This window comes from Thalassophryne amazonica, unplaced genomic scaffold (genome assembly GCF_902500255.1).
Source record: "Thalassophryne amazonica unplaced genomic scaffold, fThaAma1.1, whole genome shotgun sequence".
In the NCBI taxonomy this organism is placed as follows: domain Eukaryota; kingdom Metazoa; phylum Chordata; class Actinopteri; order Batrachoidiformes; family Batrachoididae; genus Thalassophryne; species Thalassophryne amazonica.
The window spans coordinates 49,547-105,559 of NW_022986329.1; the positions used below are offsets into that span (position 1 = coordinate 49,547).

Sequence of the window (56,013 nt, forward strand, 5' to 3'; positions counted from 1 at the left end):
AGCCAAGATATCAAAGAAGTGGCTTCAGGACAACTCTGTCAATGTCCGTGAGTGGCCCAGCCAGAGCCCAGACCTGAATCCAATTGAACATCTCTGGAGAGATCTGAAAATGGCTGTGCACCGACGCTCCCCATCTAACCTGATGGAGCTTGAGAGATGCTGCAAAGAGGAATGGGCCAAACTGCCCAGACAGGTGCACCAAGCTTGTGGCATCATATTCAAGAAGACTTGAGGCTATAATTGCTGTCAAAGGTGCAACAACAATTAAGCAAAGGGTGTGAATACTTAGGTACACGTGACATCTTAGTTTTTTATTGTTAATAAATTTGAAAAAATTGAAAAGAAATCTTTTCATGTTGTCATTATGGGGTGTTGTGAGTAGAATTTTGAGGGGGAAAATTAATTTACTCAGTTTTAGAATAAGGCTGTAACATAACAAAATGTGGAAAAAGTGAAGCGCTGTGAATACTTTCTGGATGCACTGTATAGTTGGTGTTCTAGAACACACGATGGCAAAACCGAAACAGCTCTGGAAATTCATACTCTGCATTCATTTGGTTATTTCTCTCACCCCGTGCCAAGACAGGGAAGAGACTATTGAGATTTTTCCAGTGAATCTCCATGTAAATTTGCACGTGTTTGCTTGCAACTCAGAAATTATTGCTTTGTTTAATCTATTAAGTGATATTGTCGGGCTATTCTTGGCGTATTGGAAAAAAGCATCTGATTTACTCTGACTCTAGTTCAGAGAAATTTGACTAGATGGCAATATTTAGCATTTGCCGCTTCAATCTTCATACACTGAATCCTTTGAGACATTAACTAATTTCTACCAAACCGTACAAAATGGTCCACATTTATTTGGATGTAGTGGGTAAAAATTCTTTTTTTTTTTTTTTTGTGATTGTTAAGCAAACTAATGTGTTGTTACACTGAAAATATGGAATTTATTGGGGGGGAAGGGTTTGCTGTCTCTACAGTCTCTTTATTAGATTCATAGATTTCTTACAACATACATTTTAGTATCTTTAACACCTTTAATGTTCTAATAAGACTATTTATAGAGCAGTTTTCACAGTTTAGTTTCACAAAATGCCTTAAGTGCTGTGATATTTCATTGTGCTCATAATCTGTTAATCCCAAAACAGGAGTTGCATGTGCTTCAATTTCTTAAAATCTGGTACATAATGGAATATTTAATGTTATTTTGCGAGAAACTCGTGTAAAAATAACCTTAATCCTGCAGATTTCTTTCTTTTTTTTTTTTTTTTATCTATGCTGCTTTTCTGCAGGGAATCACACCCTGACAGTAAGTTTCAGGTACAAGAATGATTTGCTAGGATGAGGACTGACTGTTAGAAATGGGCTGGTATCATTTCGTCTGAAGAGAGTTTTGATCACAAGAAAAATATGCTTCTTACAAACTGACTTTTTTTATTGGAAAAATGTTGAAAGGATTGTTTGAATTTGCATTACTTGTTGTGTTGTCATTTTTATTCACAATTGTACCAAATATTAAAATGTTCTGACACAAGAAAACAAATCTTGAGTTTAAATGTTGTTATTTCTTTTAAATACGTATTGTCACATTTTTCAAAGCAAAGACATCAAACCAGGCACTTATCTTTGGTTTACAACATTTATTCTGACTGTAAAATAATTCACGTCGGATGACAAAAATATACACATTTACATCTTTTCCAGTATATCACCTCCTTCACGAACATATATTATAATTTTTGATTATTTACATATAATACAATTATTTATTTTTGCTTTGTTCTTTTAAAATCTGCAGTGTGTAGGGTTTAGGGGTGTTTCTCAGCAGAATACCATTTATAATATATATTCATTGTGTGTAATTGCCTACAACTACAAAACTGTTTTAATAAGCTTAGAATGAGGTCTTCATATCTAATATCATATCTTGCAGTGCCATGTTAGTTTCTAGTGCTAACATGTTTGAAAACCCTAATTTTTGTGAAATAGAGGATCATACATATTGTGTAATTTCAAGAGAAGGCAAGGGAGCATGAATCCTTGTTGCCAAAGAAGGGAAAATGAAACCATGACCAGCCACGGCATCATAGATTCTGCAATTTCACCACTAGATGTCACTCAATCCCTCACACTGCACCTTTAAAATCAAATATGTCAATGACAGCCGCAGCTTCCAGCTACCATGTCGTTGTACTGTTTCAACACCACATTCTCATCATCATCAAAATATAGTAAGTTGATGGAAAAGAGTTTGTCCGGGACGCAGCACGGCGTCTCCACGCCTTTGATCAGCTTCAGGGCATTGATGATTGACTGCACGGTGGCGTGGTTGGTCGGCCTCATGTTTTGACCCAAAGGGAAGGGGCAGGATCCCTTGCAGTGGTAGGCGTTATAACCGCGTGGAGATACAATCCAGCCCGACCAGCCGATCTCATCAAAGTCCACATAGAGCGGCAGACGCTGGCAGGGTGTGAAGGAACCTTCTTCTTCACTGTAGTCCAGGGAGCGAGCTGTGCGGGAGGACAGACCGGACATGGGGGCCTGGGGTAAGCTGGGTGAGGCCGGGGAATCCTTGAAGTCTGGTGGAGGAAGGAAGAGGGTTGTTTTGTTTGTTTGTTGTTTAGTATGTGTGTCAACAATTTTATATGTTTCAATATTGAGATACGACAGGAAAAAAAAAAATTGAGAGCACAGCAATGCTACACCCACATTTTAAAAATATCAGGTACAAAGAGGGAAAAAAAAAGATACACAGCCATTTAAACAGTCATATTCACTAACAAAATATTTAAATGAATCACCAAAAAATGAGTAATTTCCCATATATTAGCACAAGATGGCCCACTGACTGGATTGGTTGTTCCAAATGAAGAGGATCCAGGGCTTTTCTGCATCTTTACTTTGTAATTTTCACATGCAATTTAGATAAGAGAGAAAAAAAGTTATTTATATATATATATATATATATATATATATATATATATATATATATATATATATATATATATAGTTGCAATATTTGTGGTTTGTTTAAGAGAGTGAAACAGACCTCAGATTTATTCATATAAATCATTTTTATTTATTATTAGGGAATATGAATAAATCTTGATCCAGCAACCAGGGGGGTCAGACTGGGGGGGTAAAGGGTACTATGTACCCAGGGCCCAGAGCATGGGGGGCACAAAAAACTGGCATTAAATAGTGTTTAGGCTGAAATAAAATATGTCTTTCCTAAAAAATCAAAGTCCAGATTTCAAAAAAGAAGAGAAAAAAGGACAGGGAAAGAAAACTAAATGAGGGAAAGCAGCTGCTAACCAAATTATTTGAAAAGAGAGGTGAGCTTGAAAGCTAGCTATATTGAGAAGGGGGGTCTGGGGGACCAAATTGCACCATTTTCTAGAAAAATGGTGCAATTTGGTCCCCCAACTTTAAAAAGGGTTCTGACTCCCAGATGTGATCTAAGGTATACATGATTTAGACCTGGTTTGACTACGCATTAGAAATTTGGTGTTTGCGTTAATAAAAAAAGAACATAACTTGGGGGGGGGGGGGTGTCTTCAATATGGCTAGTACCTAGGGCCCAGAATTTGGTGCTACACCCCTGCCAGCAACGCCAAGTCAAACTTAGCAGGGACACATGAGAATCCTTCTGTGAATGAGTGAGAGACTGAAACGAAATGTTAGGAAGGACATTGTCTTTCTAATCCCGCTGTAAACTATATATATATATATATATATATATATATATATATATATATATATATATATATATATATATATATATATATATATATATACACACTCAACAAAAATATAAATGCAACACTTTTGGTTTTGCTCCCATTTTGTATGAGATGAACTCAAAGATCTAAAACTTTTTACACATACACAATATCACCATTTCCCTCAAATATTGTTCACAAACCATTGTGATTAGTGCACAGGTGTGCCTTAGACTGCCCACAATAAAAGGCCACTCTGAAAGGTGCAGTTTTATCACACAGCACAATGCCACAGATGTTGCAAGATTTGAGGGAGCGTGCAATTGGCATGCTGACAGCAGGAATGTCAACCGGAGCTGTTGCTTGTGTATTGAATGTTCATTTCTCTACCATAAGCCATCTCCAAAGGCGTTTCAGAGAATTTGGCAGTACATCCAACCAGCCTCACAACCGCAGACCATGTGTAACCACACCAGCCCAGGACCTCCACATCCAGCATCTTCACCTCCAAGATCGTCTGAGACCAGCCACTCGGACAGCTGCTGAAAAAATCGGTTTGCATAACCAAAGAATTTCTGCACAAACTGTCAGAAACCGTCTCAGGGAAGCTCATCTGCATGCTCGTCGTCCTCATCGGGGTCTCGACCTGACTCCAGTTCGTCGTCGCAACTTCGCACAGCCATTGAAGAGGAGTGGACCAACATTCCACAGGCCACAATTGACAACCTGATCAACTCTATGCGAAGGAGATGTGTTGCACTGCATGAGGCAAATGGTGGTCACACCAGATACTGACTGGTATCCCCCCCCAATGAAACAAAACTGCACTTTTCAGAGTGGCCTTTTATTGTGGACAGTCTAAGGCACACCTGTGCAGTAATCATGGTGTCTAATCAGCATCTTGATATGGCACACCTGTGAGGTGGGATGGATTATCTCAGCAAAGGAGAAGTGCTCACTATCACAGATTTAGACTGGTTTGTGAACAATATTTGAGGGAAATGGTGATATTGTGTATGTGGAAAAGTTTTAGATCTTTGAGTTCATCTCATACAAAATGGGAGCAAAACCAAAAGTGTTGCGTTTATATTTTTGTTGAGTGTATATATATATATATATATATATATATATATATATATATATATATATATATATACGCGTATATATATATAAAATTTTCAGTTCTGTCTGAAATAAAAATTTCAAGTGAAATGAATTTCAGTTTTACATTTTTCCCTCTTTTGGCTCAGTGATAATTGTGAATGAATTTGATAACAAACAAACCTTTAAACCAACAATCGTTCATTTGTTACCGTGTCATATTGAAACTTCATAAAGGGATTTAATTGTAGACAGAACTGAAGGAACATGAAGGCCACACATAAAACCATATATTATGGTATTATAAATCATTAGTTTGTATGACTGTGCATCAGCCACGAGTGCTGCACCCTCTGAAGGCCCGTTTCACCATCAGTACATCAGCATCCATTTTTCCATCAATGCAGCTCAAGCAATCACACACATTTTCTTTAGGAAAATGCACTTTAAATACATTGAATCAGTTAAATTCTTCCATCACCCGTGGCAATGTTAAGAATTCCAATGCTTTTGTTATAGAAATGATGGTGTTAGGAGGAGGGGTTTGTGAGGATGCAGATCTCCTTCCCGTGGTTATTGTCTTACCTGTACTCTCTGTGGTAGCAGAGCGACGGCCGTCGTCTGTGAAAAGGACCAACATGGGCTGCTTGCTTTGGTGGTGGTTGCGTCCCGAAGCGAAGCGGACCAGTTTCTTGTCTGCCTGGCTTCCTCCTAGGTTCCATACCACCACCTGGAGTGCCAAGTTGCTGCCTTCATCTCCCATCCAGGAGCGGACCTGAATGATGAATTTCACATTTGTCAGGTGCAATGCAGGGCTGAGTGCAGGCTCGGTACAGGTCTAGGAGGTACCAAGGTGATACTTACCGATTGTGTGATGGTGAACACCTCCCAGCCTGCGGCAAGGACCGGGATGAGTCGAGAAGACAGCAGCTTCCTCTGCTGGGTGGTGTTACCTTTACTTGAGTCGAGCAGCTGATAAACACTAACCTGAAGGACAGGAAACAGTTGAACCTATGTTATACACTGTCTATACAAGAAGGGGACTAGTGAGGAAAGCCACCAAAGCACTCATGACAATTCTGAAGGAGTTAATGGGTTCTTTAGATGTGAATGAAGAAACTGCACAGTGCAGTTTTTGCCTGGTGCACTTTAGTTTCGATAGGAGTTGATGGCATGACACCATCTATATTGTCTCAGTCCCTCCACATGTATATGGGTACTGTCCTTGCCTGGTGAAATAACCCGCACTGGCATGCCATCCGGAGGGGGCAGGGAGTCATGCATTCTCATCCGTTTCAGGCTACAGGCTCAGGAGATAAGCACTGACATCACCAATCAGCTTGATGGTGGAGTGGCACCAAGAAGGATTTTGAGTCTCTCAGCAGCTGAAATTTCAAACCTTTTAAAGAAAATCCTTCAGTGTTACCAGGTTTTAGAATTCATCATAGTACAGAAACAGCATTAGTGAAGGTTACAAATGATCTTCTTATGGCCTCAGACAGTGGACTCATCTCTGTGCTTGTTCTGTTAGACCTCAGTGCTGCTTTTGATACTGTTGACCATAAAATTTTTATTACAGAGATTAGAGCATGCCATAGGTATTAAAGGCACTGCGCTGCGGTGGTTTGAATCATATTTATCTAATAGATTACAATTTGTTCATGTAAATGGGGAATCTTCTTCACAGACTAAGGTTAATTGTGGAGTTCCACAAGGTTCTGTGCTAGGACCAATTTTATTCACTTTATACATGTTTCCCTTAGGCAGTATTATTAGACGGCATTGCTTAAATTTTCATTGTTACACAGATGATACCCAGCTTTATCTATCCATGAAGCCAGAGGACACACACCAATTAGCTAAACTGCAGGATTGTCTTACAGACATAAAGACATGGATGACCTCTAATTTCCTGCTTTTAAACTCAGATAAAACTGAAGTTATTGTACTTGGCCCCACAAATCTTAGAAACATGGTGTCTAACCAGATCCTTACTCTGGATGGCATTACCCTGACCTCTAGTAATACTGTGAGAAATCTTGGAGTCATTTTTGATCAGGATATGTCATTCAATGAGCATATTAAGCAAATATGTAGGATTACTTTTTTGCATTTGCGCAATATCTCTAAAATTAGAAAGGTCTTATCTCAGAGTGATGCTGAAAAACTAATTCATGCATTTATTTCCTCTAGGCTGGACTATTGTAATTCATTATTATCAGGTTGTCCTAAAAGTTCCCTGAAAAGCCTTCAGTTAATTCAAAATGCTGCAGCTAGAGTACTAACGGGGACTAGAAGGAGAGAGCATATTTCACCCATATTGGCCTCTCTTCATTGGCTTCCTGTTAATTCTAGAATAGAATTTAAAATTCTTCTTCTTACTTATAAGGTTTTGAATAATCAGGTCCCATCTTATCTTAGGGACCTCATAGTACCATATCACCCCAATAGAGCGCTTCGCTCTCAGACTGCAGGCTTACTTGTAGTTCCTAGGGTTTGTAAGAGTAGAATGGGAGGCAGAGCCTTCAGCTTTCAGGCTCCTCTCCTGTGGAACCAGCTCCCAATTCAGATCAGGGAGACAGACACCCTCTCTACTTTTAAGATTAGGCTTAAAACTTTCCTTTTTGCTAAAGCTTATAGTTAGGGCTGGATCAGGTGACCCTGAACCATCCCTTAGTTATGCTGCTATAGACTTAGACTGCTGGGGGGTTCCCATGATGCACTGAGTGTTTCTTTCTCTTTTTGCTCTGTATGCACCACTCTGCATTTAATCATTAGTGATCTGATCTCTGCTCCCCTCCACAGCATGTCTTTTTCCTGGTTCTCTCCCTCAGCCCCAACCAGTCCCAGCAGAAGACTGCCCCTCCCTGAGCCTGGTTCTGCTGGAGGTTTCTTCCTGTTAAAAGGGAGTTTTTCCTTCCCACTGTCACCAAGTGCTTGCTCACAGGGGGTCGTTTTGACCGTTGGGGTTTTTACGTAATTATTGTATGGCCTTGCCTTACAATATAAAGCGCCTTGGGGCAACTGTTTGTTGTGATTTGGCGCTATATAAATAAAATTGATTGATTGATTGATTGATTGATTGATTACCAGGCAAGTGGGAAGCTGTATCGCCGGTGATGCAACACATAAAAGTTGCATCATGCAGAGTTTTAGGGGAGGTGATGGTCTAGTGGTTAAAGCATTGGGCTTGATACCAGAGGATCTTCGGTTCAAATCCCAGCCTGACCGGAAAATCACTAAGGGCCTTTGGGCAAGGTCCTTAATCCCCTAGTTGCTCCCGGTGTGTAGTGAGTGCCTTGCATGGCAGCAACTTGATGTCGGGGTGAATGTGAGGCATTGATGTGTAAAGTGCTTTGAGCGTCTGATGCAGATGGAAAAGTGCTATATAAATGCAGTCCATTTTTGTCCAATCACAGCCACAGAAGCCTATAATACTGGCCTCTTAGTGGCTTCCCTCACTAGTCTCATTATACCATGAATCAGGTTTTGAGAACTGCCTACTCCAGCCAGATTTACACCACCAAAAAGAATGAAGTCTAAGACATATTCAGTGACTTAGAAATGTTCGTTTTACCTCCTGACTCCTCTAAGAAAACTGGCTGCAAAAGTGATGGTATGTATTAAAAAATCTTATATTTACTGATTACTTGTGGGCACAAATCCTTAAATTGTTAGTGATATTTTTTTTTCAAAAAGCACATCTTGACTGATTCTTTTCAGCTCCATTGTAAAGAGGCATAAATTACAAAAATTGCACCACTGTCCAAATACCATTGGGTATGACTGCGTTATACAACATTTTAAGCGCGTTGTGGTTCACATACCTGACAGAAATGATGTCTGTTGAATGTGACTGATGTCTGAGGTTTCAGCTTGAAGAGATGGAGCTCTGCGGTCAGAACCTTCTCACTTCTGGCCACTGAGGACAGACTGAACCTGAACTCCACCTGCTCACTGTGCACTGCAGCAGAAGAGAAAATTAAAAACCCTCAAAAATAACGCTGCAGCTTGTCTATAGCTGCAGAAGCATTTTTTGGACGTGCGGATCTTACATTTGTCAAAAAAGCTGCGCACTGTGTTCCCCTCCAGAAGATACGGGTCCTTGCTCACGCCGTCCACATGCGCCACGGTGTTGTACAGATCGAGCATGTACTGAGGCGGCTGCTTGTGTCCGTGGACAGCAGGGGGGTCCTCCATCCCGAACACCTCCAAAAGCCTCTTTATGGCTGCAGAACGGACTTCCTCTGACTCGTTCTCGGTGCTGAAATGATGCCGGAGGTGGCTGAGCGACGGGCGCGCACTGACGGCGCGCGTCAGGACGGAAATGCCGAGCAAGAAGAGGAACATCTTAAAACTGTGAGGAGTTTTCCCTGCGGGTCAGTGTCCCCAAAACCGAAGTTCCAGCCCGTAACCCGAAGTTGGAGTGAATTCGGCGCTCGGGAAGCTCGAGTTCTTATAAGAAACGCTCCCGCTCCGGTTCCAGCGGCCCCCCAAACCTTCAGCAAACAGCAGTAAAAATGTTATTTGGTCGCAAATGTAAATCACCAATCAGCGAATATAAAAGGAGACTAATGGCGTTGTTAGCGAGGTGTGAGGGCGACTGTAGATTAGATTCATCCCCATTGTCTCCGTATCTGGATATAAAGGCTCAAGTATAAACGATCCTTCAGAAACAAACAGTAAAAGAGTGAGAAATCTGCTTTTTATCTGCTGTATCGTTCATAATTTCAAGAACGTCTAAAGGGAGTGTGTAGAATAAATGTGGAGAAGAACTTTCGGTGACGCGCATTCGCTGTGGGAGGTTAAGTGCGCGTAAATGAATCCATTAATTTAAAATATCGGGTCAATGTTCTACGGAAAAAACAATTACTTCGATAAACAGGCGGGTGCTGCGGGTCACACGTCGTGTTATTTACATAACTGCTTATGCAACTGCATGGATAATCACCAAATGTACTATTTTGGCTTTTTTTTTTCGAGAACTGTTAACTCCAATTGTTATGTTCTGGCACTATTGTTAAAAGAAGACTCTCAAATGTATCCAAAAATGCACTGAGAACCTGCATTTTATTTAAATTATTTTTCAAACATTCTCAGTTGGATTTGATTTGTTAAAACCAATTTGGAGTTTTTGCTGGAAAACTCAAGAAGTCGGCCGTTGTGCCATTTGGTGCTTTTGAACTTTATGCGTAATTACGCACAGACAAATGACAGTTTGCCGTTTGTTCCTTTACTACAGAGAACATCTGCGAGATCAAAGTGTTTTATTCTGTATGACACCTTAAAAGCAAGTCATAAAAATCTTTTTGCTTCTTGTGAAAAAGACACAAAGTGTTGTTTCACACGTTGATATCAAAATAACGTCCATACATGTGCCTTTTTCGAAAGAGGATATTTGCAAAAATGGGTTCGCTCGTCGTGGCCTGTCTTGTTCTTCATCAAAGCCCACCCCTTTTGTATGACAGTTGACCTCTGCAATTGACCCTTTCCTAAGAAAAAATAAATAAATAAAATTTTGTAAGTTTGTATTCTGTTTGAAAATCACATTAAAGTTTCAGTCTATTTTTTTTTTTTTTTTAATGTTGCTTTCTCAGTAATTTGCAGTTTACTCAGAAATGTGTTGTGCATTTAAAATAAGTCCAGCTCCCTTGTTGAGGTAATAAATTTATTTACAAAATTATCATTTTGTGCATATATTACATATGTTACAATATTTATGGAAACAAATTCTGATAGAAGATGTTAAAATGTTCAGTGAGCTGCGCCATTATGGAGCGCATCTTCTCGCAACCAGTTAAGGTCTCGGGAGGAGGCGACAATGATATCCATTAGGGGGAGACGTTTGTTTTTTGTTTGTTTGTTTGTTTGTTTCACTTTTGGCAAATGCAGGAGGTGATGGAGAGGATGGTGCGGATCTGTTCGTGCTGGTTAATGAAGGTGTGGCTCTCATAGGTCTGAGGAACACAGGAGTTAGATGGTTGTTCAGCCCACAGGTGGCAAGATTCTGGATCAGATGGACTTCTGCAACACACCAAACAATAAGAATAGTGAGTCCTTTCAGCTGTTCCCTTTATGGTTAAAGTCACCACAACAAATCTGCTTTGGATTTAGCACATTTAGCACCAGATGCCATTTCTGACGCAATTCTTCACTGACTCCATGGAGAACGGGCAGGTGTGGTCTTGAACTAGGAATCTTCTGTTTGAGAAGCAAGTGTACTAACAACCTGCCCACCACACTGCCCAATAATAATAATAATAATAATCCTCCTACCATTTTCTATACCTGCTTACTCCAGTAAAGGATTAGGGGGGGGTTGGAGCCTATCCCAGCAATCATTTGGGCAGGAGGCAGGGTACACCCTGGACAGGACGCCAGCCTGGGGCAGGGCCACGTATAGACAAATAAATACATTATGATAACAATAATAATAATTTTAAAAAGAAAAGAGGGGTCATAGATATATATTTTGTCAGCATGGGTCTTAAACTCATTAATTAACCAGTGTTAACCTTTTCATCTGTGTGTTTTTAAGTCTTTTCCACCTAAATAACATACCAAAAAGTACAAAAAAATCAAATTTACTTATTAAGTGTATTAAAGTCAAGAAATAAATGTGTTTTACATTTCCGAGCACACTAACACATCACTATTAAAACAGAAAATGAACGTAAAAAAAATCAAAATGAAAAAGAAAAAAACCCCAAACCATAATAAAAAAATAACACAAATACAAGGAGACCCCCCCCCCCCAAAAAAAGCAAACATTGAATTTGAAACAAACAAACATTGAAGGAGGGAGGTGATGGACTAGTGGTTAAGGTGTTGGGCTTGAGACCAGAAGATCCTCGGTTCAAATCCCAGCCTGCCTGGAAAATCACTAAGGGCCCTTGGGCAAGGTCTTTAATCCCCTATTGCTCCCGGTGTGTAGTGAGCGTGTATGGCAGCACCCAGACATCGGGGTGAATGTGAGGCATTATTGTAAAGTGCTTTAAGCGTCTGATGCAGATGGAAAAGTGCTATACGAGTATTAATGCAGTCCATTTACCATTTACCATTTTGAATTCATATGATAATTATAAATACTAGAAAAGAAATATACACTCAAAAGAAATGATTCTATATTGAACCTTTGAGGGTTCTAAACTGTAATTTGGTGCATACTTGGCACTGTCAAAAGATTCTGCAGAGAACCATTTCAGAGGGTTCAGTTAAATGAACCACTGTACGTGGTTCTTTGTTACTAAACAGGAATGGTTCTGTGTGTGTGTGTGTGTGTGTGTGTGTGTGTGTGTGTGTGTGTGTGTGTGTGTGTGTGTGTGTGTGTGTGTGTGTGTGTGTGTGTGTGTTCATATAAAAACAAAACAATAGATTAATGCATATTTCGTGCTGCTGAATCACAACATGCCGTGAGACTGGGTTGTTCCAGCAGTACCCAAGGATCTCCGAGGAGTAGTACCAATGACATCTACTCATCACTGTTTAACTTCTAAAGGTGCCTTGACACTTGCACACATTTTACCCCGCACTACTGCGAAATCCGTCGTGACAGGGCCACCCACTGTGTTCCCAGCTGGATGCTGCGCATTGTGCCGCTGGACGCTGTGTATATATAATAATTATTTTGTAGTGGATTAATCTTTTTCTTTCAGAGTTTGGCTAATGAAAATACCTCTAACCACTTCCGGAATCACAGAGGACCCTTATGACTGCTGGGATAGACTCCAGCCCCCCGCCACCCTTAATTGGAGTAAGCGGTTGAAGATGTGTGTGTGTGTGTGTGTGTGTGTGTGTGTGTGTGTGTGTGTGTGTGTGTGTGTGTGTGTGTGTGTGTGTGTGTGCGTGCGCAGCTTGGTAAAATAGTTGCATGTTCATTCCTTCTTTTAGCTGTAAAATTATGATTATGATAGCTTTAACATCTCGTTATAATCATTCAGATGAGCTGCACTGTGATGCGGTGCGCTGACGCAATGACTCACACTGACGCTCAGTGTTTTTAATTGTTTGCGCAATGTTCAGGTGAAGTTCACATAATTAATGCGTGACAGAGATTTTGAACATTTCAAAATCTTCTTTGCGCACTTGCACGAAGCCGCGCACAGATTACAATGGTTTACAATTTTACAATAACTTTACTCCCTGGCACGACAGATTGCGTACCAGTGCACGGCTCAAATTCGTGCAAGTGTCAAGGTCTTTCGTGCAAGTCTCACAACAATACAATAAGACAGGAAACTCCAGGAACCTAAAGACTTGGACCTTCAGCTGCCAAGTTGTGAACTGTTGGAAAGATTTTAAGATAAAATTGACTAATGTAATTATTAATGAATCATAAAGGCTTCATGAGTTTGGAGATCAGTGCATGTGAATTTGAAATGACCAAATCCTCTCTGTCAATGAGAGGGGGAAATACAGTTACACTAAATGTTGGGATTTAGATGAATGCATAATGTTAGTGCAGGGGTAAAGGCTGTCATTTTCCACCTGTAGCTGGAACATTAAAATCAATCGGTATGCGGACGATACTGTGAAGTATATTTGTGATGTCAACCTGTTTTATGTTGACTAAATTAAAGATTGCACATTCAGAATTCTGCTGCTTACCTAAAATAAGGTACGAGGTATTAAAGTAATAGTAGGAACAGGAAACACACACGGGGAGACGGGGGGGGGGGGGGGGGGGCATTTCAGTGATTGCTAAAGGTGTGAGAGCTCACACGCAGTTGCAATGAGTGATGTGGAGGAGGTGCTGAGCAGCTGTGTTCATACTGACCTGAGAAGACATCGGCTTCCAGCGGTGCAGCCACCCAAACATCTGCCCACATCTATTTCCTACAGAAAATTAGCAACACAGAGAGAAAGCAATCAGGTCACAGCTGACCGCAAATACTGACCCAGTCAAGGGGGGTGTGATGAGAGGATGGGGTGTTTCTGGCATTTAACATTTTGACTGCTTGGATTCGACACCTGCAGAGGCCATTTGTGCAACAGTGGCCGGTGCCAGCCAGTGACGTGTAGATTGGCTTGATTAAATGCCGTCTCCAACACTCTAGTGTGATAAATTAAGATGCTTCAATAACTGACTGACAACCGACTAGACCCCATTTCCTTCCGCCAACAGAAGAGAATGTCAAAGCTTTCCAAATGAAGTGGTCTAGTCATAATTTGCTCCTCAAAAGCAAAAATAAGTTTCAAAGTATCACGTTCCACAACAAAATCGCACATATTCATATGGTTTGGGTTCATGTTTGTTTGATGAGTCGAGGTTTGAGGTTGCACCTACTTTGAGCCTTTCCTCTTTCACTCCATCTGTATGGTCCACAATTTCATAGTAATACTCCACGTATGGGACCCGGTAGCAGCTTTCCTTTAGCTCACAGGATCTCACTGTCTGGATCATGTCCACTTTATTTGGAGTTTCCAGCAACGCCGAGTCAAACTTAGCATGAACACATGAGAATCCTTCTGTGAATGAGTGAGAGACTGAAACGTTAGGAAGGACATTGTCTTTCTAATCCCGCTGTAAACTAAAGGATGGATAAATCTCATTAATACTCACACAAGACTGACAGAGCTTTCAAAGAGCAACTACAGCCTTCTTTGAACATCAACATTTAAAATAAGAATTAAAAAGTAATACAGTTCTTTAGAGTAGAATTAACTTACAAAAGAGATTAATCCAACTCAAAATTAGAGCAGGTTGCAATATTGTATAGCAAATACTGAACAAAACACATTTAACCAGAGCAAGATAATAATATAATATAATATAATATCTTACTAATCCCTAATTATAAATAAAAATTATTTAAAATATTATTACTGAATAGAATCTACACAAAATATGAAAAAATCTGAGGTCTGTTTCTGTTGTGTGGGCTGCTGAAGAGGAGGTACTGCTGGCCCACCACCACCAGAGGGCACCCTGCCTGGAGTGCGGGCTCCAGGCACCAGAGGGCGCTGCCGCCTCACAGGAGCAGCCGGGGTGACAGCTGACACTCATCACCTGTGACAGCTGTCACCACTCATCTGATCTGCATCGGTATATCAGCAAGACGTCATCTCCACCTCTTTGCCGAGATATCGTTCTACCTGAAAGGTAATATCCTCAGCCTGACTGCTTGATAGAAAGCCTTTTTGTTGTGATTTTTGTGAGTGATAACAGACTTTTTCTCCAACGAGAGGTGGAGGTAGCTTCCCTGCCGTGCAGATTGCTGGGTGCAGACGCACCCACGTTTAATTGTGTTTTTGTTCCTCGCCAGCAGTACCAGGTCCGACACGCGGAGGCAGTGGCCACCTGGGAGTTCGGGACTTGGCGGCTCCAGTATTCCCGGGGTCTGGTGGCGGAGGAAATCGTGTGGTTCCGGTTCTGCTTTGGACAGGCGTCTCCTATCTTCGAGCCTGCCCACACGACACCTTGTAATTTGACCTTTGATCTATTGTGGAATCTGTTGTGTTTGTTGTGCACGTTCGCAACAGTAAAGTGTTGTTATTTGACCTATTCTATTGTCCGTTCATTTGCGCCCCCTGTTGTGGGTCCGTGTACTTACACTTTCCCAACAGTTTCACTCTCTTAAACAAACCACAATTATTGCAACTATATATATATACAATTTTCAGTTCTGTCTGAAATAAAAATTTCAAGTGAAATTAATTTCATTTTTTCCCCCTTTTGGCTCAGTGATAATTGTGAATGAATTTGATAATAAACAAACCTTTAAACCAACAATTGTTCATTTGTTACCATGTCTTATTGAAACTCTTCACAAATGGCTACAAACCGCGCAGTGATTCTTACATTTACTTTGACTTTCATTTAATTGCAGACAATATGAACCCAGGATAACTCAGCCACATGGGGTGTGCAGCCAGTACATTCTGAGTGCCGGTCCCAAGCCCGGATAAATGAGGAGGGTTGCGTCAGGAAGGGCATCTGGCGTAAAACAAGCCAACCCAACTATGCAGACTCAGAATTGAATTCCCATACCGGATCGGTCGCGGCCCGGGTTAACAACGTCCGCCACCGGTGCTGTTGCCCAACAGGGTGCCGGTGGAAATTGGGCTACTGCTGGGCGAAGACGACAAAGAAGAGGAGGAAAACGTTGCCACGAACAGCGGGAGAAGAGGAAAACTAGAAGGGTGGAAATGAGAGTGGGGACTTTGAATGTTGGTAGTATGACTGGTAAAGGGAGAGAGCTGGCAGATATGATGGAGAGGAGAAATGTAGACATATTGTGTGTGCAAGAGACCAAGTGGAAGGGAAGTAAGAGCAGGAGCATCGGCGGTGGGTACAAGTTGTTGTACCATGGTGAGGACAGGAAGAGAAATGGTGTTGGGGTCATTTTAAAGGAAGAGTATGTTAAAAGTGTGTTGGAGGTTAAGCGAGTGTCTGACAGGGTGATGAGTGTAAAGTTGGAAATTGAAGGGGTGATGATGAATATCATCAGTGCATATGCCCCACAGGTAGGTTGTGAGATGAAGGAGAAAGAAGATTTCTGGAGTGTATTAGATGAGGTGGTGGAGAGTGTGCCCAAGCATGAAAGAGTGGTGATAGGAGCAGACTTCAATGGGCATGTTGGTGAAGGGAACAGAGGTGATGAGGAAGTAATGGGTAGATATGGTATCAACGATAGGAATGGGGAAGGACAGATGGTAGTTGATTTTGCAAGAAGGATGGAAATGGCTGTGGTGAATACCTACTTTAAGAAAAGGGAGGAGCACAGGGTAACATATAAGAGTGGAGGAAGGTGCACACAGGTGGACTACATTCTTTATAGGAGATGCAAGCTAAAAGAAATCACAGACTGTAAGGTGGTAGCAGGAGAGAGTGTCACTAGACAGCATAGGATGGTTGTTTGTAGGATGACTTTAGAGGTAAAGAAGAAGAAGAGAGTGAGAGCTCAACAAAGGATCAGATGGTGGAAGCTGAAGGAGGAAGACTGTTGTGTGAAATTTAGCGAGTAGGTGAGAGAAGCACTAGTTGGAGGGGAAGCAATTTTGGACAACTGGAAAAGTACTGCAGATGTGGTGAGGGAGACAGCTAGGGCAGTACTGGGTATGACATCTGGACAGTGGAAGGAAGACAAGGAGACTTGGTGGTGGGATGAAGAGGTCCAGGAAAGCATAAGGAGAAAGAGGTTGGTGAAAAAGTTTTGGGATAGTCGGAGAGATGAAGAAAGTAGACAGGAGTACAAGGAGATGCGGCGTAAGGCGAGAAGAGAAGTGGCAAAAGCAAAGGAAAAGGCATATTGCGAGCTGTACAAGAAGTTGAATAGTAAGGAAGGAGAAAAGGACTTGTACCGATTGGCCAGACAAAGGGACAGAGCTGGAAAGGATGTGCAGCAGGTTAGGGTGGTAAAAGATGCACATGGTAATGTGCTGACAAGTGAGGAGTGTGTGCTGAGAAGGTGGAGGGAATATTTTGAAGAGTTGATGAATAAAGAAAATGAGCGAGAGAAAAGGCTGGATGATGTGGTGAGAGTAAATCAGGAAGTAAAAGAGATTAGCAAGGAAGAAGTGAGGGCTGCTATGAAGAGGATGAAGAGTGGAAAGGCAGTTGGTCCAGATGACATTCCAGTGGAGGCATGGAAATGTCTAGGAGAGATGGCAGTAGAGTTTCTAACCAGATTGTTTAATAAAATCTTGGAAAGTGAGAGGATGCCTGAGGAGTGGAGATGAAGTGTGCTGGTTCCTATTTTCAAGAACAAGGGTGATGTGCAGAGCTGCAGTAACTACAGAGGCATAAAGCTGATCAGCCACAGCATGAAGTTATGGGAAAGAGTAGTAGAAGCTAGGCTTAGAAAACAGGTGAAGATCTGTGAGCAGCAATATGGTTTCATGCCGAGAAAGAGCACTACAGATGCAATGTTTGCTCTGAGAATACTGTTGGAAAAGTACAGAGAAGGACAGAAAGAGTTACATTGTGTTTTTGTGGACTTAGAAAAAGCTTATGATAGGGTGCCAAGGGAAGAGTTGTGGCATTGTATGAGGAAGTCTGGAGTGGCAGAGAAGTATGTTAGGGTAGTGCAGGACATGTACAAGAATAGTGTGACCGGTGAGATGCGCAGTCGGAATGACAGACTCATTCAAGGTGGAGGTGGGATTACACCAAGGATCAGCTCTGAGTCCTTTCTTGTTTGCAGTGGTGATGGACAGGTTGACAGATGAGGTCAGACAGGAGTCCCCATGGACTATGATGTTTGCAGATGACATTGTGATCTGTAGTGAGAGTAGAGAGCAAGTTGAGTCTAGTCTGGAGAAGTGGAGATATGCTATGGAGAGAAGGGGAATGAAAGTCAATAGAAGCAAGACTGAGTACATGTGTGTGAACGAGAGGAAGCCCAGTGGAATAGTGCAGTTACAAGGAGTAGAAGTGGTGAAAGTAGATGAGTTTAAATATTTGGGGTCAACTGTTCAAAGTAATGGAGAGTGTGGTAGAGAGGTGAAGAAGAGAGTGCAGGCAGGGTGGAGAAAGGTGGCAGGAGTGATTTGTGACCGAAGAATATCAGCAAGAGTGAAGGGGAAAGTTTACAAAACAGTAGTGAGACCAGCTATGTTGTATGGTTTAGAGACAGTGGCACTAACAAAAAGACAGGAGGCAGAGCTGGAGGTGGCAGAACTGAAGGTGTTGAGATTCTCTTTGGGAGTGACAAGAATGGACAAGATTAGGAATGAACATATCAGAGGGACAGCTCAGGTGGGACGGTTTGGAGACAAAGTCAGAGAGGCGAGATTGAGATGGTTTGGACATGTGCAGAGGAGGGACCCAGGGTATATAGGGAGAAGGATGTTGAGGATGGAGCCACCAGGCAGGAGGAGAAGAGGGAGACCAAAGAGGAGGTTCATGGATGTGCTGAGAGAGGACATGCAGGTGGTTGGTGTGACAGAGGAAGATACAGAGGACAGGGTGAGATGGAAACGATTGATCTGCTGTGGCGACCCCTAACGGGAACAGCCGAAAGACAAAGAAGAATGAACCCAGGATATTTCATGTTTTATGTGGTCAACTTACTTTAATTTGTTCATTTCAATCAATTACTGTATTTAAGGTCTGCAAAATAAATAAATAACTAATGATATTATTTCAGATTGGTGATGTCAACAGAATGATTGCAGTTATGATACGGTTAAAAAAAAAGCAGTATCCACAAAAAGCTGAGTCTCGTCAGGAGCAAAGATGGGCAGTGAATTTCCACTTTGTCCTAAAATGTCTGAGAAAAGTATTGGAACGTTTAAAACATTGTTGCTCAAAGAGAGGATGACAGGGATTTGCATATCTACGGTGTATAAAATCATGGAATGGTTCGAGTCATCTGGAGGAATTTCAGTGCATAAAGGGCTATGGTCCTAAGCATAAGACTGTCGTTTCTGAGCCTTCAGATGGGACTGCATCAGAATCAGAATCAAATTTATTGCCAAGTAAGTTCTCACATACAAGGGATTTGATCTGGCGTAATTGGTGTTTAAACAACAATTAAAGGAAAATATACTTCTGTAAGAAGTAAAGGAGTCAAACAGACAAATAAACAAATAGACAAAACTATGTTTACTGTCAAATAAATATAAAATAGTGAAAAGGGCTGTGCAAAGGCATGCAGATGTACAGTACATATCAGTGCAGGACTGTCATTCATCAATAGCTGATATAATTACATGGGCAATGGATCACTTTGGGCAATCTTTTCAAGCACTACAGTCCAGAGTTACACTCACAAATCCCACTCAAAACTTTTCTGCACAATGAAAGAAAGAAAGAAAAGCCTTATGATAACATCATTTAGAAGGGGTGATGAGGTTTAGAGGCATCAGAGTTGGACCATCGCACAGTGAAAATGAATTGTGGTCAGATGAATGAGTGCTGCAGATCTTTTTTGGAAGACAGGAACACCTTGTCCTCTGGACCAGTGGCAAAAAGGACCAACCAGACTGTTATCAGAAACAAGTCCAAATGTCCGGGTCTGTCATGCTATGAGGTTGTGTCAGTGCCCTTGGCAAAGGCAATTTATATTTCTGTGATGGCAGAATTAACACAGAAAAATACTTTTAAGTTTTAGAGCAACATGAGCAGCAATAGAGCCAATAAGACAATGCACAGCCAGTTTCACTATCTGCAGTGAAATATAAGAAAAAGTAAATGCAAGGATCTCTGTGATGTTTTTTAATTTTCATTTTCCATGCAGTCCCAACTTTTTTTGATTTCGGGTTGTACTTATCCTGATCTTATATGATGAGAGATAGATAGATAGATAGATAGATAGATAGATAGATAGATAGATAGATAGATAGATAGATAGATAGATAGATAGATAGAGAAGCACACAGACACAAAAACACAAAGACAGACGCAAATATTGACACAGACAAACACAAAAGACAGGCACACAGACACAAAGAAACAGGCACACAGACAGACACAAAGAGACAGGTACACAGACACAAAGAAACAGGCACACAGACAGACACAAAGAGACAGGCACACAGACACAAAGAGACAGGTACACAGACAGACACAAAGAGACAGGCACACAGACACAAAGAGACAGGTACACAGACAGACACAAAGAGACAGGCACACAGACACAAAGAGACAGGTACACAGACACAAAGAAACAGGCACACAGACAGACACAAAGAGACAGGCACACAGACAGACACAAAGAGGCACACAGACACAAAGAAACAGGCACACAGACAGACACAAAGAGACAGGTACACAGACACAAAGAAACAGGCACACAGACAGACACAAAGAGACAGGCACACAGACACAAAGAGACAGGTACACAGACAGACACAAAGAGACAGGCACACAGACACAAAGAGACAGGTACACAGACACAAAGAGACAGGCACACAGACAGACACAAAGGGACAGGTACACAGACACAAAGAAACAGGCACACAGACAGACACAAAGAGACAGGCACACAGACAGACACAAAGAGGCACACAGACACAAAGAGACAGGTACACAGACAGACACAAAGAGACAGGCATACAGACACAAAAACACAAAGACAGACACAAATATTGACACAGACAAACACAAAAGACAGGCACACAGACACAAAGAAACAGGCACACAGACAGACACAAAGAGACAGGTACACAGACACAAAGAAACAGGCACACAGACAGACACAAAGAGACAGGCACACAGACAGACACAAAGAGACAGGCACACAGACACAAAGAGACAGGTACACAGACACAAAGAGACAGGCACACAGACAGACACAAAGAGACAGGTACACAGACACAAAGAAACAGGCACACAGACAGACACAAAGAGACAGGTACACAGACAGACACAAAGAGACAGGCACACAGACAGACACAAAGAGACAGGCACACAGACACAAAGAGACAGGTACACAGACACAAAGAGACAGGCACACAGACAGACACAAAGAGACAGGTACACAGACACAAAGAAACAGGCACACAGACAGACACAAAGAGACAGGCACACAGACAGACACAAAGAGGCACACAGACACAAAGAGACAGGTACACAGACAGACACAAAGAGACAGGCATACAGACACAAAAACACAAAGACAGACACAAATATTGACACAGACAAACACAAAAGACAGGCACACAGACACAAAGAGACAGGCACACAGGCACAAAGAAACAGGCACACAGACAGACACAAAGAGACAGGTACACAGACACAAAGAAACAGGCACACAGACAGACACAAAGAGACAGGCACACAGACAGACACAAAGAGACAGGCACACAGACACAAAGAGACAGGTACACAGACACAAAGAGACAGGCACACAGACAGACACAAAGAGACAGGTACACAGACACAAAGAAACAGGCACACAGACAGACACAAAGAGACAGGCACACAGACACAAAGAGACAGGTACACAGACACAAAGAGACAGGCACACAGACAGACACAAAGAGACAGGTACACAGACACAAAGAAACAGGCACACAGACAGACACAAAGAGACAGGCACACAGACAGACACAAAGAGGCACACAGACACAAAGAGACAGGTACACAGACAGACACAAAGAGGCACACAGACACAAAGAGACAGGTACACAGACAGACACAAAGAGACAGGCATACAGACACAAAAACACAAAGACAGACACAAATATTGACACAGACAAACACAAAAGACAGGCACACAGACACAAAGAGACAGGCACACAGACACAAAGAAACAGGCACACAGACAGACACAAAGAGACAGGTACACAGACACAAAGAAACAGGCACACAGACAGACACAAAGAGACAGGCACACAGACACAAAGAGACAGGTACACAGACACAAAGAGACAGGCACACAGACAGACACAAAGAGACAGGTACACAGACACAAAGAAACAGGCACACAGACAGACACAAAGAGACAGGCACACAGACACAAAGAGACAGGTACACAGACACAAAGAGACAGGCACACAGACAGACACAAAGAGACAGGTACACAGACACAAAGAAACAGGCACACAGACAGACACAAAGAGACAGGCACACAGACAGACACAAAGAGGCACACAGACACAAAGAGACAGGTACACAGACAGACACAACGAGACAGGCATACAGACACAAAAACACAAAGACAGACACAAATATTGACACAGACAAACACAAAAGACAGGGACACAGACACAAAGAGACAGGTACACAGACACAAAGAGACAGGTACACAGACAGACACAAAGAGACAGGCACACAGACACAAAGAAACAGGCACACAGACAGACACAAAGAGACAGGCACACAGACACAAAGAGGCAGGCAGACAGACAGACACAAAAACACAGGCACACAGACAGACACAAAGAGACAGGCACACAGGTACACAGACACAAAGAAACAGGCAGACAGACAGACACAAAGAAACAGGCACACAGACAGACACAAAGAGACAGGTACACAGACACAAAGAAACAGGCACACAGACAGACACAAAGAGACAGGCACACAGACAGACACAAAGAGGCAGGTACACAGGCACAAAGAAACAGGCAGACAGACAGACACAAAGAGACAGGTACACAGACAGACACAAAGAGACAGGCACACAGACACAAAGAAACAGGCACACAGACAGACACAAAGAGACAGGCACACAGAGACAGGTACACAGAGACAGGTACACAGGTACACAGACAGACACAAAGAAACAGGCACACAGAGACAGGTACACAGAGACAGGTACACAGACACACAAAGAGACAGGTACACAGAGACAGGTACACAGGTACACAGACACACAAAGAGACAGCCACACAGAGACACAGACACACAAAGAGACAGGTACACAGAGACAGGTACACAGAGACAGGTACACAGACACACAAAGAGACAGGTACACAGAGACAGGCACACAGGTACACAGACAGACACAAAGAGACAGGCACACAGGTACACAGACACACAAAGAGACAGGTACACAGGTACACAGACAGACACAAAGAGACAGGCACACAGAGACAGGCACACAGGTACACAGACAGACACAAAGAGACAGGCACACAGGTACATAGACACACAAAGAGACAGGTACACAGGTACACAGACAGACACAAAGAGACAGGCACACAGAGACAGGCACACAGGTACACAGACACACAAAGAGACAGGCACACAGAGACAGGCACACAGGTACACAGACAGACACAAAGAGACAGGCACACAGAGACAGGCACACAGGTACACAGACACACAAAGAAACAGGCAGACAGACAGACACAAAAAGACAGGTACACAGACAGACACAAAGAAACAGGCACACAGACAGACACAAAGAGACAGGTACACAGACAGACACAAAGAGACAGGCACACAGAGACAGGCACACAGGTACACAGACACACAAAGAGACAGGTACACAGAGACAGGTACACAGGTACACAGACAGACACAAAGAAACAGGCACACAGACAGACACAAAGAGACAGGTACACAGACAGACACAAAGAGACAGGCACACAGAGACAGGCACACAGGTACACAGACACACAAAGAGACAGGTACACAGACAGACACAAAGAGACAGGCACACAGAGACAGGCACACAGGTACACAGACACACAAAGAAACAGGCAGACAGACAGACACAAAAAGACAGGCACACAGACAGACACAAAGAAACAGGCACACAGACAGACACAAAGAGACAGGCACACAGACACAAAGAAACAGGCAGACAGACAGACACAAAAAGACAGGCACACAGACAGACATAAAGAGACAGGTACACAGAGACAGGTACACAGGTACACAGACAGACACAAAGAAACAGGCACACAGGTACACAGACACACAAAGAGACAGGTACACAGAGACAGGTACACAGGTACACAGACAGACACAAAGAGACAGGCACACAGGTACACAGACACACAAAGAGACAGGTACACAGAGACAGGTACACAGGTACACAGACAGACACAAAGAAACAGGCACACAGGTACACAGACACACAAAGAGACAGGTACACAGAGACAGGCACACAGGTACACAGACAGACACAAAGAAACAGGCACACAGATACACAGACACACAAAGAGACAGGCACACAGAGACAGGCACACAGAGACAGGCACACAGATACACAGACACACAAAGAGACAGGCACACAGAGACAGGCACACAGGTACACAGACACACAAAGAGACAGGTACACAGAGACAGGCACACAGGTACACAGACACACAAAGAGACAGGTACACAGAGACAGGCACACAGGTACACAGACAGACACAAAGAGACAGGCACACAGGTACACAGACACACAAAGAGACAGGTACACAGAGACAGGCACACAGGTACACAGACACACAAAGAGACAGGCACACAGAGACAGGCACACAGGTACACAGACAGACACAAAGAGACAGGTACACAGAGACAGGCACACAGGTACACAGACACACAAAGAGACAGGCACACAGAGACAGGCACACAGGTACACAGACACACAAACACACGTCGGCAGTAATGACACCCGGTTACACCAATCGGAGGTCACTAAAATTAACATTAAATCGGTGTGTAACTTTGCAAAAACAATATCGGACTCTGTAGTTTTCTATGGGCCCCTCCCCAATCAGACCGGGAGTGACAAGTTTAGCCGCATGTTCTCCTTGAATTGCTGGCTGTCTGAGTGGTGTCCAAAAAATGAGGTGGGCTTCATAGATAATTGGCAAAGCTTCTGGGGAAAACCTGGTCTTGTTAGGAGAGACGGCATCCATCCCACTTTGGATGGAGCAGCTCTCATTTCTAGAAATCTGGCCAATTTTCTTAAATCCTCCAAACCGTGACTATCCAGGGTTGGGACCAGGAAGCAGAGTTGTAGTCTTACACACCTCTCTGCAGCTTCTCTCCCCTGCCATCCCCTCATTACCCCATCCCCGTAGAGACGGTGCCTGCTCCCAGACTACCAACAACCAACAAAAATCTATTTAAGCATAAAAATTCAAAAAGAAAAAATAATATAGCACCTTCAACTGCACCACAGACTAAAACAGTTAAATGTGGTCTATTAAACATTAGGTCTCTCTCTTCTAAGTCCCTGTTGGTAAATGATATAATAATTGATCAACATATTGATTTATTCTGCCTTACAGAAACCTGGTTACAGCAGGATGAATATGTTAGTTTAAATGAGTCAACACCCCCGAGTCACACTAACTGTCAGAATGCTCGTAGCACGGGCCGAGGAGGAGGATTAGCAGCAATCTTCCATTCCAGCTTATTAATTAATCAAAAACCCAGACAGAGCTTTAATTCATTTGAAAGCTTGACTCTTAGTCTTGTCCATCCAAATTGGAAGTCCCAAAAACCAGTTTTATTTGTTATTATCTATAGTCCACCTGGTCGTTACTGTGAGTTTCTCTGTGAATTTTCAGACCTTTTGTCTGACTTAGTGCTTAGCTCAGATAAGATCATTATAGTGGGCGATTTTAACATCCACACAGATGCTGAGAATGACAGCCTCAACACTGCATTTAATCTATTATTAGACTCTATTGGCTTTGCTCAAAAAGTAAATGAGTCCACCCACCACTTTAATCATATCTTAGATCTTGTTCTGACTTATGGTATGGAAATAGAAGACTTAACAGTATTCCCTGAAAACTCCCTTCTGTCTGATCATTTCTTAATAACATTTACATTTACTCTGATGGACTACCCAGCAGTGGGGAATAAGTTTCATTACACTAGAAGTCTTTCAGAAAGCGCTGTAACTAGGTTTAAGGATATGATTCCTTCTTTATGTTCTCTAATGCCATATACCAACACAGTGCAGAGTAGCTACCTAAACTCTGTAAGTGAGATAGAGTATCTCGTCAATAGTGTTACATCCTCATTGAAGACAACTTTGGATGCTGTAGCTCCTCTAAAAAAGAGAGCTTTAAATCAGAAGTGCCTGACTCCGTGGTATAACTCACAAACTCGTAGCTTAAAGCAGATAACCCGTAAGTTGGAGAGGAAATGGCGTCTCACTAATTTAGAAGATCTTCACTTAGCCTGGAAAAAGAGTCTGTTGCTCTATAAAAAAGCCCTCCGTAAAGCTAGGACATCTTTCTACTCATCACTAATTGAAGAAAATAAGAACAACCCCAGGTTTCTTTTCAGCACTGTAGCCAGGCTGACAAAGAGTCAGAGCTCTATTGAGCTGAGTATTCCATTAACTTTAACTAGTAATGACTTCATGACTTTCTTTGCTAACAAAATTTTAACTATTAGAGAAAAAATGACTCATAACCATCCCAAAGACGTATCGTTATCTTTGGCTGCTTTCAGTGATGCCGGTATTTGGTTAGACTCTTTCTCTCCGATTGTTCTGTCTGAGTTATTTTCATTAGTTACTTCATCCAAACCATCAACATGTTTATTAGACCCCATTCCTACCAGGCTGCTCAAGGAAGCCCTACCATTATTTAATGCTTTGATCTTAAATATGATCAATCTATCTTTGTTAGTTGGCTATGTACCACAGGCTTTTAAGGTGGCAGTAATTAAACCATTACTTAAAAAGCCATCACTTGACCCAGCTATCTTAGCTAATTATAGGCCAATCTCCAACCTTCCTTTTCTCTCAATAATTCTTGAAAGGGTAGTTGTAAAACAGCTAACTGATCATCTGCAGAGGAATGGTCTATTTGAAGAGTTTCAGTCAGGTTTTAGAATTCATCATAGTACAGAAACAGCATTAGTGAAGGTTACAAATGATCTTCTTATGGCCTCGGACAGTGGACTCATCTCTGTGCTTGTTCTGTTAGACCTCAGTGCTGCTTTTGATACTGTTGACCATAAAATTTTATTACAGAGATTAGAGCATGCCATAGGTATTAAAGGCACTGCGCTGCGGTGGTTTGAATCATATTTGTCGAATAGATTACAATTTGTTCATGTAAATGGGGAATCTTCTTCACAGACTAAAGTTAATTATGGAGTTCCTCAAGGTTCTGTGCTAGGACCAATTTTATTCACTTTATACATGCTTCCCTTAGGCAGTATTATTAGACGGTATTGCTTAAATTTTCATTGTTACGCAGATGATACCCAGCTTTATCTATCCATGAAGCCAGAGGACACACACCAATTAGCTAAACTGCAGGATTGTCTTACAGACATAAAGACATGGATGACCTCTAATTTCCTGCTTTTAAACTCAGATAAAACTGAAGTTATTGTACTTGGCCCCACAAATCTTAGAAACATGGTGTCTAACCAGATCCTTACTCTGGATGGCATTACCCTGACCTCTAGTAATACTGTGAGAAATCTTGGAGTCATTTTTGATCAGGATATGTCATTCAAAGCGCATATTAAACAAATATGTAGGACTGCTTTTTTGCATTTACGCAATATCTCTAAAATCAGAAAGGTCTTGTCTCAGAGTGATGCTGAAAAACTAATTCATGCATTTATTTCCTCTAGGCTGGACTATTGTAATTCATTATTATCAGGTTGTCCTAAAAGTTCCCTAAAAAGCCTTCAGTTAATTCAAAATGCAGCAGCTAGAGTACTGACGGGGACTACAAGGAGAGAGCATATCTCACCCATATTGGCCTCTCTTCATTGGCTTCCTGTTAATTCTAGAATAGAATTTAAAATTCTTCTTCTTACTTATAAGGTTTTGAATAATCAGGTCCCATCTTATCTTAGGGACCTCGTAGTACCATATCACCCCAATAGAGCGCTTTGCTCTCAGACTGCAGGCTTACTTGTAGTTCCTAGGGTTTGTAAGAGTAGAATGGGAGGCAGAGCCTTCAGCTTTCAGGCTCCTCTCCTGTGGAACCAGCTCCCAATTCAGATCAGGGAGACAGACACCCTCTCTACTTTTAAGATTAGGCTTAAAACTTTCCTTTTTGCTAAAGCTTATAGTTAGGGCTGGATCAGGTGACCCTGAACCATCCCTTAGTTATGCTGCTATAGACGTAGACTGCTGGGGGGTTCCCATGATGCACTGTTTCTTTCTCTTTTTGCTCTGTATGCACCACTCTGCATTTAATCATTAGTGATCGATCTCTGCTCCCCTCCACAGCATGTCTTTTTCCTGGTTCTCTCCCTCAGCCCCAACCAGTCCCAGCAGAAGACTGCCCCTCCCTGAGCCTGGTTCTGCTGGAGGTTTCTTCCTGTTAAAAGGGAGTTTTTCCTTCCCACTGTCACCAAGTGCTTGCTCACAGGGGGTCGTTTTGACCGTTGGGGTTTTACATAATTATTGTATGGCCTTGCCTTACAATATAAAGCGCCTTGGGGCAAATGTTTGTTGTGATTTGGCACTATATAAATAAAATTGATTGATTGATTGATTGACAAAGAAACAGGCAGACAGACAGATACAAAAAGACAGGTACACAGACAGACACAAAGAAATAGGCACACAGACAGACACAAAGAGACCGGTACACAGGTATACAGACAGACACAAAGAAACAGGCACACAGACAGACACAAAAAGACAGACAGACAGACACAAAGAGACAGACACACAGGCAGACACAAAGAGACAGGTACACAGACAGACACAAAGAAACAGGCACACAGGCAGACAGACAGACACAAAAAGACAGACACACAGACAGACACAAAGAGACAGGTACACAGACAGACACAAAAAGACAGACAGACAGACACAAAGAGACAGACACACAGGCAGACACAAAGAGACAGGTACACAGACAGACACAAAGAAACAGGCACACAGGCAGACAGACAGACACAAAAAGACAGACACACAGACAGACACAAAAAGACAGGCACACAGACAGACACAAAACGACAGACACACAGACAGACACAAAGAAACAGGTACACAGACAGACACAAAGAAACAGGCACACAGGCAGACACAAAACGACAGACACACAGACAGACACAAAGAGACAGGTACACAGGCACACAGACAGACACAAAAAGACAGACACACAGACAGACACAAAGAAACAGGCACACAGGCAGACAGACAGACACAAAAAGACAGGTACACAGACAGACACAAAACAACAGACACACAGACAGACACAAAGAGACAGGTACACAGGCACACAGACAGACACAAAAAGACAGGCAGACAGACAGACACAGACAGACAGGCACACACATTGACACACGCACACACACACAAACAATGATACATATAGACAGAAACACACACAGACACACACAGCTCTGCAGCATGCTCAAACCTGGTGAACCCTTGAACCCGGAGCATGCGCCCACATCAATGACGGTCTCGTATGGCGTGTCAGAGTAATACGTCCTGAGTGCGGGGACACGGATACACTGGCTCAGCTTGATCTCACAGTGACACTCCTGGATGACCTCGATGTCCCGGGGCCCCTCGAACAGTAGCAGCCGATCCACTCGCACGCCGCTCGGCTCACATAGGTAGTCGACCCCACAGGAGGGCAGATGGTTGGACGTCCCAGAGCTGTCTGGAGCAGCAGGTCCACGGGGCCGTGTCTTCTTGACAGGTGAGGCAAATTACAGAGATTTTGGGTCATCTTTGTACATGATTAGAAAAGAGGGCTTCAATTGGTAATACTCAAATGATTAAAGTTGTTCCAAATTAACAAGCAATAGCTACACCAACTAAATTAATTTGGACAAACCTAATTAATTTGAGTGTCACCATTTCCTTTGGTTTTCTTTGTATGCAGTGTGTTCAGCAACATGTGGGGGTGTTGTTTCCAGGTTTGTGTGTTCACCCATCCATGTCTGAAGAAAACAACTCAAAGAGCTTTGATGTAATTTAGGTCAAATCTGGTGGACTGATTGAAGGTCAGCCAAGGACAAAATGATTTGATTTTTGAGATTAATCAGCCCAAAATCAAAGTAACAAGTCAAACTACAAATTTGGATCTATTGCCTGTATATAGGGGATATTTGGAATGTCTATAATGGGTTAAAGATACATCCATGGCTACTATTATTGACTGTGAATTAATATATCATCTTTCTATTGGCCACGTGACCTTTGACCTTATGTGACCTGCAGAAGTCAGCTCAGTCATAACTTTAATTCAAAGAGTTTGGAGCCAGTATTGATTAAACATGGTGGAAGGGTTGTGCGTTATCAGGAATACACAAAAACTACTGAACCAATTGTATTGAAACCTGGTAGAAGGGTGGGATATGGGATAAAGGAGGAAACCATGAATTTCTAGAGAGGATTCAATTCAATTAATTCAATTAAGGGGCTGATCCAGGATTAAGGGACTGATCCAGGATTTTTTTAATTTAATTTTCTTTAACATTGTGAGCTCAGACAAGCTGGCTACTAATATATTGGGTAAGTATAAGATAACAAATTGAGATAGTAAACAGCAACTCATTTTTCTCATATCCTGTGAGCATAAAAACATAATTCATTCATAATTCATTTCTGATGGAAGGAACGTATAGTATGATATGATAGGGTATGGTATGGTGTGGTATGGCATGGCATGGCGTGGCATGGCATGGTGTGGTGTGGTGTGGTGTGGTGTGGTGTGGCGTGGTGTGGTGTGGTATGGCATGGTGTGACACAATATGGTATGGTATGATATGACACAATATGGTATGATATAGTATGGTATGGTATGGTATGGTATGGTGTGGTGTGGTATACTATGGTATGGTATGATATGACACAATATGTTATGGTATGGTATGGTATGGTATGGTGTGGTATGGTATGACACAATATGGTATGGTATGGTATGGTATGGTATGGTATGGTATGGTATGGTATGGTATGGTATGGCATGGTATGACACAATATGGTATGGTATGGTATGGTATGGTATGGTATGGTATGACACAATATGGTATGGTATGGTATGGTATGGTATGGTATGGTATGGTATGGTATGGTATGACACAATATGGTATGGTATGGTATGGTATGGTATGACACAATATGGTATGGTATGGTATGGTATGGTATGGTATGGTATGGTATGACACAATATGGTATGGTATGGTATGGTATGGTATGGTATGGTATGGTATGGTATGGTATGGTATGACACAATATGGTATGGTATGGTATGGTATGGTATGGTATGGTATGGTATGACACAATATGGTATGGTATGGTATGGTATGGTATGGTATGGTATGGTATGGTATGACACAATATGGTATGGTATGGTATGGTATGGTATGGTATGACACAATATGGTATGGTATGGTATGGTATGGTATGGTATGGTATGGTATGGTATGGTATGATATGACACAATATGGTATGGTATGGTATGGTATGGTATGGTATGATATGACACAATATGGTATGGTATGGTATGGTATGGTATGGTATGATATGACACAATATGGTATGGTATGGTATGGTATGGTATGGTATGGTATGGTATGGTATGGTATGGTATGATATGACACAATATGGTATGGTATGGTATGGTATGGTATGGTGTGGCGTGGCGTGGCATGGTGTTGTATGGTGTGATGTTGTGTGGTATGGAATTGGTAATCCATCAGAAATAAATATTATTTTTGGAAGTTCACTGTGAAAAAAAGAGAGTTGACAGTTTCTTTCTTACAGTTACCCAACATAAATGAGGAAGCCAGCTTGTTTTACAATGTGAAAGAAAGTTTAAAAAAACAAAACAAAACCATACAAAACCCTATATTTTTCTTCTCCCTTGGATTTCAGTTTGTAGAATCTGTGCTTAAATTATGTACTTATTAAGTACTGGCAGAGGTGCTGTCACAAGCATGTCTTGTTCAAGGATATAATCATTGAATTATGGACAAAACTGATGAAATGCCAAGTCTTGAATCACAAAGAATTCATTTACTGTGACTTTTTACCAAACACCTAATGGTTGTTCTGTTCTATTATTAAAAAGCTTACTACAGTTTAACGATCTGAAAATCTACTGAATCTAAACTATGTATTTGTACCAATATAATCTTGGGATACTTTGACAAACAATTGTAATGTGACAGCGCGCCCTTGTGGCCCCTTCACATACTTTTTTGCTCTTGAGGAATTCTAGCATTGGGGACCGTTGTTGTGACCCTGCGTGATTTGAGGCTCTGGGGGGCCCCCCGCAGTGCGACCTGCACATCCCCACATCAACACTGACAGGACTCCCGGAGACGTCTGAGGACAAAGAACAGTCATCACAGAATGGGCGATGTGTGAAAAGGGTCACTGGGTCATTTGAACATATTTTCTCTGCTTTACCTTCTCCGATGTACACAAAGTGACTCTGACGCCTGCAGCACACTCTCTGTGTGAACAGATTTCTGTGAACCACTCCAGTCACTAAAAACAAAACAAAACAAGAATAAATCGCAAGAGCACACATCAGAGACATAAACAGGTAAAGGTCTGTGATAAAGGATGATACACAGAATTTCAGCTAGTCACAAAGATCTTTAAAAATCTTGTTCATTGAGAGTTTTGGAATCATGTTGTGAGTCATATTTGAGATGAAACAAGCTCTTCTGACTCACCTTGAGATTTTTAAATTACAGCCTTATTTGCTTTAAAAAAAATCATCTCAAAATGAATGTAAAATCTTATGAGGTACTGTATATTTGTGCAATTTTAGTCAAAATATATAATTTGCATTTATTTTCACAGTGAATCACTTAGGTAACATTTCACTAAGCGATATGGATTTTTTTTTCCAAAGATAAATGCATATTTAAAAAAAAAACTTAAATGAAAGAGTTTTAGAAACATCTTGTTTGGAGTCATACCCACAAAGAAACTTTTTTTTTTTTTTTTTTTGGTTCCCCATAAGATTTTTAAGCTACTTTATGGTTTGTAAAAAATGCAACACTACATAATATAAGTAAAGTAAGACCTTTCAAGACCTTAATTCCTTAAGAAAGCCTAAAAATTAATTTTCACTTGTGCTACTGGCAGATTTAAAAAACAAAACAAATGAAACAAAACAAAAAATAAAACTAAACTTGTTACCAGTTGTTTTTTTAATTTGAAACAAGTTAAAATAAACTCTGTCAATGGAATTAGTGTCTTGATATTACAGTAACTGAGTTTGAGTTTCCGAGTAATAACCAGTGATATATTGTTTACAAACAACCCGGCAGCTTAAAAATCTTATGGTAAGTAAAGAAAACTTTCACTGGACAATATTTTTAAGCTGTATTAGCTAAAAGCAAGTCGTTTATATAGTTTATGGAAATATTTCTTGTTAAGTGACTGTGTCTTATATTACAGATACAGATTCTTTATTGTCATTGTAACCAGCACAAGGAAAAGTAAGGTGGAAGCCTTTCAGTGCAAATATAAACCTGAGTAAACCATGCACACACTTGAAAGGTCTGGAGATAAAAGAAAAATAAACAGAAAATTTAACCAAATGATTTACTATATTATGAACACTTTATTCTATTGCACTACAATACCTGTTAACTTGAATCCATTGGCTCAATTGCGCTAAATTGCACGAAACCATTTACTGCTGAATGTTGCACAAAACAGTGAATGTGCACACTGATGCACTATCATGTACATATCATGTAGGCCATTACACAAGCATATTTATATTTCCCTTCTTACAGTGTATATTTCTTTTTATTACATTATTACATTTTATTACATTGCTTGTTATATTCTATTGTTCTTACCAGCATGCTTATGTTATGTTATTTCATGGCAGTGGCAGTGGATATTGCACATAAACAAATAACTGCACTCATTTGAAGTGTGGCATGTGACATGGCTATTTGGTTCCAGTGTTTTTCAGTTTATTTGTACTTGCTTTAATGGCTCTGTATTGTTAAAACAGGTTTTAACAAATTTGTGACCAAAATTCAAGAAGAATAAGCCTTTTCTGTGCATAGCGTAAATCTTAGATGTTTCACTTCAATGCATGAAAGATAAGAATGAAAATAAAAGTGTTGCATTTATATTTTTGTGTGCAGGCCCTAAATAATATTGGTGTTTATCCCCAGATTCTGCAGCGTGAAGCAGATGAGAGTACCCGTGGTCAGGACATTCATCATTAATTTCCAAGTCAAGGCAGGTACTCATTTACAGCTGGGTGGACGGGGAGAACACAGATTAAGTGTTTTGTCCTATCACTGGGAATCAAACCAAGGTCTAGCCCAGCTCCTATCCCTCTGAGCTACCTGGTCTAAACACTGATTTCTATTTTTTGCCCCTTTTCTTATTTTAGTGTCCATATATTTGAATGTTTTGATGTTATTCCAGTGGCTGCATTCTGCTTCCACATGTCACAACAATAATATTAATAACAATGTAATAAACAAGCAGTACTTACAGGCCAGATGGAGGGCACACAGGAGGACCAGGCAAGGCCGCTGTGCATCCATGCTCTTGGTCACTACTCACTCCTCAGCTGCGAGATCCTGAGTGTGTGCTTGCTGATGCCTCTGATATTTATATGGAGTCAAACTTCAGCCCAAAATGTCACCTGAAAACCAGGTCTGAGCGTCTTGTGGCATCTAAACAATTGATGACATTTCCATGCCGGCTGCTTGAATGCAGGGATCACTTCAAAGGCAGCCTCCAGGGCCCAGACGCTTCGCCTCTTTTCCTGAGACCCAGCAGCTCGAGTGAGTCGAGCGGGACCCGAGCTCGCCCTAATGAAACCTTTAAGTAGCTCCGAGCTATGAAGCCGTGCTCATTCAAAGGCATTAATCATCTTTTATCTCAGGGGGGAAGGTGTTTAGCACCTCCAACTTAAAACAAAACCCGGCCCAAGCACATAAACAGGATCAGCGTGGGGTCCTTCAGAAAACACCGGCACCTTTGTGTTTATTCAATGTGACACCAAATGGTCAGAAGGTCTCACAAAGAAGCTCTCAAAAAAAAAAATGTGGAGAGATTTCCCCATAGACCTTTTCTACAAATCTAACATTTTAAAAAACTAAAATATATAAGTTCGAAGCTGTCTTAAATCTAAAAATCAGTTCTGGAACAGCATTAAAGTACATTTTAATGATGAAAATGGAGTATCGAGTAATATTTGCTTTGGATTTGGAAGTCTGTGTTCTGTGTGCCCTTCAAACCCACCGTTCACAGACAGAAGAAGGGATGACAGTTTGTTTTCAGAAGTATTTGTGTCCAGCGGACCCAAAATACTTTCACCTACCACCTTGTTCAACACATATGCTCATATACCGGGCATCTGAAAAGTATTCACAGCACTTCACTTTTTCCACATTTTGTTATGTTACAGCCTTATCCCAAAATTGAGTAAATTCATTTTTTCCCCTTAAAATTCTACTCACAACACCCCATAATGACAACATAAAAAAGCAATTACAGCCTAAAGTCTTCTTGAATATGATGGCACATGCTTGGTGCACCTATCTTTGGGTAGTTTTGTCCATTCATCTTTGTAGGACCTCTCAAGCTCCATCTGGTTGGATGGGGGTCGTCTGTGCACAGCCATTTTCAGATCTCTCCAGAGATGTTCAATCAGATTCAGGTCTGGTCTCTGGCTGGGCCACTCAAAGACATTCACAGAGTTGTCCTGAAGCCACTCCTTTGATATCTTGGCTGTGTGCTTAGGGTCATTGTCCTGCTGAAATCATGTCCAATGAACTGAATTTCCCCCAGGTGGACTCCAATTAAGCTGTAGAAACATCTCAAGGATGATCAGTGGAAACAGGATGCACCTGAACTGAATTTTGAGCTTCATGGTAAAGGCTGTGAATACTTACATACACGTGATTTCTTTTTTCTTTCTTTCTTTTTTGTTATTTTCAATAAATTTGCAAAAGTCTGAAAAAAAAATCTTTTTTCACATCGTCATTATGGGGTATTGACTGTACAATTTTGAGGAAAAAATTAATTTCATACATTTTGGAAGAACGCTGTAACATAAACAAAATGTGGAAAAGTGCAGCACTGTGAATACTTTATGGATGCACTGCATTTGATCTAAATCTCAAGTAAACATTTGGAACGTTTTGAGTTTTATTATTTTATTATTAATTTTTTACTCAGATGTTAATAATTCACACAGCTTTTACACCTTCTACACAATTTATTTTTTTAAGGTTTCGGCATTTTTCAAATTGTGCATTGTTTGTAATAATAGTAGAAAAAATCAGTGTTTATTGTGTGGCTTAATTAATTGTGCTGATTTTTTATTTTATTTTATTCTTTACTTGTTATTTATTAGTTCACTATGCTATCTTACAGTTTGTAATCATGCACCTATAAATACATTTTCTAATGGCTCAAAGATTAAACTTCATTTATACATTACATATGGTGTGTCTTTGATTTTAATGATTATACTACATTCTGCTTTACGTTTTCATTCTGGTTTTGTACAGAACTTTGTAACAACTGTTTGGAAAGCACAGTTTAAAATTTATGTTTTTTTATGTTGTTTTCATTTTTATATTTCTATATTTCTATTTTTCTATATCTCTATTCTATTGTATTATAACTACAACCCCAAATCCAATGACGTTGGGACGTTGTGTGAAATGTAAATAAAAGCAGAATACAATGATTTGCAAAAACTCTTCAACCTATATTCAACTGAATACACCACAAAGACAAGATATTTAATGTTCAAACTGATAAACTTTATTGTTTTTGTGCAAATATTTGCTCATTTTCAAAAAAGCTGGGACAGTGGTACGTTTAGTACTGTGTGTCATCACCTTTCCTTCTAACAACACTCAAAAAGCGTTTGGGAACTGAGCCTTTTGAGGATGCTCCTTTTATACCCAATCGTGACACTCACCAATTAGGTGCTCTTTGAGCATTCATCAACTTTCCCAGTCTTTTGTTGCTCCATTCCAGTTTTTTTTTTTTTTTAAATGTGTTGCAGGCATCCATTTCAAAATGAGCAAATATTTGCACAAAAACAATAAATTTTATCAGTTTGAACATTAAATAGCTTGTTGTTCTGGTGTATTCAATTGAATATAGGTTGACGAGGATTTGCAAATCATTGTATTCTGCTTTTATTTACATTTCGCACAACGTCCCAACTTCATTGGAATTGAGGTCGTACATTATTACTATTACTAGTAGTATTATCATTTGTTAAATATTCAGAAAGGATTGGCCCTAAATGTCTGATAATGTAGGTACAGATTAAGGTCTTGAACAGATTGAAACATTCTTTTTTATTTTTTATTTTCCTTTCTCCTTATGTATAATTAACTGAATGAGATTAAATGAGAGTCAAACACAGTTTTCTGGCAAAAAGCTGTTTATTTCTGCATCATATGAATCCTGTGTTGTTCCTCTTGCAGACACAATCAGAGTTTGAATAATATTTGCAATTTACAGGTTGTGTGTGTGTGTGTGTGTGTGTGTGTGTGTGTGTGTGTGTGTGTGTGTGTGTGTGTGTGTGTGTGTGTGTGTGTGTGTGTGTGTGTGTGTGTGTGTGTGTTTAATAAGGTGTTAGTCTTCCTTTGATGATGTTGATTTGATCCCTTATTTTCACCGCGATCAGCAGATCATCGTCATCCTACACTCAGACACTTTGATTCAGACTCAGAGCCGCTGCAGCTCTTCTCTTTGAAGTGCTAAAACCCGCTAAAACCCATGTTCAGTGTCACTAATTAGCTGATTTAATTATCCACACACGTGTCATCGCGCAGCAGTTTGTGACTCCTCTGTCGCTCTTTATTATAATGTGCAAGTATAGGCTCTTTTTTTTTAGACCATTTCAAGGTCAAAGGTTACAATTTAGATTTTTTTTAACATTTGACAACAAGACTTACAAGTTAGAATTAAAATATTTTGTTTTTCAAGCAATATGTGACATTCCAATGAATAACAAAATATAGCATTATTTCCTTTAAAAATGTGAAGAATTTCTCTAACTGGGTTGTTAAAAAAAATTACAATTTAGATTTTACAGGAAATATTTACTATCACTTTTTTGTCTGTATGAAATACAGGTTTTACAGACAGTCCATTAAACCGTTTTGCTTGTAAATAAGACACAATAGTGGGGCAGATCACTCAAAAGAATTGTGCATTTTGTGATTAAAAAAAAAACACCACATTTTGCACAGATGTACCCAAACATATTACAAAAAAAACTTCTAGATATCAAGTCACTGTGAATTTTCATCATAGTTGCCATGGTGACCATTTTTCAAAATGAAAATTGAAAAATGCTCCAGTCGTATTGCAAATATACCACATTATTTGTCTGATCATAAAGATTCCAAAAAGGTATAATTTGGGCTATCTATGACTGATGTTATGGAATTATGGGGTAAAAACAGCAGGAATGGTGAGGAGTAACATATATCATATGTCATAGATTTAAATGGACGTTTATCTTTTTTGACCTTTAGTTTGGAGACCAAACATTCAACACAGTCAAAACTATTCCATTTATTAATCATATTAGAACAACCAATAACTTGCATCACTTTTTTTTAACCAAAATTGGAGCAACTTTAACTTTTGACCTCGGCACAAACTGAAATTGACCTTTGCCACTATTCTTAATGTTTTTACCCCATAACTTTGTAACATTCAATCGTTGATAGTCCAAACTATACCTTTTTGGAATTGTTATAATCAGACAAATAATATGGTATCTTTTTCAATACGACTGAAGCATTTTTCAGTTTTCATTTTGAAAACTGGCTGCCATGGGTGACATATTGAAAGTCATGATGGTTCAAGACCTTTGGCTGGCGCTCTCTCTCTCTCTCTCTCTCTCTCTCTCTCTCTCTCTCTCTCTCTCTCTCTCTCTCTCTCTCTCTCTCTCTCTCTCTCTATATATATATATATATACTCAACAAAAAATATAAATGCAACACTTTTGGTTTTGCTCCCATTTTGTATGAGATGAACTCAAAGATCTAAAACTTTTTCCACATACACAATATCACCATTTCCCTCAAATATTGTTCACAAACCAGTCTAAATCTGTGATAGTGAGCACTTCTCCTTTGCTGAGATAATCCATCCCACCTCACAGGTGTGCCATATCAAGATGCTGATTAGACACCATGATTAGTGCACAGGTGTGCCTTAGACTGCCCACAATAAAAGGCCACTCTGAAAGGTGCAGTTTTATCACACAGCACAAAGCCACAGATGTGGCAAGATTTGAGGGAGCGTGCAATTTGCATGCTGACAGCAGGAATGTCAACCAGAGCTGTTGCTCGTGTATTGAATGTTCATTTCTCTACCATAAGCCGTCTCCAAAGGCGTTTCAGAGAATTTGGCAGTACATCCAACCAGCCTCACAACCGCAGACCACGTGTAACCACACCAGCCCAGGACCTCCACATCCAGCATGTTCACCTCCAAGATCGTCTGAGACCAGCCACTCGGACAGCTGCTGAAACAATCGGTTTGCATAACCAAAGAATTTCTGCACAAACTGTCAGAAACCGTCTCAGGGAAGCTCATCTGCATGCTCGTCGTCCTCATCGGGGTCTCGACCTGACTCCAGTTCGTCGTCGTAACCGACTTGAGTGGGCAAATGCTCACATTCGCTGGCATTTGGCACGTTGGAGAGGTGTTCTCAACACAGATGAATCCCGGTTCACACTGTCCAGGGCAGATGGCAGACAGCGTGTGTGGCGTCGTGTGGGTGAGCGGTTTTCTGATGTCAATGTTGTGGATCGAGTGGCCCATGGTGGCGGTGGGGTTATGGTATGGGCAGGCGTCTGTTATGGATGAAGAACACAGGTGCATTTTATTGATGGCATTTTGAATGCACAGAGATACCGTGACGAGATCCTGAGGCCCATTGTTGTGCCATCCAAGAACATCACCTCATGTTGCAGCAGGATAATGCACGGCCCCATGTTGCAAGGATCTGTACACAATTCTTGGAAGCTGAAAATGTCCCAGTTCTTGCATGGCCGGCATACTCACCGGACATGTCACCCATTGAGCATGTTTGGGATGCTCTGGACCGGCGTATACGACAGCGTGTACCAGTTCCTGCCAATATCCAGCAACTTCGCACAGCCATTGAAGAGGAGTGGACCAACATTCCACAGGCCACAATTGACAACCTGATCAACTCTATGCGAAGGAAATGTGTTGCACTGCATGAGGCAAATGGTGGTCACACCAGATACTGACTGGTATCCCCCCCCAATAAAACAAAACTGCACCTTTCAGAGTGGCCTTTTATTGTGGACAGTCTAAGGCACACCTGTGCACTAATCATGGTGTCTAATCAGCATCTTGGTATGGCACACCTGTGAGGTGGGATGGATTATCTCAGCAAAGGAGAAGTGCTCACTATCACAGATTTAAACTGGTTTGTGAACACTATTTGAGGGAAATGGTGATATTGTGTATGTGGAAAAAGTTTTAGATCTTTGAGTTCATCTCATACAAAATGGGAGCAAAACCAAAAGTGTTGCGTTTATATTTTTGTTGAGTATATATATATATATATATATATATATATACCAGATTTCTTGCTTTTATCACAAAATACACAGTTATTTTGCCTACCTGCTGCAATACAAGAATCAAACCATCTGACAGCTAGAGCAGCACTCGGAGCACTTAATTCTGCCAAGAGCCTCAAACCCAGAGCAACACCAAACCATGTGTGGGCAGTGATATGATAAACATGAACCTGTCCTCTATTTAAAAAAAAAAGAAATTTAAAAAAATCAGTGTATTTGCATTAGTTTTCAAAGGACTGAAACAAATCTTCAAAAAATAAAGAAAATGCATTTCTTAAAACATTAAATGAGCAATTTAACTCATTTGTCATAACCATGATAAAATAATTTATTGGTTTACACAGACGTATGTAATAAATACTATTATTTTCAATATACTTGGAACTGTTCATTTTAGGGATTTAAGTAATAATGTTTCATTTGATGTAATTAATTTCAACTACAATATTGTTTTGCACTTAATTGACAATGTTATGTGGAAAAAGTTACCTTAACTTTATTAATTAAAGTCAACATTTCTATATATACTCACATGCATGCACAGAAGTATACACACACAGATCCTAAACATTAATCCAAAGCTGCACGTGCTCAGATGATCACATGCTGATTAGATTACAGTCAGACAGCATGAGTAGTGCAAGCTGAGGGCTTATGATCAGTGTCAGACACTCAGCCTGGTGGAGGCTGACAGGAGGGACGGGTACCAGACAGAATACATCAGTGATGTGACCAGCTGGTCTTGTGTCTGTCTCTGCATCTGGGTCAGCCAGAAAGCCTCAGTACAACTGACCTCCACCCACAAGTCTCTCACCGTGTTCTAATCAAGCCTCCTCAAAATGAACAAAGACAGAACACATCACTCTGCTCATTAAAACTTTTAAATGGTGGGTCGATGGTAATTGAATTGAATTGAATTGAATTCAATTCAATTACCATCGACCCACCATTTAAAAGACATTTCCAAAGGTGTATGTGAGAAGACATTTTTATTCATTCAAGCCTTGTATGGGTGATGCAGCTTTATGTTTTTGCATACAGAAAATCTCAAACTACACGGTGCATCCAGAAAGTATTCACAGCGCTTCACTTTTTCCTTATTTTGTTACGTTATAGCCTTATTCCAAAATGGAGTAAATTAAAAAATTTTTTCCCCTTAAAATTCTACTCACAACCCCGTAATGACAACATGAAAAGATTTTTTTTTATTTTTTTGTGCACATTTTTGCAAATTTATTAAAAATTAAAAAAAACCTAAGAAATCACATGTACGTAAGGCTTTGCAGCCTTTGCTTAATAGTCACTCCTTTGATATCTTGTCTGTGTGCTTAGGGTCATTGTCCTGCTGAAAGATGAACCGTCGCCCCAGTCTGAGGTCAAGAGCACTCTGGAGCAGGTTTTCATCCAGGAATTCCAGGAACAATTTTGTTTCTCATGGTCTGAGAGTCCTTCAGGTGCCTTTTGTCAAACTCCAGGTGGGCTGCCATGTACCTTTTACTAAGGAGTGGCTTCCCTCTGGTCACTCTACCATACAGTCCTGATTGGTGGGTTGCTGCAGAGATGGTTGTCCTTCTGGAAGGTTCTCCTCTCTCCACAGAGGAATGCTGGAGCTCTGACAGAGCAACCATCAGGTTCTTGGTTACCTCCCTGATTAAGACCCTTCTTCCGTGATTGCTCAGTTTAGACATGCGGTCAGCTCTAGGAAGAGTCCTGGTGGAACAGAACTTCTTCCATTTACGGATGATGGAGGCCACTGTGCTCACTGGGACCTTCAAAGCAGCAGAAACGTTTCTGTACCCTTCCCTGGAATTTTGCCTCGAGACAATCCTGTGCTGGTCTACAGACAATTCTTTGACTTCATCTTTGGTTTGTGCTCTGACATACACTGTCAACTGTGGGACCTTATATATATATACATGTGTGTGTCTTTCCAAATCATGTCCAATCAACTGAATTTATCCCAGCGGTAGAAACATCTCAAGGATGATCAGTGGATACAGAATGCACCTGAGCTCAATTTTTATCTTTATGGCAAAGGCCAATACTTATGTACATGTGATTTCTTAGGTTTGTTTTGTTTTGTTTTGTTTGTTTAATAAATCTGCTAAAATCTTAATAAATTTTTTCCATATTGTCATTATGGGGTAATGTGAGTAGAATTTTGAGGCAAAAAAAAAAAATTTAGAATAAGATTGTAACATAAAATGTGGAAAAAGTGAAGCATTGTGAATACTTTCTAGATGCACTGTAACGTCAGTTTAGGTCGAAAATGGCTTGTTTTGCCCAGTGAAATGATGTGCTCACAATGTTTGTGGGAGAAAGAAAGAGACCAAGAGTGGCCGTGGCAGACGACAGCTCCTGTTCATTTAAAGCAACAACACTGAAGAGTTGTTTCCAAGCGGTAAGAATAAGACATTCAAAATGAAGCCACTTTGAAGAAGGAAGAAAAAAATGCAATTCCTTTAGGCTGGTTCCAAAAGGTAGCACATTCCCATAGAAGACCATGTTAAAATGTCCAACTTTAGACCAGAAATAAGCATGTTTACAGTCAAGCAGAAAAAAAAATGGTTTTGGTCTCTATAGATAGCTTCCCCCCTCTGTGACATCTGTACCGGAGGTGAAAATTTTTTTCAAACTCTTGAGTTTAAGCTGTTTTAAGCCATAAAGTTGTGCATAATTAGGGATGTGGTCACTTTGAGTGATAGCTAGTCTGTCTCTGTCGAGAGCTCCAGTAGTAGACAAACCAAGACCCACTGCTGTTAGCTGTTGTGGAGGACTGTTTGTCTTCACTCTACGGAAACTTTGGATAAGACCTGGCAGTGTTTGGCCTCAGGGCCAATATGGGACTTAGAGTTGTTACTTGGTGGAGGGAAGGGACATGTACCAAGGAAAAGCCTATGAAATTTTTGTATGGATGTAGGTGGTAGACAACTGTTTATTTCTCTGAATTTCACAGCAATTAGTCAAAAATGTATCAACCAGTTTTCATGAAACACTGCTGAGGGGTTGGCCACAGGGCGTGCACAACTCAAAACAAGAACAGATCCGTGAACTTGTTTCACTTTTGTCAACATTGCAAGATAAGGTCTTTTTTCAGTCATCATACAGCTGGCTGGCCTTGGACTTTGGTACATCCAGCCCAAAATTTCAAGCAAGTACAAAAAATAAGAAACTGAACAAGATATTTTTCAAAGGTTTTGATCACAGGAACCCATAAAGGTCTCCCTCAGTCCAGATACTGTGAAGGTCAGTTTGAAGGCATAATCCCACTGATGAGCTAATTGTGCTTCTGCTGCAGCAGGTGCAGGTGTCATGTCTGGAGGTTAAACTGTAAAGCCTGTCTACTGTCGGTCTGTGTGGGAGGAGTGCAGTGCTCAGGGATTATGGAGCATCATGCTGGAGCACTGCTGTTGGATGATACAGCAGAAGACAACACTGCAGCACTGAGAGATACGGCAACCAGGTCCAATTCAGACAACAGGTTCAAACCAACATCATCTCATGTGTCCGGATTCTTTTCACTTCAAACCTCTTTTCTTTTCTTTTTTGTGTAATTTTGGAACATTTTCTTTTCTAATACCTACAAAAACTTTGATCATGAAGAACAACTAAGTGACTGTTGTCCAGGATATTAAAAAAAATGTATTTAAACAAGAGAAATGCCACAGGAAGGAACAAAAAATCCACCAAAGGAAAAATATGTGAGTACAAACACATCTCCAAGTTCTGATTGTGGGAATGTCATGAACTGTATTATTATGTAAAATCAACTTTTCTGAGTTTTGATGCTCATCTCCCACTTTGTGACTTGTTTTGCAGGTAAAACAGATGTACTGAAGAGGGGTCCATGTCAAGAGGAGCTCTTCACCTCCACATCCTCAAAGGAGCAGGAGGCGGTGAACTGCACACCATTCGAGAAGGTTTTCTATGACCTGACGCATTCAGAAAAGGTGATGAAAGATCTGGTGTTTGGACGGAGGGTTGGACTGTATGAGCTGAGAGGCGAGATCGGCTCGGGCAACTTTGCTCATGTTAGACTGGGGACACATGATCTGACCAAAGGTGAGATATTTGAAGTTTTGATTTTTTTTTATAACATCCATTTCCATAGTAATAGTGCAGAATAAAGCTATAGCAGGCGTTTGGCTGTGAATAACGGTATTTGGGTTCCTCAGTTTCAGATAAAGAATCCAGAAAGCTAAAAGCACATAATATCCCCACTTGCAAAAGTCCTGGCTCCACCTCTTTTGCCAAATCTACCCCCAAATGTTATCTTAAAAAAAAAAAAAACCCACAAACATCAGCATACAATCTGTTCACCAAAAAAATTGGAAAGTGTTACTAGAATTGTAAGAGAGAAACCATCACATGGAGGTATTGTATGCATAGCTAATTTAACTTATTAATCAGCCACCTGCTTATCCTCAGCAACCTGCAATTTATGTGCAGTAAAGTGTTGATGCCATGCTGGAGCAACTAATGAAGGTAAATATTAATTCACTCACTGACACATCTTCAATCACTTGCTCCAATTAATAGTCATGGGGGGCTGGAGCCTATCCCAGCAGTCATAGGGCATGAGGCGGGGTACACCCTGAACAGGACGGCAGTGTGTCACAGGGTCAAATATGAAATAAAAAAAAATTCTAAGTATAAATATTAGAAAAGATTTTGTAAATGTTTTGGACAGTACAGTGGCTTAGTGTTTGGCACTGTGCCTCACAGCAACAAGGTCATGGGATCAATTCCCATCTGTAGCTTTTCTGTGTGGAGTCTGCATGTTCTCCCTGTGTTTGTGTGGGTTCCCTCCAGGTGCTCCAGCTTCCTCCCACATCCAAAGACATGCAGGTAAAGGTGGACTGGAAACTTTAAATTGTCCGTAGGTGTGCGTGTGGGTGTGAATGTGTTTGTCTATATGTGGCCCTGAGACAGACTGGGGTCCTGTCCGGGGTGTACCCCCGCCTCATGCCCTATGACTGCTGGGATAGGCTCCAGCCCCCCATGACTATTAATTGGAGCAAGTGGTTGAAGATGAGTGAGTGAGAAAATATTTTTTTAAATAACATTTGGATCAAGAAAAAAAATTGGAAATACTCAAAGAAAATATTTGGTTATAATGTTTTGCACTTCTGACTGTACTCACAGAGCGAGTGGCTATAAAAATCTTGGAGAAGACACGACGGGACAGGCAATCAGAAGCACTTTATGCCTCTGAAATTGCTTGCATGGAGACGCTGGCCCACCCCAACATCGTCCGCCTGTATGAGGTACTGGAGACGTTCAAGCGGCTCTACTTGGTGATGGAGTATGCCAGTGGAGGGGAGCTGTTCACCCGCATCTGCACAAGAGGGCGCTTGTCAGACTTGCAGAGCAAGCTTGTTTTTTCCCAGATCCTGTCTGCAGTCAGATATATGGTGAGTCCAAAGTGGTTTTCAGGTTAGCAGTTTTGCTAATGAGGCAAATGCAATACTTTCACTGTTTGCAGATGATACCTTGATTGTCCTTGATTGTAAGTCCATTTAACTGCTCCCTTGTTTTCACTCGGGGTCACCACAGCAGATCTGAGGTAGATCTGCATATTAATTTGGCACAAGTTTTACACCGCATCCCCTTCCTGACACAACTCCACATTACTTGAAAAAAATGGGTTTGAACTGAGAATCTTCTGCACTGAAACCAAGTGCACTAACCACTTGGCCACCACACCTGCTGCAGATGATACCTTGATATATCTCGATAATGATTATACTTTGGAACACAGGTTTTCAAGTGTTATGGCATGTAAAATTCATCATTAACTGTTTCATATGAAATCAAAAATCTCAATTGTTATCTCTTTTTGTCTTTCTCTAGCATGATAGTCATATCGTCCACAGGGACCTGAAAGCAGAGAACATCTACTTCACTAACACCTACTGCATTAAAGTGGGTGACTTTGGCTTCAGCACGATGTGCTACCCTGGTGACATTCTTCACACCTTCTGTGGCTCTCCACCTTATGCAGCACCCGAGCTGTTCAAAGAGACAGGCTACATTGGTTACTATGTAGATATCTGGGCATTGGGTATCTTGCTTTACTTCATGGTAACTGCCACCATGCCTTTCAAAGCTACAAGCACAAGCCATCTCAAGTGTTGTATCCTGCAGGGCTCCTATGCCATTCCTTCGTATGTCCCCATTTCATGTCAGAAGATCATTAAGGGCTTGCTGAGGCCAATCCCTATGGATCGCATCAGTATGAAAGACATCATGGACAGTGACTGGATGAGAGGCATTGATTACCCACAGGCTTACACTGTTTGTAGCCTTACAGCCTCTCACCTAGCTGAACCGGCATACATCCTCAGCTCAGATGAACTGAATGTTAAAGCAGCGCTGGAGAACCTTGGCATCACCAAGGTCCATCTGGCCAACAGCACAGACCTAAGAAACCCTGTTACTGGGGCTTACCGCATTTTGCTACACCGCATCCAGAAGAGGGCATCTGTGGAGATGGTGGGCTGCAGCCAGACACACACCAAGGAGTCACCAAACAGGCTGCGATGGAAAGCAGAGTGCCAGCAGAACAAAGCCCACTCTATGGTCTGTATCATCATGTAGAAGGATCTCGGATTGGGTTTGATTATGAATCGCATTTTAATGCTGTTTTGTTACTGCAAGTCTCCATCGATAACATGATGTTGTCACTGTTCTGTACTGTTGTACTGTGCTGTTGTGGTGGTATTGTAATATTAAAATTTTATTTTAAATTTTTTTAACAGAGATTATTCTTTGAATTTCAATACACGTTGAACAACAGTTTTACATGACAAATGTGCAGAATAGAGAAAATGCTTCGTTAGGCTATAATCACAAGACACATGACCATAGCAGTGTGCAAATAGTCCAGTGATTTCTTTCTTTTGTTGCCAAATGATGGAATGATAAAGTGGGTAAATTATGTTTAAGGTGTGTCTGTGTGTGTGTTTATGTAATTTTTAAGATGATTTGCATGAGTTGAAAGTTGGAATGTTCCTTTCAGCGAGGCAGTGATTTTTTTTTTTTTTCGCTGAACACTGTTCCTCAGTTCATTCTTTCGTTTGACGGTTTTTCCTTTGTTGAAGGAAGGGTAATATTTCTTCTCAGGATGCCAACCAACACTTGTTTTTGTGCCAGCCCGCAGTCATAAACGGCACTCTATGTTTTTGGAACATGGTGTGCCAACACATCCTCAACACCACAACCATGTTAATCAGCCTTCAAAGCTGTTGGACCCCCGACGGAGGTCAACACTTCATCTTCAGCATCATTTTAAACATAGGAAACGTCTTTTTATGGCAGGGGAACGTCAACGCTGCCTTTTGGTAGATTTGGTCAGCCACACAAAGAAACGCAAACACAGATGTTGCTTATACCTGAAGAACATCTAAGTGAAGACTCATCTCAAGTTTTAGTCACATGCTGAAAAAAAATTGCGTAATGCAGAAATGAATGAGCCTGCAGTGTCTGAATTTAATGTGCTGACAGTTAAACTGCACCAAGCCAAAATAAATAAAGAAATAAAATATAGTCTATACAACAATGGCAAAAAGTGCAAACACCCATTGACTTTTACACTTTTAAACTTTTTTTGAATTTTTCCCTTTATGACCTTTAAACTCACAATGAAAACAACTCTCTGCAACATGACATACATTAAATAAAAATATCCAAGCCAAACAACAGAATGCATTAATATGAGCAGTTTTAGCATAGCTCACTTTGTTGTGGGTGGAAATGACATAATTTTATAAATTTTAAGGTAGAGAGGCCTGATTTTTTTTAATCCCTCAGTTTCCCAGCAAAATGTGGAAAAGTCAAATAAGGCATAAAGTTTTTCATGCAAGTGTATATACATACAGTACTGTACAAAACTTTAAGACACACACATGCTTCCACACACACGTTGTTTGGTCTGAGTTTAAACCCACTCATAGTTTGCAAGGTGAAGCTTCTGCACGTCTCCAAAGCGTGGAAGTCATCAATCTGAAGTGACAGCAGCAAAAACCTTCATTATTCATTGAAATTTTATCACCTCACCTGCATGTTCCAACAGCTTCTGTATGTGAAAGTCCATGAAGATGGAGAAATGATACGCAGTGAGATAAGATAGCTTTGTTTTGGTTTGTCAAGCAGAAAAAAAACTTGCTTTGGATTGTGTTTCAAAAAACAGATTTCAAAGGGGCACTCAGAAGAGCATATGTTTCTGCCAATCCGCAACATGCTCTTCAGTCATTCTCAACCCAACCCTTATTACAACCATTCTGCCTCCATACAAATAAATAAATTCTATGCAGTAAGGTTTGATGAATGACAAAATATGCACTACTTTTTGTGACCGGATGACATATCTTTGTGGCCATGGCAGGGTTTGACCACCAGATCGCTTGGACTTCAGACCGAGGCTCTACCTGGTCAGCCAAAATGAAATTCACCACTAGCCAAGCTAGTAGGAACATCTTTCCAATTTGGACTTCACCTTGTTACCTGAGGCCATCAAATATGGCCATCAGGTATTGCGTAGACTTTGCGTCTGCCCATCCATCCATCCATCTGTCTGTCTGTCCGTGTTTATCATAAGTCCAGTCCTATGGGAACCCAGGGAACATTCATGGGACACAGATCTGGACAAGTTTTCAATTTCATTTTCATCTTTCATTTATATAATGCCAAATCACAACAAAGTTGCCTCAAGGCGCTTCACACAAGTAAGGTCTATCCTTACCAGTGGCGGCTGGCCCATAGGGGGCGCTAGGGCGCTGCCCTCCTAGATGTGGAGGGGGAAAGTCATAATATATATATATTTAAAAAGTATTATCAATGTCAGTTTTACTTAATAGTATGTGCCTACATGTAATATGAATGATTAAAACAACACTTCCTCCAACTGACTCTCATTCAACAGTGCATTTCCACCGACAGAAGCAGAGAACGTATCATTCCTCGTCTTGGGCGCTCATTCAAAGCGCCCTTGAAGTGCAGCGAAATAACCAATTGTATGTAGTTGCTAGGGAAAATTAATAAATATTTGGCAAATCAACATTGCCAAAACTAATGGCTTTGGGACTGTTATGTGGGCCGCTGAAGAGGAGGTACTGCTGGCCCACCACCACCAGAGGGCGTCCTGCTTGGAGCCCGCACTCCAAGCAGGAGAGGGCGCCAGACCCAGAGGAAGTGACAGCTGTCACTCATCGCACCAGCTGTCACTCATCTACACCAGTACATAAGCCGGACGGCAACTCCCCCTCCCCGCCGAGAAATCGACTACCATTGGAAAGGTAATTTCTCTGCTGACTAACACTTTGTGTGTAATAACCTGAACTTCTATTGCAGCCGTTTTCCTGGAGTGTTGCCTTATCTGGAGGATTGGCGTTTGGTGTGACAGCAACGGCTTCGCCTCACATCCCAACCCAGATAAGTGGTTGACCAGGAGCTGCACGAGTGTGTGTGATTGGAGGTGGAGGTGCTCCCTCCTAACTGTGTTTGGACTGTGGATTACTGAGTGTGCGGACTCACACTCATACATCTTATCTCTGTTTTCTGCCAGCAGTACCAGGGTCGACAGCCGAAGACAGAGGCCACCTGGGGACTCGGGACTTGGCGGCTCCGGTGTTCTTCAGACCGTTGGTGGTGGAAGCCGTGTGGGACGCGGCTTCTCTCTCGTCGGGGGTCTTCTATCTTCGAGCCTGCCCACACGTCACCTGGTGTTAATTGACTGTGCAAATTCTGTGAATTTAGTTGTGTATTATCACAACATTAAATTGTTACTTTTTGGCTTACTCATTGTCCGTTCATTTGCGCCCTCTGTTGTGGGTCCGTGCTAGGACACCTTCACAACAGGATTTCTCGGCCAATCGTCATGGACTCCGAGGGGCGTCAACCCGAGTTTGAACGGCCAATGGAAGAGCCAGGAGCGCAGGCGTCAGCAGGAGGCATGTTGAGTGAGCTGCAGCAAATCTTAACCGCCTTCACGGCTCGGCTGGATTTAGTGGCCGAGCAGAATGTTCTCCTTAACCGGAGGGTGGAGGCTCTCACCGCCAGGGTGGAAGCGCGCGATCAGGGCGCTGCTGCAGCCACTCCTCTGGCTGGTCCTGGGCCTGTAACAGACATTCCACTGGTTGTTCAACGACCCCCCCCACCGTCCCCTGAAGCATACATAAGCCCTCCGGAACCGTACGGAGGCTGTGTTGAGACGTGCGCAGATTTCCTCATGCAGTGTTCGCTCGTCTTTTCACAGCGACCTGTCATGTACGAGCCGGGTGGCTTATGTTATTAGTCTGCTTCGAGGAGAGGCACGCGCCTGGGCTACGGCGCTTTGGGAGCAGAATTCACGGCTCCTAACGTCTTATGCTGAGTTTATACGGGAGCTCAAACAAGTTTTTGACCATCCCAACCGCTTCGAGCGTGCTGCTGTCAATGAGACAGGGGCGCCGCAGTGCAGCCGAGTATGCAGTCGACTTCCGCATCGCGGCAGCGAGGTCCGGCTGGAATAACGTTGCGCTCCGCGCTGCCTTCGTAAATGGACTGTCTTTGGTCCTGAAGGAGCACCTGCTGGCTAAGGAGGAACCGCGGGATTTTGACAGGCTTGTCGATTTGGTTATACGCTTAGACAACCGTTTGAATGAGCATCGTCGGGAGCAGGCCGGGGGGCGTGACCGGGCACGAGCCGTCCCTCCCCCTTCCGGTTCCGAAAGGGTGATGTCGTCCCCACGCTTCACTGCCAGAGAGCTCCGTGTGGCTATAGCTCCCCCTGCTGAGGAGGCTCTGGACATGAGCAGGGCCAAAATAAAAACAAACGTCAGACAAAGGAGGCTGGCCCGCGGGGAATGTTTTGTCTGCGGCTCTTGTAAGCATATGCAGAAGGACTGCCCCAAAACGGTCAAACTACAACGCCCGTCCTTAGAAACTGGGCTAAGGGTGGGTCATAACACGCACGCGGGGAAACCCTGCAAATCTGCACGAATCCCAGTAATGATCCTTTGTGGGGATTTAACCCTTCACGCCCCAGCACTGGTAGACACGGGGTCGGAAGGGAATCTGCTGGATAGCGGCTGGGCAAAGGAAGTAGGGCTCCCCCTGGTGGCTCTGCCGGCACCATTGCAGGTGCGAGCACTAGATGGCACCCTGCTTCCATTAATTACACATCAGACACAGCCAGTGACCTTGGTTGTGTCTGGAAATCACAGGGAGGAGATCGTGTTTCATGTAACACCTTCTACCTCCCGAGTGATTTTGGGATTTCCATGGATGGTGAAGCACAATCCCCGGATAGATTGGCCATCTGGGATTGTGATGCAGTGGAGCGAAACCTGCCACCGGGAGTGTTTAGGATCCTCGGTTCCTCCCGGCACGACGGCTAATGAGGAGGTTAAAGTCCCCCCCAATCTATCGGCGGTGCCAAAGGAGTACCACGATCTTGCTGACGTTTTCAGCAAAGATCTGGTGCTCACTCTTCCCCCGCACCGACTGTACGATTCCGTCGCCCCTGATCCGGCCAAGGTTGCGGCGGTGAGAGATTGGCCCCAACCAACAAGCCGCAGGAAATTGCAGCAGTTCCTCGGCTTTGCAAATTTCTACAGGAGGTTCATTAAAGGCTACAGTCAGGTAGTTAGCCCCCTGACTGCCCTGACCTCCACCAAGGTCCCCTTCACCTGGTCAGATCGGTGCGAAGCCGCGTTCCAGGAGTTGAAACGCCGGTTCTCGACTGCACCAGTTCTGGTGCAGCCTGATCCTGATCGCCAGTACATAGTGGAAGTGGACGCCTCTGACTCAGGGATAGGAGCCGTGCTGTCCCAGAGCGTGGAGGATGATAAGGTTCTCCATCCTTGTGCCTATTTTTCCCGCAGGTTGACCCCAGCTGAACGGAACTATGATGTCGGCAATCGGGAGCTCCTCGCGGTGAAGGAGGCTCTTGAAGAGTGGAGACACCTGCTGGAGGGGGCATCGTTGCCTTTCACGGTTTTCACGGACCATCTGAACCTGGAGTACATCCGGACCGCCAAGCGGCTGAACCCCAGGCAAGCCCGCTGGTCTCTGTTCTTCGGGCACTTTGACTTCCAGATCACGTACCGCCCCGGGACCAAAAACCAGATGCATTGTCCCGGGTGCACGAAGAAGAAGCCAAAGCGGGGCTGTCGAACCCCACCGAGACCATCATCCCCGAGTCCACTGTCGTGGCCTCCCTCACCTGGGACGTGGAGAAGACCGTCCGGGAGGCCCTGACAAGGAGCCCGGACCTGGGGACCGGCCCCAAGAACAGACTGTACGTCCCACCAGAGGCAAGAGCTGCCGTATTGGACTTCTGTCACGGGTCCAAGCTGTCCTGTCATCCCGGAGTGCGTAGGACCGTGGCAGTAGTCCAGCAGCGCTTCTGGTGGGCGTCCCTGGAAACCGACGTCCGGGACTACGTCCAGGCCTGTACCATCTGCGCCAGGGGCAAGGCAGACCATCGGAGGACCTCAGGACTCCTCCAACCCCTGCCGGTGCCTCATCGCCCCTGGTCTCACATCGGGCTGGACTTCATCACGGGCCTCCCGCCGTCCCAGGGCAACACCGTTATTCTCACGATAGTGGACCGGTTCTCCAAGGCGGCCCACTTCGTGGCCCTCCCGAAGCTCCCGACGGCCCAGGAGACGGCAGACCTCCTGGTCCACCACGTCATGCGGCTGCATGGGATACCATCGGACATTGTATCAGATCGTGGTCCCCAGTTCTCTTCGCAGGTGTGGAAGAGTTTCTGTAAGGAGCTGGGGGCCACCGTGAGTCTCTCGTCCGGGTACCACCTCCAGACAAACGGCCAGGCAGAGCGTGCTAACCAGGAGTTGGAACAGGCCCTTCGCTGCGTCACCTCCGCGCACCCGGCGGCCTGGAGTCACCATCTGGCCTGGATCGAGTATGCCCATAACAGCCAAGTCTCGTCTGCTACCGGCCTCTCCCCTTTTGAGGCATGTTTGGGGTACCAGCCCCCATTGTTCCCGCTGGTGGAGGGAGAGGTCGGTGTGCCCTCGGTCCAGGCCCACCTCAGGAGGTGCCGCCGGGTGTGGCGGACTGCCCGCTCTGCCCTGTTAAAGGCCCGGACGAGGGCCAAGACCCATGCGGACCGCCAGCGTTCCCCGGCCCCCACATACCAGCCCGGGCAGGAGGTGTGGCTCTCGACCAAGGACATCCCTCTTTGTGTTGACTCCCCAAAACTGAAAGACAGGTTCATTGGTCCTTTCCGTATCCTCAAGATCATCAACCCGGCCGCAGTGAAGCTCCAACTCCCGGCTTCACTGCGGATTCACCCTGTTTTTCATGTTTCCCGTCTGAAGCCACACCACACCTCGCCCCTCTGTGCTCCGGGACCTACGCCGCCTCCTGCCCGGCTCATCGACGGGGAGCCTGCTTGGACAGTCCGCAGACTCCTGGACGTCCGTCGTAAGGGCCGGGGGTTCCAATATCTGGTGGACTGGGAGGGGTATGGACCTGAAGAACGCTCCTGGGTGAAGAGGAGCTTCATCCTGGACCCGGCCCTCCTGGCCGATTTCTACAAAAGACACCCGGACAAGCCAGGTCGGGCGCCAGGAGGCGCCCGTTGAGGGGGGGGGTCCTGTTATGTGGGCCGCTGAAGAGGAGGTAATGCTGGCCCACCACCACCAGAGGGCGTCCTGCTTGGAGTGCGGGCTCCAAGCACGAGAGGGCGCCAGACCCAGAGGAAGTGACAGCTGTCACTCATCTACACCAGTACATAAGCCGGATGGCAACTCCACCTCCCCGCCAAGAAATCGACTACCATTGGAAAGGTAATTTCTCTGCTGACTAACACTTTGTGTGTAATAACCTGAACTTCTATTGCAGCCGTTTTCCTGGAGTGTTGCCTTATCTGGAGGATTGGCGTTTGGTGTGACAGCAACGGCTTCGCCTCACATCCCAACCCAGATAAGTGGTTGACCAGGAGCTGCACGAGTGTGTGTGATTGGAGGTGGAGGTGCTCCCTTCTAACTGTGTTTGGACTGTGGATTACTGAGTGTGCGGACTCACACTCATACATCTTATCTCTGTTTTCTGCCAGCAGTACCAGGGTCGACAGCCGAAGACAGAGGCCACCTGGGGACTCGGGACTTGGCGGCTCCGGTGTTCTTCAGACCGTTGGTGGTGGAAGCCGTGTGGGACGCGGCTTCTCTCTCGTCGGGGGTCTTCTATCTTCGAGCCTGCCCACACGTCACCTGGTGTTAATTGACTGTGCAAATTCTGTGAATTTAGTTGTGTATTATCACAACATTAAATTGTTACTTTTTGGCTTACTCATTGTCCGTTCATTTGCGCCCCCTGTTGTGGGTCCGTGCTACGACACCTTCACAACAGGGACGCCGAAATTTTAGCCCTTGCTACAAAAATGCGGGAACGTTAGATTACAGTCAGTGATACACGTGACGCTGCAGTCAGGCAGGAAGAGATGATGGTGACGACGACGTTTGGGTTTTATTTATTTTTTATTTTGTCTCAGTGTGTTTTGCTGGAGTAAGTTGAAGAACTCTTCGGAGGTTTAAAACGGGACAAAACTAATCAAATCAATGACACCAAAGTTTGGCGGGGATCCTTTTGGAGGCGCATGGAGGTGCGCACATCAGATCTTTCTCGTGGTTTAATGACAATTGCACATCCCGGTTGGAGGAGAGACGTTTGTCTGACTCGTTATAAACCGTGTCAGGCTTCATTCACACTGTCAGCGCGCACACGTCACAGAGGCTGCTGATCTACGCTCTTTACTGCGCGGATGGAAAGGAGCGCATCCACCTCTGCCAGCTCAGGTGAGCTGACGAGCTGCTCGGATTTATTCCCGAATGTTGCTCCTGGTGTGGAAACGAGGGTGAAAATCTAAGATAAAACGAATGAGTGATGTTTTTTTGTTTGTTTTAGGGGGTCAAAGCTGTGATGTTTATTGGGACAGCAGACCAGTTATAATGGTAACAGGGGAGGCTGGGGCTGTTTGTAACAGTGTTCAAAGCTGCAGCCATGCTGGTATTTTGATTTCACTTTACACGTTATGAGGATCAGTTCACAGAAGTGAAATATTCTTTGGAGTATTCCACACTCTAAAACAAATTATTTGCTCAGTTTAAAAACAAAACAAAACAAAACCCTAAAATAGCAATTTGCATGTTTTTTAAAGAAATTTTAATTCAGCCACTGAGTACACACAAGACACTTATAAGACAAATCCAGGTTTAGCAACGCATTTAATTAAGTGGTTTTGTAAACTTAATTTGCTTTGTCCTCTACACTGTTAATTCATTTTAACCA

The 56,013-nt window shown here is 42.5% G+C and overlaps 3 protein-coding genes across 3 annotated transcripts; 1 reads left to right on the forward strand and 2 right to left on the reverse strand.

The window, feature by feature from the left end:
• Positions 1-1,887: 1,887 nt before the first annotated feature.
• Positions 1,888-9,173, reverse strand: admp (anti-dorsalizing morphogenic protein). The gene is made up of 5 exons (XM_034165595.1): positions 8,879-9,173; positions 8,651-8,787; positions 5,688-5,810; positions 5,409-5,598; positions 1,888-2,579 (listed from the first exon to the last, which is right to left on the reverse strand). Exons 1-5 carry the CDS (start codon positions 9,171-9,173, stop codon positions 2,155-2,157), a joined length of 1,170 nt encoding a protein of 389 aa, XP_034021486.1. The 3' UTR covers positions 1,888-2,154.
• Positions 9,174-10,694: 1,521 nt separating this feature from the next.
• im:7138239 (uncharacterized protein LOC497366 homolog) lies at positions 10,695-34,837 on the reverse strand. Its single transcript, XM_034165594.1, has 7 exons — positions 34,596-34,837; positions 32,525-32,605; positions 32,310-32,440; positions 29,517-29,793; positions 14,110-14,291; positions 13,600-13,658; positions 10,695-10,847 (listed from the first exon to the last, which is right to left on the reverse strand). Exons 1-7 carry the CDS (start codon positions 34,645-34,647, stop codon positions 10,697-10,699), a joined length of 933 nt encoding a protein of 310 aa, XP_034021485.1. The 5' UTR covers positions 34,648-34,837; the 3' UTR covers positions 10,695-10,696.
• A 9,434-nt stretch (positions 34,838-44,271) lies between these two features.
• Positions 44,272-47,318, forward strand: LOC117506070 (serine/threonine-protein kinase NIM1-like). The gene is made up of 4 exons (XM_034165592.1): positions 44,272-44,414; positions 44,533-44,775; positions 45,859-46,127; positions 46,567-47,318. Exons 1-4 carry the CDS (start codon positions 44,354-44,356, stop codon positions 47,311-47,313), a joined length of 1,320 nt encoding a protein of 439 aa, XP_034021483.1. The 5' UTR covers positions 44,272-44,353; the 3' UTR covers positions 47,314-47,318.
• The last annotated feature ends 8,695 nt before the right edge of the window (positions 47,319-56,013 follow it).

Coding starts and splice junctions, on each gene's coding strand:
- LOC117506070 (XM_034165592.1), top strand. CDS start 44,354: ATGTATTTAAACAAGAGAAATGCCACAGGAAGGAACAAAAAATCCACC. Junction 44,415..44,532: donor ATCCACCAAAGGAAAAATAT/GTGAGTACAAAC, acceptor CTTGTTTTGCAG/GTAAAACAGATGTACTGAAG. Junction 46,128..46,566: donor TGTCTGCAGTCAGATATATG/GTGAGTCCAAAG, acceptor GTCTTTCTCTAG/CATGATAGTCATATCGTCCA.
- im:7138239 (XM_034165594.1), bottom strand. CDS start 34,647: ATGGATGCACAGCGGCCTTGCCTGGTCCTCCTGTGTGCCCTCCATCTG. Junction 32,606..34,595: donor GTGTGCCCTCCATCTGGCCT/GTAAGTACTGCT, acceptor TTTTGTTTTTAG/TGACTGGAGTGGTTCACAGA. Junction 32,441..32,524: donor CTTTGTGTACATCGGAGAAG/GTAAAGCAGAGA, acceptor CTTTGTCCTCAG/ACGTCTCCGGGAGTCCTGTC.
- admp (XM_034165595.1), bottom strand. CDS start 9,173: ATGTTCCTCTTCTTGCTCGGCATTTCCGTCCTGACGCGCGCCGTCAGT. Junction 5,599..5,687: donor TGTTCACCATCACACAATCG/GTAAGTATCACC, acceptor TTCATCATTCAG/GTCCGCTCCTGGATGGGAGA. Junction 2,580..5,408: donor TGCTACCACAGAGAGTACAG/GTAAGACAATAA, acceptor TTCCTCCACCAG/ACTTCAAGGATTCCCCGGCC.